Source organism: Nelumbo nucifera, chromosome 6, assembly GCF_055504915.1.
Source record: "Nelumbo nucifera cultivar China Antique chromosome 6, China Antique-T2T, whole genome shotgun sequence".
Taxonomy (NCBI): domain Eukaryota; kingdom Viridiplantae; phylum Streptophyta; class Magnoliopsida; order Proteales; family Nelumbonaceae; genus Nelumbo; species Nelumbo nucifera.
In genome coordinates, this window is record NC_142654.1 from 9,099,373 (window position 1) to 9,165,606 (window position 66,234).

The following is a 66,234-nucleotide window of genomic DNA, read 5'->3' on the forward strand; positions in this document are numbered from 1 at the left end:
TCGGAGGGAAACAGTAAGCCTTATTAATTGGCACGTTATCCTCATTCCAAAGCGGAATGGACCCCTACGTCGTGGGCCGAAGATTCTGGGAGTGTTTCGCAATACCCACGGCAGCCCAACTATATAAGGGCATCAGCCTCTGAAACCCATGTAGATGCGCAATTTAGTTCTCACAGCTCTTCACCTTTCTCACATTTAGCTATCTTAAAATCTTTGATTCGCTAACTTAAGCATCGGAGTGCCCACCCTGGGTAAAGAAACCCGGGCACTCTGACACTGTTTCTTTGCAAGTCGCATCAGAGCCACCTCTCCAGCTTGTCACCATTCAGTTAAGCATCAAAGCCACCTCTTCAGCTCGTCACCATTTAGCTAGGCATCAGAGCCACCTCTCTACCTCGTCACCACTCAGTTAGGCATCAGAGCCACCTCTCCAGCTCGTCACCATTCAACTAGGCAACAGAGCCACCTCTCCAGCTCGTCACCATTCAGCTAGCCAACTGAGCCACCTTTCCAGCTCATCACCACTCAATTAGGCATCAGAGCCACCTCTCCAGCTCGTCATCATTCAGTTAGGCAATAGAACCGCCTCTCCAGCTCGTCACCATTCAGTTAAGCAACAGAGCCATCTCTCCAGCTCATCACCATTCAGTTAGGCATCAGAGCCACCTCTTCAGCTCGTCACCATTTAGCTAGGCATCAGAGCCACCTCTCCAATTTGTCACCATTCAGCTAGGCGTCTAAAGCCACCTTCCAGGTAGGAACCATTTAGTTAGGCATCCTAGCCACATTCTAAGTAAGAATTATTCAGCCAAGCATCCGAGTCACCTGCCAACGGGGAACTGCCGAAATGCGCATCATCATGTTCCATGTATAAGAATGCAACTTGGGCTTGTTAGGGTTGAGATTTTGTCAAAATTGTAATGGGTCTAACCGTAAAATATTAACTCAGTCCAACCCGAGTCGCACCTATATCCATGTTAGTCTCTTTCGATTGCTATATTCGATTTTCCATTTTTTAAGATTTTAAAATTCAAAAATAATCATAAATTTCCTTTCCATTTAGGTTAGTTTCCAAATGTGATAGGTGGATGGGATTCCATATACGTAAATAGGTGGGACTCGATTTCCTAATACGTGAATAAGTGGAATGCAAAGTGAGTGAGAGCTTGCTGATTGTCTTAATAGGAGTGGTGGGAAGGGGTGAGGAGATTGGGTCTTGTTGCCTGTGGCCCGCATAATGGCATGAGGGCTGTGCCAGACCCGGCATGATAATATATAATATATTAATAAAATAAATAATTGTTTTTAATTTTATTATATTAATTTATTTAATTATTGTATATAAGTAATTGTATACATCAAAATTCATATAAAATTAAAATTTTAAGTTTTTTTTTTAAATAAATAGCTTTGGCCCAGTCCACGGCCCCGCTTGACCTGCGGTATGACACGATTAGTCCTATTTATGGGCCGGGTCAGGCCGGGCTTGAGCCGGGCTTTGACTCTTTATTAACAAAAAAATGTTAGGCCCGAGCCCGAGCCCGACCCAACCAACGGGCCTACAAATTGGGCCCGAGCCCGACCCTGATAAAAAGCCCGAAGCCCGACCTAATAAAAGAAATTCGAATTTTTCCCTATTCAAATAATTATCTATTTTTAATTCAGATGTTTTTTTCCCCTATTTAAATAAACAATGGGCCTACAAGTGAATCAACAACCTTCTCAAATCGAAAAATTTATTCAAATGGACATCACATAGGGTTTTCACTTAGGTTTAACTATAGGTCGGGCCGGGTTTACTTAGGTTTAACTATAGGTTGGAACGGGCCGGGCTCAGGCCGGGCTATTTTGGCAAAGCCCGAGCCCAGCTCGAATTTTATGCGGGCCGGGCTTTTTGGCCTGAGGTTAAGCCCACGGACCAAAAAGCCTATTCAAGCCCGTTTGGGGGTCGAGCCGGGCCGGACCGGCCCATCGGGCCACCCGGCCCATGAACAGGTCTAGACACGGTACGATATGGGTCCACATGGGCTTGGACCGTGCTGGACCAATCCCCCAAGTTATCCCAAGGGAGAGCGGCACGGCTCGTACAAACCCGTTTTACACCTCTAAGAGAGAGTTAAGGATAATGAAGGGTGGAGGTAATGGAATAAGGAGTGGCATGTAATGTCTCTATATATATATATAAATAAATAAATAAATAAATTGATAATTTTGGTCAATCGATCATTTTTAGGCTGACCAAATAGAACTGAAAAACCGGAATTTTGCAAAATTAAAAACCGAAACCAAATTGATTGGTCAGTTAATCGGATTTTTTCGATTTGGTCTCTCTGTTTTTATGATCAGCCCTAAAAATAATAGGAAATTAACTACATTTCCAACTCATAAAAATCATATCAAACATGAAAAGAAGTACAAAAAATATAAATTTCATCCTTATTCTTTCATGCTTTTTTCAGCTTTTTTCTTGGTGGAAATACACACCCTTTCTTTTTTAAAAAAATATGATTTGAAACTTAAAAATCAGCATAACAAACCAAAAAAAAAAGCATATAATGTAATAAATAAATAAAAAAAGGAAATGAGAGGGAGAGATAGATAACGGGGTAACCGGGTAAGTGGGTATCTGGGTAAAGACTAAGGCGTAAGGGTAAGGGAGGATGGGCGGCTGTCCTCTCATTTTCCATCACAAATCACCTTTGTTTTGTTGTCAATAAATGATAAACAAACATTAATGAAGAGCTAATAAAGGCCAAAAACAAACTCGATTCTCGAAAGTCGAAACTCAAGCAAGCAATTCCAATTCCATAACCAAATACTAGTCCAAAGAGTCCAGACTCCAAGTAAACCCATGGTCTATGGTCTATGATCTTCTCAGACTTCTCTCCAAAAAGTTAAAAAATGAAGTAAAAGACAAGTCCAACTAAACATCAATCAACAGATCAGATCCCTTGTGCGATTATTCTTTCTCTCCTCCTCCTCCTCTATGTGCAACAAAGAAAGAAGATAAACAGTAGAGGGGAGAAGGAAGCAGATACAGAATGTCTCAGAATCTCGCAGAAAACGGCATCGATGGGGATGATGAGAGGGAAGAAGAGGAGGAAGACTACGAAGAAGAAGCTGAGGATGAAGACGAGGAGGAGGGGGAGGAAGAGGAGGAGGAAGAAGAAGAAGAGGAGGAGCCGAGGCTCAAGTACCAGAGAATGGGAGGGAGCATCCCTTCGCTTCTCTCAAACGATGCCGCCTCTTGTATTGCTGTTGCTGAGCGTATGATCGCTCTTGGTACCCATGACGGCACCGTTCATATACTTGATTTTCTGGGCAATCAGGTAATTCATACTCCTCTCTCTGATACCCAATTCGATTCTTTCACCTTTTCGATTCATTATTTCATTTTCACAACCAATTTGTCCGGTTAACTGAGCAGAATGGTTATAGATAAAAAAGTATGCTTGTTTGAGTAATTACAAAATTTGAGTTCTGTTAAGACTTTTTTTTTTTTATGTTGATTTTGAACGTGGAAATAATTCATGGGCATCAACTTGGATTCATGTAATAGTCGTAGGCCCAAGATTTTATATCTTGTTAGAAGTTATGTGCGTCGTGTTATTAGTTTTATCGAGAGAGCCCCATTGGTTAGGCAATATAGATCCGAGGCATTTGAAAGTTTAACGTTTTTGAGTACAAATTGTAGAGAGCAATGAAGTAATTGATCAATTATTTTATCAACTTGATAAATCCCTTTTTTTTTGATGAATGATTGATAAATCCCTTATTTATAAACAAGCAATGTGAAGTAATATGTGTAAGGGCAATGAAGATTAAAATGATTAACTTGTTTTTTGATCAATAACAAAACTTTTATTAAGAAATAAAAGGAAACAGATACAAGAAAGTAAGGGGAGAGGTAAACTCTCTTAACCCTCCTCAACAAGAAAAACTCAAGATTACAACAAAGCCCAAAACCAACTATTCCTTCCCACCCCTTGTTTAGAAAGTGCATTAGAAAAAGAATTAGCACTTCTCTTCACCTATTGCAATTTTATCTCCATGCCCTAGGTCAGCCACTTAAACTTCCTTTTTCTATTAGCAAAATTCCATAATCCATTCTCCTTTTGCAATTATCCTATGACCAACTTTGAATCACCTTCAACAATTAGCTTTCTGATATCTAGTTCAGATGTAAATCAGTTCTCTAATATCAGATTTAAAAACAGTGATTAACAGAACAAATCAGAGCTGAATAATAGTGCAAGAGCTGTGTATGTCGAAGAGAAGAGGTAAGAGAAGAAGGAGTCGAATAATCCACCCTTCTACCCTAACCCTATTTATTAATCTCCAAAAATTAATGATGACAAGTATGCCCTTAAGTGGGCGGCCAGCTTGGCAATTACATAAAGAAAATAAAACAAGAATAAATAACAGGCCCATTAAGTGAGGCCCATCAACATAAAATAAAAGATAAAAAAGGATTTCACACAAGAGTCTGTTAGGGCCCATTCGGCCCAGTCTCTTTACAAGTTCCTTAGCCCTTTTTATGCCTTCCATTGCCATCAAGACCTCAGCTCTAAGTGAACCACCTTCACCGACAGAGCATGAGAATAAAGCAATAACTTTCTCTTCCTCATCTGTGAAAACTCCTCCAATGCATGATGGACCTGGGTTGCCTTTATTACTTCCATCAAACATCAACTGAGTGAATCCATTAGCTAGTGGTGACTAAAGGGGATTAACCACAGTTTTTAGGGGGGGCTGAATTAGCCACTTCCTTCCAATTTCTAATCAACATGTCTGTAGATAGATCCTCAAAGATCTTCAAAGATTTCACTCAATGTACCACTCTAATAGTAATTGCTTCAATAATGGCATCTCTACTTCTTTTCTTATCAAAAAAGATCCATAAGTTCCTTCGTTCCCAGACTGTCCAGCAAATAGCAGCTCTTACAAATCTCTATTTAACTTTATCCCTCTTCTTTGACCTCCTAACAGATGAAGAAGCAAATGAGCTTTGTATATTTGGCGAGGGGGTCCACTTGCAACCAAACAAAGAAAGAAATCAATCCCGAATAAGGAAGTTACCAAAAACAACTCCTAATTGCTTTAATAGTAATACAAACCCATACATAACCTATAGTGACAGCCAAATATGAGTCTAACTCCTAAAACAACTTCAAATAACCATTTTAATATTTTTTCTATCAGCAATAACCACTTTTAATTTTTACTAAAACTATACAAATAAAGGACAAATTCAAGATATACCCAAAAACAGAAACTTTAGAATCTCATCATAGATTTGCATCATATTACTAAAATGGCGTTAACTTTCCAAGGCACATTGGGTTCACAAGAACTTGGTCTTGTTGTATGGGTAATTAAATAACCTATCTAAAGACACCAAACATCAAGTTTTTTCTTTTTTTTTTGCCGCAAGACACCAACATCAAGTTAAATGAAGAAATTTTGACCTCTTAAACATGGACTGCAAGAGAGATGATGTGATTACAACCATTACTATTCAAAATTCCAAGATATTTTGAAGTATTGACCTTATCAATACCTCAACACCATCAATTTCTTGGCTATGACCTCCTGTGAAGATTTTCTAGGCTAGTGGAATCTCTAGGTGCCTCTTTGGCTCTAAGCATGAGTAACAAGTTTCTCAGGGAAGGTCTAAAATGCATACCTGCTTTTGTGTTACATCTGTGCTAAGTTATAAAATCCAACTTCCTAATTTGATTATCAAATGACAAATCTTGTTTACTTTTTTAAACCAAGACATGCTTGCTCATATGACTTTTGCACATGTGTTACATCTGTGCTAAGTAAGAATTATAAGTTTTTATGCAACTTCATGATTTTTTTGATCAATAAAAGGAGATTTTATTAAAATCAAGTTGAAGTATTACAATAATGGGGGAGATTTCTCCATCCCACAGACTGATATATAATTTATAATGTTGCCAAAACATTTAGTGCCTAGCTGTCCCTTGTTTATCCAGACCATTCACCATCCCATTTGCTGTTCTTCTTACTTATTTAAAGACAACATTCAGCTCCCTTGTTATGCTTTCTATTTCCTGAAAAGCATATCTATAGATCCATGGGATTTGAGAGTTGCATTTTATCCAAGAAATGACCACCTGAGAGTCCCCTTCTACCTCCAAGTTGTGGAAACCAAATTGCTTAGCAAATTTTAAACCATGGAGTAGTCCTTGTAGCTCAGCTGTCAAAGCATTACCATCTGCCAAGGGTCCTGAAAACAAAGCTAACACTTTCCTTCTGTGTCTCGGAAGACTCCACCCAATCCAGCTGTAGCTTGATTGCCAATATAACTTCCATCAAAGTTGAGTTTAACAAAGTTGGCTGCTAGGGGTGTCCAGTCCATAGTTACTCTTTCCTTGACTTGAGCCGATAATGCCACTTCATTCTAGGTTCTCAAAATGTCATTTGTTGAGAAAATTTGCAAATACTCCAAGGTCTTCACCCAATGTGCAACTTTAATTTTAATTGTGTCAATGATCTCCACATCTGTTTTACTCTTTTCACTGAAAATCCTCCCATTCCTTTCTTCCCAAATAGTCCATAACATAGCTGCTCTTACTGCTTTCCACATAATTCTTCCCCTTTTTCTTTGGCTGTCTCATGAAATTTGGATCAAAGAGACCCACTACATCCTGTGGAGGAGTCCACCTGCACCCAAAAAGAGAACAAAGGTGCTCCCATGTACAAAGTACAAAAGGACAAAGTTAGAAAAATATGGGAAATGGTTTCACCATTGTTTTTGTAGAGAAAGCACATGTGAGGGGATAAACACTTATTTGGCCTTCCTTTCTAAAGCATATCATAGGTGTTAATCTTTCCAAGGAAGGTTTCCCAACAAAGAGCCTGCATTTTTGGAGGGATTACTCCAAATTTCTTTCACCGAGAAATTCACCCCCAAGATAGAAGGCTGAAATAAGAAATTAAAAAAAGAAGCACAAGTGAACAAACCATTTGGAGAAATGGACCAAACCCTGTTGTCCTCCACATTTTGATCCAAAAAGATAGACTCAAGTCTAGCCAAAAGAAGGACCAGAGATTCACACTCTACTTCCCTGAAGCCCCTTTTGAATCCAAGATCCCAATTTAAACCTAATGCAGAGAAATTCACAAACTTGGAGATGGGTTCAAATTTGTAGCAGGAGAGTGCATAAAGTGCAGGAAATTGAACCTTTAGTAGTTGCTCACTTGTCCAAAGTGTTGGAAGGGTTAGGATTCACCATATGGATGGCCCAATCATGCTAGATGGCCAGGCGAAATTTAAAAAATTTCCTAATCCTTCTGGGTATCGAATTCCCTATGTTTTGAAAAACTGCATTTTTCAGGATTGGTCTTGCACTGAACTAGACCAGATTTGAAACCAAACAAAGAGGGGGATTTGTACCTGATCTGGATACCACAAATGCAGATCCCAAAGTGGAAGTTCATGCCCAAATCAGTCATAAAACTAGCCTCCATTGAAGATGGCACAATGTATAGGTGAAGCTGATTCAACAATACAATTTTCAGCAAAACTGAGATTAAACTGCTTGGATCGAACTGAGGATTATAAGCCTCGCCCCCTCCTCTTTTATAATCTCTTATGGAGCTATCTCCTAATCTAATTAAGAGATAATCCAGATCTAAATTATGTCTGACTTTAATTAGAGATAAACCTTATCTTCTTATAAGATTAGGTGCTCCATACCTAGATTTGCCCAACTTAAGTTGTCATGTGCCAATTTAATTAATCATATTAATTATGGGCCTTAGGCCCATCAGGTATAAGGCTCACAACCCAAGGGTGTTCTTAGCCATGATTTGTATGGCGTGGGACCCCACATTGACCTCACATAAGTCCACATGGGTTCAGCCCAACCTCTATGAAAATGTTTGGCCAAATTCACTACTAAATGCAGTGAACCCCTAAGCACATCACTATGGGATCAATATGGGCCCAACATTTACACTTAAATGATCATTGAATTTAGCCATCTTATGAAGATCCAAAGATAATGGATCTTAAGTAAGATAAAGTCCATTAGGTAATCAGCCCTGTAATGGTCTCTTACACTTAACCTCTCAGCCCATAATGATCACAACACTGCCCGACAGGGAAGGACCTCTCCCTTGGCTGCAAGGCGCAGTGTCACACTCTCTACTTGAATGGATCCCAGGAATTAAAACCTTTTGCAAACATTTTTCATAAAACATTAATATATATATATCATATAAATATATTTTGGAAAACCAAATCTCAAATACAGTTGAAATCCACTGCTGACAATTTAGGTTTCCATTAGAGAGAATGTAAGCCCTATCATTCACTTTGTCCGATAAAGGGGCCGATCCTATCACTATGATCACCCACTCAAGTGATTTCTTAAACTGCCCCAACATACTCAGGTTTTGACCCTTGATGGGTCTCACTGATTGGCATATTAAAGACAACCCAATCTAACACCTAGTGTGGTACCATAATCAAGTCTAGGTGTTATGTGTGACTTTCCAGTTTTGCCCATCAATCTCCAAGGTCTAAGGTATAACTGGAAAATGGTTCGAGTTCAGTGTTTCATCCAAACACACACTGCATGCGTTTCGGGTCTAACTCTAACAATTGAGACAAGCTACCCCAACTTCTTTGGCAGCACACCAGTGCCAGCCTTGGTAGGATAAACTCCCAAAGGCTATCCAATGGCTGAGAACATTATAAACTAACACGAGTCTCATAAGTGTCCAGTTTAAGGGGTAATTACACAGAAACATTACCAATATCAACATGAAACAATAATGTACTTTTATTCATTTACAATAAATGTATCTGTACATCAATCTGATTGGAGCTAAGGGCATACACTGTCTAACACAAAGGTCCTCCCAGAACAAAACTCTCAATCTACAATTAGTTTTCTAGATTGCACATTCCCAACGAAATTTTTATGCAACTTTCATGATTGCTCAACATACAATTATGTTTCTAGATATCACACTTGCATGTTTTGGAGTCTAAGGTACTTAGAAATTAATTATTTTTTCTTTAAATTAGGCATGCCCCTGACGTTTGTAAATTTTATATATTCCTATCCCAAAAATCTGCATGGTGTGTCATTCTCCATGAAGATATTTGATACATTAATTGAAGTGTTAGTGACAAAATACTTTCTATTGGATTAACTAAACAAGGGGTAAACAGGGACCAATTTTTATTGGGGATATTTGTAAGACAATAACTTGTATCTCAAAAGATGGAAGGGTTAGGCAGTTTATGCTAGCTTATACCATGGGGTGCTTGGCACTTTTGAGTTTTGATCCAAAGCCAAGACTTTGCAAACAAACTCAAGCCTTGAGACTTTCACAAGAAAAATCCCAAAAGAAACACTCGAAATTGATTCCTGAAATAAAAGCTACATATGACCACCTAGTTTCATTTTCATTTTTTTAATAATAGAATCATAAAGCCACAAAAATGTGGCTACCAAGAAATATACACAGAACATATCTTGCTGGACTGTGGAGACATCAAGGGGGGTCTTACTCCGTTTAGGTTCAAACACTGTTGGCTTGAGGAACCGGGTTTTGTGGATGCAGTGGCAGGCTGGTGGGCAGGAATGGGTTTTCAGGGAACTGCAAGCCACAGAATGAGTAAAAATTGAAAGAGTTTAAATCAAAGATCAAGGATTGGAACATGGGAACACTCAAGGGGGTTGAAAACAGGAAGGAATGTTTAGACACAATTGTTATCTATCAAAAAATGTTTAGACACAATTTTTGAGGTGGACAGGCTGGAGGTATGGATAGTGAGAAGAGGAAGAAAAGAGAGTTAGCTAAAAGAGAGTATGACAAACTCTCTTACCAGGAGGAGATCAAATGGCGGAAGAGGTCTAGATGTTTATGGCTGAAAGAGGGGGAAAAAAACACAAGTTTCTTTCACAAAATGGCAAGCACAAGAAGAAGGGAAAATACAATAAAAAAGGTAGAGGTGCAAGGGGCAGAGATTGAGGAAAGGAAGATTAAGAAGACCATTACCAAGTACTATGAGAATCTTTACAAAGAGGACTGGCGGTTGAGACCTGGTTTAGATGGGCTGCATTTTGAATCCTTAACAGTTTCAAGCTCAGGAGTTAGAGAAGCCTTTCTCAGAGGATGAAGTTTGGGGGGGTGATTAAGGAGATGGAAGGAGATAAGGCCCCCGGACCTGATGGGTTCACCCTTACCTTTTTTAAAAAATGCTGGGAAGTGGTGAAAGACGACTTGTTGGAGGTAGTAAAGGAATTTCATGAAAGAGGGGCATTAGAGAGGAGTTTGAATCACACCTTCATCTTGTTAATTCCTAAAAAGAAGGGAGCAGTGAAACTTAACGACTTCAGACCTATCAGTCTTGTCGGAAGTGTATATAAAATTATAGCCAAACTATTGGCAAATAGAATGGCAAAAGTGATGAATATGCTGACTTCGGATTCCCAGGGAGCTTTTGTTGGGGGAAGGCTGATTGTAGATGGGGTGCTCATTGCAAATGAGTTAATAGACACAAGAAAGAAAAATGGAAGGGCCAGCCTACTTTGTAAAGTAGATATGGAGAAGGCATATGACCATGTAAACTGGAATTTCTTGGACTATATCCTAAAAAGGATGAACTTCGAGGAGAGATGGAGGAATTGGATAAAAGTATGTATATCCCTCCATCTTTCTCAGTGTTGGTGAATGGGGTTTCCTGCGGGATATTTCGAAGTTCAAGAGGATTAAGACAGGGGGACCCACTGTCTCTGTTCATCTGTGTAACTGAGGCCCTTTCTAAAATGATGGAGAGAGCATGTTCGGGAGGGTGGTCAGAAGGCTTTAAAGCAGGAGATGACCAAGTAGAGGTTCCCCTTCTACAATTTGCAGACGGTACATTGTTTTTTGGTGATGCTTCTTGGGAACAGCTGGAAATGGTAAAAGCAGTTCCGAGATGGTTTGAGGTAATTACTGGACTTCACATCAACACTTCAAAGACTGAGTTGTTGGCTGTTGGGTCAGTGGAAAACTTGGAGGAGTGGGCTGGGAATTGGGGTTGCAAAGTTGGAAACTTCCTACCAAATATCTGGGTTTGCCATTGGGTGATAACTGCAGATCAAAGGGCATTTGGAACTCTATTATAGAAAAAGTGGACAAGTGGCTGGCATCCTGGAAGACTAAGTATCTGTCTAAAGGCGGGAAATTCACTTTGATTAAAAGTGTGCTCTCATCTCTGCCAGTATACTATATGTCAGTGTTCCCAATACCAGTGAAAACTGCTGCTCTCTTGGAGAAAAAGATGAGGGGTTTTCTATGGAGAGGATGGAAGGAGGAAAATAAATGCCATCTGGTGAAATGGAAGTCTGTCTGCAGACCCAAAATTCAAGGAGGTCTGGGCATTAGAAATTTAAGGGAAGTCAACACTGCAATGCTAGGAAAATGGCTCTGGAGGTTTATGATCAGCTGAACAGCTTGTGGAGGAGTTAATTGCATCTAAGTATGGGCCGGCAGCGAGAGATTGGGAGACTGGTAACCCTAGACCCTCATATGGTTGCTCAATCTGGTAGGCAATCCAAAAAATTGAATCACAGTTTGTTCAAGGTATAAAATATGAGGTTGGGAATGGTCAAAGAGTTCTATTCTGGAAGGATTTTTGGTGCGAAGATGGACCTCTCAAGGACAGATATTCTGATCTGTTTGAAATAGCAGTGGACAAGAATGCAATAGTAGCGAGATTATTTGGAAATGCAGAATGGAGTGTGTAGAATCCTCAATTGCGTAGGGACCTGAATGATTGGGAGGTAAACTCTCTCCTAAGTTTGCTGCAGACTTTATACAATGTCAGATTGAATGGGGCTTTGGAGGACAAAAGAAAATGGAGGTTTGAAAACTCAGGAATTTTCTCTTTCAAATCTTTCTATAACAGTCTGACAAGGGATGAGTTTTCTGTTTTCCTGGACAAGAAGATATGGATAAGGAATGTCCATTCAAAAGTGTCTTTTTTTGTGTGGTCAGCGGTGTTAGACAGAATTCAGACTAGAGAAAATCTAGTTAGAGGGGGCATTCAAGTGCAGGATGAAAGGTGTATTTTCTGCAATAAAAGCATAGAAACCTCTAATCATCTGTTGATCCACCGTGAGCTCACCCATTGGATTTGGGGGAAAATTCTGGAATTGTTCGGGGTAAAGGTGGCTAAAGGGTCTGAGTGAGGCTGGAAGAGTTGCTTGGAACACTGTTCCTGCAGCTGTATTTTGTGCAGTTTGGCATGAAAAGAATCAGAGAATCTTCGAGGGGCATCACACTTCAAAGGAGGGAGTTCTTAAAAATATTATGGGCCTGCTGTATTAATTGCTGGCTAATCACTCACTTTTTAAATCTAGACATACAGTTTCCTTTTTTGACAAAGAGTTTATTTTTGGATAGTTTTATCTGTAAATGCGTAAAGGCTTAGTGGTTGTGTTTTCAGTTTTTGGGGTTTCCTTAAGTACAGTTTTCTCATTGTACAGGGAATTGGGGCTGATTGTATATCTTCTTTCTTTTCGTGGTTTAATACAATACCTTACTTTTTTCAAATATACACATACACACACAGAACATATTAAGTGGACTTGGTTACGAAATAGAAAAGTGACTCCTAATGACACTTTTGCCTTGAAAATGTGACTACCAAGAAATATACACAGAACATATCAAGCCATGAATCCTAACAAGTATATATCCCGAAGCATTTTCATAATTTTCTTGGTTTTCCTTCGCCTAACGACACTTTTGCCTTGCTTTTATTTGCTTTGGATACTTGACTAATAAAAGTGCATACAGAGCACTCTTTTGGGTATTCAGATAAATGTCATAATTGTGTCTTCAGATCATCTGAAGTTAAAACTGCAGATCAGTTCAAGCTTCAGCAAAGCTGGTGGCTGTATTTTCCAGGGAATCTTGGTTCCACATGGAATGCTATCATTTCATCTTTGTTTTTCTTAGTATTTGGATGCATATGCTGCTTAAGCTTTGTAGTGACTTCTTTGTGTTTGTTTTGTATAGGTTAAGGAATTCTCTGCTCACACTGCTACCGTCAATGATCTTAGCTTTGATACAGAAGGTGAATATGTGGGAAGCTGTTCTGATGATGGAAATGTTGTTATAAACAGCCTTTTTACAGATGAAAGAATGAAGTTTGAGTATCATCGCCCAATGAAGGCTATTGCTCTGGACCCAGATTATTCAAGCAAATCATCACAGAGGTTTGTCGCTGGTGGTCTAGCAGGACATCTTTATCTAAACACAAAGAAATGGATAGGCTTCCGTGACCAGGTTTGTTTTCTTAATTTTTGGAGATAAATTGAATGTAAATTCCTCAGTAATTTGTTACATTTCTGATGATGACAAATCCTCTTTTCTAGGTTCTACATTCTGGCGAAGGACCAATACATGCTGTGAAGTGGAGGACAAGTCTTATTGCTTGGGCCAATGATGCAGGTGTGAAAGTTTATGACACAGCCAATAATCAGAGAATTACTTTTATTGAGCGGCCACGAGGAAGCCCACGTCCTGAGCTGTTGCTTCCTCATTTAGTTTGGCAGGTTAGTGAAAGGTTTTTCACATGTTTTACATGCTAAAATCCATACTAATTATTATCTTAACATATTTAGGATGATACTCTTTTGGTTATTGGTTGGGGAACATCAGTAAAAATTGCTGCCATAAGAGCAAATCAATATACAGGAGCCAATGGGGTACAAAGGCACATACCAGTATCCAGTATGAAGCATGTGGATATTGTGGGATCTTTTCAAACCAACTATTTCATTTCAGGAATTGCTCCATATGGTGATGCTTTGGTTGTTCTAGCTTTTATTCCTGAGAAAGAGGATGGTGAAAAAAACTTTAACAGTACTCTTCCATCACGCCAGGTATCTTCTTTAATATTTTCTGATTAAAAGATACTTAGAAACCAATGTTTATGTTCTGTAGTACATACTAATTAATGACTTGATTCATAATCAAACTGTCATCAGACTTGTTTAAGTATGTGATGGTATCAAATTCTATAATTTATCTTTCTTGTGTGTATCTTTTCAATAAGTTCCTTTTGGGAAGTGGATCTGGAGACTTGGAAAAGAAAGGGAAAGTTGGTGGAGGAACTTATTAGCAGCCAAATATGATACAGACAAAGGTGATTGGGTAACTACTTGTAATGTTCCCTCCTTGAGGTGCTCTCTAAGGAAGAAAATTATGGAAAATTTTCCACTTCTCAGTAGAGGCTTAGGATAAATGGTGTAACAAGCTATTAGCAGAGTTGTTTCCCCAGTTATTCCAACTTGCAGAGAATCAGGCAGCATTGGTGGCCGATTGCTGTGAAGTAAGAGGCAATAGTTCTCCTGGTGCCCTTCTTTTAGAAGACATGGACTGGGAAGTTGACCAAGTGGCTGAGCTGTTTGAGTTGCTGTCCAACCAGTCTCTGAATCTGTTAGAAGAGGACTCTTGGGCCTGGAACTGGAATGCAGATTGGCTGTTTTCAGTTAATTCTTTTGCCAGGAATATAACAGATGCTTCTTGAGCTGATATTCCTGCTGATAAAATCTGGAATTCGATTCCCCCTTCTAAGGTAAATGCCTTGGTTTGGGCTGTAGTGTTGGATAAATGTCTATCCAAAAAGAAAAGAATCTGGTGAGAAGAGGGATTCAGATCCAGGATATGTTGTGTGTGCTGTGTGGTCAAGTGGAGGAGGACAACAACCATTTATTTTTGCATTGCCCTGTTTCTGCTGCAATCTGAGGGCACTTCATTTCTTCCCTGGGCTTATCATGGGTCATGCTGAATGCTGTGTTGGACCTGTTATGGTGCTGGGAGTTTCAAGTCTTGTCCAAGTTGGCAAAAAGTGTGTGGTTGTCTGTTCCTGCACCTGTGATTAGTACCATATGGGTGGAAGAAACAGAAGAATTTTCCAAAACAAATCAAGAATGTAGATTATCTAATTTCCTGTACCTTTGATAAACTAGTCTCTTGGACTGCAGCTGCAAAAGGTCTCCAGACTGGGGTGCTTGGAGCCCAGCTGAGTTCTAGAAGCTTATTAGAGTTGTAATGCAGTTTTGGGATTCTGGCCTCTGGCTCTTTATTGGGGCCTCTTTGTAATATTCTGTTTCTAATAAAATTACTATACCTTTTTCAAAAAAAAAAAAAAAATCTTGGCTTTCCATCATGCCAGTTCTTTATTTGGCAACCCGCGATTTCCATTTTTGACATAGGATCCACTAGTTTTGTGCACTAATATACATGATAACAATTTGTGACCATTTTTCTTAAATAGCCTTTTTTTTATATCTTAAAAGAGAGAATCACAATATACAAACCTTTGATTTATGATGTAAGTGGGTTACAAGAAGATAATAAGCAAGTCTCAAAGGAAGAAACTAAATAAAAAGGGGTCAAATGGCAGACCTTCAGAATGCATTGTTGACCAGAAAAGAAGTGACTATGTGACAAGTCAAACCTTGGTCTTTTTATCTGAAACTTGATGGAAGTAAAGTATGCTTGTAGTGCTTAAATAATGCAATTTTCAGCTCAATCAGAAATATGGAAGCACTCCAACTGGAGGCTTCATAATTTTTGGGTTCTACAAGTCATGGAGTCAAGATCAACGGCTTGACCAGTGGACTCTGTTGGCTGTGTTGCTCAAAGTAGTAAGGTATTTCTGTCAAGTCTGGTTCATGTTGGTTTAGTTATTAGAGAATTATAAACATGTCCTAGTTTTAACAAAAAAAAAATTCTATTTTCTATTAGAGTTTGAATCTAAAAGGAAGTTGCTTTTTTTTTCCTTTTTTTATCATTAACAGAAACTCTTTATTAAAAAGAGGAAAAGAAGTTACAAGGGAAACAAAGGGGAGAGATAAAATCTCTTAATCCTCCCCAAGAAGAAAAGAAATGTTCCCTTCTCACCCCTTGTTTAGCCAGAGCATCTGCAAAAGAATTAGCTGTTCTCTTCACCCATTGAAGCTGAATCTCAACTCTCTTTTCTCATTAGCAAATTTCCAAAGATTATTATTCTCCTTTTTGCAGCTATCCTATAACCAGTTTTGAGTCTCCTTCAATAATTAGCTTTTGAATAGTCAGCTCCTTGGCCTTCTTTACCCCTTCCATCACCACCTTCCCCCCTTTCAACTAGTGCTATGCATCTTCATTTTTCTTAATATAAAAGATTTTTATTAAAAATAAAGAAAAATGAGATCCTCCTTCCTCTTCTTCATCCTCCCCTTCCTCCTCATCCCCCTCCTCTTAAGGAGGCTTGCACCTCCTTGTGTTTGGGAGGCTTACGCCTCTTACATTCTGAACTATGCCTCACACCTCTAGGTAGTGGAATACCTCACGTCATGCCTCCGCGTTTTAAAATATTAGAAGATAATGAAAGATGGGAGTTAGGATTGACAGTTCCAATCCCTGATACTTGGGAAGAAGAACTCTTAGCAAGACTTACATGTTTATAATAAGAAGAGGACATAGAAAGAAGGTGAGAAAATAGAATTGGAAACCTGGTTAGATGTTGTGATTGGTGAATTCTGGCTTGCCTGTTTCTTGGAGCATCCTAATGCATACAATTTCTTAATTACTGTGGATCACATCTCTGCTTATATTTTTACAAATGTTCTTTTTGAGAATATTTTCTTATCCTTTCAAGGCAGTGATAAAAGCAGATTCTGTTTTAATGTTCATCCATTCAAGATCACATCCCCATAGTTATGTGTGCACTCAACCTCAGTTGGTCTTCACTGTTTTTGCTGTATCTTGTCCAGCCTTTTTCTATAAGAATATGTATTTGTATGCTAGCGATGTTGGTTTAAAGCTGCCTGTATACCATTTTCACATATTTGGTGAAAAATGATTATATACATTGTTTTTCATAATATAAGGAGAAACCCTGATATTTATCCTCTTTTGACATGTCTAATTGTTTTGGGCAGGGAACTGCACAGAGGCCTGAAGTACGCATAGTCACATGGAAAAATGATGAACTTGCAACAGATGCTTTACCTGTGTATGGGTTTGAGCATTACAAGGCAAAGGATTATTCCCTTGCACATTCTCCTTTCTCAGGTATTCATGTATTTTAGATTCAGTATTGTCACTGAAATGATATGCATTTAATCCTTGTATAAATCCTGATTTCATGATTTGGAAGTCATTGTTACATGTGTAAAATCGTAATGGTTATGCTTTTGAAATGTAGGTAGCAGTTATGCAGGTGGTCAGTGGGCTGCTGGAGATGAACCATTGTACTACATTGTCTCCCCTAAGGATGTAATTATCGCAAAGCCTAGGTTAGTGTTTAGTTTCTTTCTTTGTCCCTAGGTTTTACCTAGACAAATAAAGTTAAGTTGAACAATTAAACAAATATATGCCCTTACAGCAGAATGGCTGGGCATCATTTGTGCTACTGCTTCAATTATGTGGATTAGGGCAGATCAAAATGATGGGATAGATGAATAATGATGGCTGAGCTTACCTAGTTTGAGTTTCTCCTTCTGCATCTGAAGTTGTTTTGTTGTCATTACACCTGACTGACATGGATACAGACTATGCAATACGAGGATCCTCTGGATTAGCCACATGCATAGTTTGTCCACCTCAAACCTGAATCCCTGAACCTGATTGTGCCTTGCCCTTTTGGCATTGAGTCATAGCCTTTTGGTTTGTTATTTTTCTCCCCCCAATAAAGAATTACATAAGAAATAAATCTTTTTCACCAATGCATAGGATTAATGGGTTGAATCTTGCCACATAGAGAGATTGGTGCAGGTGAGAAACATGTGGACCCATGATGGCCAAAGGATTTAGAGCCTGATATTATGTTCTAACATCTTCCTCTCTCTCTAAGATAACCTTATATTTTTTTTTGATATGATATTTGTTTTGAGTATAAAATTCATTTGTGGGAAGACTGTTGGGTGGGTAATTCTACTCTTAGGAACTATTCCCGTCCTTATATTCAATTTCCAATTTCAAAAGAGAACCAATTTCAAAATTCATGGCATTTTCATCTTTATCTTCACCTGTGGATTTTGACTAGGACTTGGGATTCAGGGGGGGGTATCATCCTATGGGACTCGGGTGTCTACTGGGGGGGTGTTAATTTAATCAAACTATAAATATAATAGTTTAATAACATCTCATGGGTTCTGGTGCTCCCTGAGTTTGAAATGATTAGTAGATCAGATTTGGGGGCTGAAGAAAACTAAAGAGAGGAGAGCTGAGAGTTCGGCAATGAGGGTCTGAGAATGAGAGTTTCGAGCCTACTCTCTCTCAGCACCCTAACACTATTTTATTAAGATATATTTGAATAATTACAAGGAGGCCCTTAGTTGGGCAAGAATTTACAAAGAACTTAATATAGACAGGATGGGCCCAGAATAAGGCCCATTACAGAAAAACATAAATAACAAGAAAGAATAAACAACCTATGGGCCATTCGACCCATCTTCTCTACACTCCCCCTCAAGCTGAGCATAGATGTCAATCATGCCAAGCTTGCTGGTATCATGCTGAAGTTTTGCCTTGGGAATGCCTTTGGTGAGCAAATTTGCCAACTGTCCTTCAGATGTGATGAAAGGAAGACACACTTCACCCGAAGAGACCCTTTCCCTAATGAAGTGTCGATCAACTTCATTATACTTGGTTCTATCATGTTGCACTGGGTTGTGAGCAATGTTGATGGCAGCCTGATTATTACAGTACAACATCATTGGCTTGTCATAGTCAACTCCAAGTTCTTCCATCAAAGATTTTAGCCATAATAATTCAAAAACTCCATGTGCCATGGCCTTGTATTCTGCTTCAGCAGAAGACCGAGCAACAACCGATTGTTTCTTGCTTCTCCAAGAAACCACATTACCAGCCACCAAGCTGCAATACCCAGAAGTAGATCTTTTGTCATCAATGTTTCCGACCCAGTCAGCATCAGGTTTCAAGTTTCATATGACCATGCTTGGCAAACAAAATACCCTTTCCTGGGGAGCCCTTCAAATAACATAGGATTCTCTCTGCTGCTACCATATGAGTGTCTCGGGGAGCATGCATGAATTGGCTAATGCAACTGACTGCATATGCAATATCTGGCCGAGTCATGCATAGGTACAAAAGTTTCCCAAGAAGTCTCTGAAAGATTCCTTTGTCTTCTAACAATGTCCTTTCTGAGGCTGAGAGTTTATGACTCATATCAATAGGAGTAGCAATTGGTCTAGCACCCATCTTTCCAGTTTCAGAGAGCAAGTCAAGAACATACTTCCTTTGGGAGATAAGAATCCCATCCTTGGACCGAGCCACTTCTATGCCAAGAAAGTATCTCAATTCCCCCAAATCTTTAATCTCAAACTCTGTATGGAGAAAAGATTTTAGATCATGAATTCTTGAAACATCATTACCAGTCACTACAATATCATCTACATACACAATGGGGTATGCTGCCAGAGGTCCACTCCTCTTCACAAAAAGAGTATGATCGGACTGTGTCTGCACATAACCAAAGTTAACAAGTGTTGTTCTTAATCTCTCAAACCATGCTCTAGGGGACTGTTTTAGTCCATAAAGAGATTTCTTCAGCCGGCATACCTTCTGATGAAGGGAAATTTGGCCCGACCTCGCGATCGCCCGACACGTGGCAAAGGCAAGCAGCTCGGGACAGTAGAGCGCCCAAAGCAAACATCGGAAGCAAGTCCAAGCTCACTACCGAGCCCGAACTCCAGACCGCTGTACTTAGTCCGAGCTCCTTGTTAAGAGCGAGCTCCCTGTTAAGGGTCTGAGCTCCCTAAGTAAGAACCCGAGCTCCCTAAGTCCGAACTCCCTACTAAGAGCCCGAGCTCCCTGTTAAGAGCGAGCTCCCTGTTAAGGGTCCGAGCTCCCTAAGTAAGAACCCGAGCTCCCTAAAATCCGAGCTCCCTATTAAGAGCAAGCTCCCTACTGAGAGTCCGAGCTCCCTATTAAGAGCGAGCTCCCTACTGAGAACCCGAGCTCCCTGCAAGGAGCACGAACTATACTGGGCCCCAAGCCTCACAAAGCTGACCCGAGCTGGCCCATGGCAGCTCGGAACACTCCAAATCGAACTCAAGACACCTCGCTCGCCACTCCAACACTTCACTTTCGAAACACCAGGCCAACCAAACGTACCCGACACCAAAGACGTCCGTATCCAAGGGCAACGTACCTGACTGATTTGGGATCTGACGCCTGACAGCTGCATTTCAAACGGCTTCCTGCTACCGCCACCTGCAACCGTCGTCACTAGCCGCAGAGACGGCTCCGACAAAAGGAACAGTGGCGGTTCTGTCCGGCCAGAGGAAATGACATCCGAACTGGCAGGAGTTCAGAAGTAATCATGCCCGACCTGACGGAAGCCTGGAAGTGAGTGCGCGAGGTGGTTTTAAAAGGCTTCTACCCCCCAGGAACGAGGGATGCTAACTTTCGCGCTATCTGGTTTATCTTGCCTTTGAAGGATTCTAACTTGAGCTTCGGAGCCCTTACGCCGGGTTCTCCCCGGAGCTTCTCTTCTCCTTCCGTTTCAGGTCCCTGTTACTCAGTTCAGAGGCAAGATCATCGACAGCTAAGACCGGCCAGATTGTGCACCATCAATTGGCGCCGTCTGTGGGAACGCTTCAAAAGGCCTCCCTCCAAAACTTTCATACCCTTTTCTTCTTCTCTGAGAAAATACTCATGGCCTCATCCAGCAACACCGGACGCGGTACAGAGACAAACACCACCGGGGAACAGCCCCAAGTTCCCGTGGTGTGTGTTGGGCAGTTCACCATCCCCCTCTCGGTGGATGGAATCCCCAATCTAACTACGCCACAAGCAGTGGCGCCTGTAAGCCTACCTTCCGCAAACATCCCCTTCCCTCTTCCCATTGAGACTACCTTCACTGAACCAACCGCCGTCCCCCTGGCAGCTAGCCAAAATCGGTTGGACGACTTAATGCAGTGCATGCGGGCAATGCAAGCCCAGATGCAGCAGTTCCAGCAACACCAGCTTCACCAGCACCAAGTGTTGCACAACCTCTCCCAATACCACTATCAACAGCAGTTCCCCCAACTGACACCGAACCAACCACTACTTCCACCTCGCCACCCTGCCCCGAAGCCAGTCAAGGCCTCTCCGCAGGATGGGCGCCTCCACCAAGGAAAGGCCTCTAGGCCCCAGAATCCCCCAAACAGCCAGGCCTCGTCCCCAGGCCGGAGAGAAAGAAAAGTCATCCCCGTCTCGCGGCTCGCAGGCGGATCGGGAACCTCGCCTGTGAGGTCGGCACCTCGGGTCTCCAAACCGGAGTCCCCACTGGTGGAAAACCGATTCGGCGCACTGGCAGCAGCGGACTACCAGCACTCCGGGCCCATCGAGCTCGGCAACACGGAGGCCAGCAGTGCCAGTAGAAGGCCCACTCAGCAGCGAAGGCGCCGTCGAGGTCGACGAACCGCCACCCGCGTCCTATCTGAGCTCAGAGGCAAAGGCAAGACGAGCTCGGACGAGGTAGGAGTCGCCCCGATTCTCTCAGTTCCTTCCCCCCTCGCCTCAGAACTCCTAGCAGTCCCCTTGCCCAGAGATTTCAAGCTCCCGCCCCTAGACAAGTACGACGGGTCCTTCGACCCCAATGACCACGTGGACGCTTTCCAGTCCCAAATGCACCTCGCCAGAGCCAGCGAATCATGCATGTGCGTGGCCTTCACCACCACCCTCAAGGGGGTAGCCCGCACTTGGTACAGGAACCTGGCCCCCGGATCGATAAAGTGTTGGGCTCAGTTCGTGCAGGTCTTCACTGCACACTTTGTCACCAGCAAACGGTGCCCCAGAGCAGAGGAAAGCATCTTCGGGGTAGTCCAGAGGGAAGGAGAACCCATACGGGGCTACATCAAGCGATTCAATGAGGCATGCTTACAGATACCGCGGTTAGACCCCGCGGTGCAGCTCGCCGCAGCAAAAAGAGGGGTGACGCACAAGGAGTTCAAATGACACATGGTAGCCAACCAGCCCGCGACCGTGGCCGAGTTCCTCAAGCTCGCGGACAAGTTCATGAGAACGGAGGAGGAAATCAACCAGCGAACCGAGGGCGGAAACGAGAAAAGAAAGAGGGACGGCGAGCCCTCTAGCTCGGCCGACCGAAGAAACCCGGCCCGGGACCCAAAACCGAATCAGTCGTTCCGAGCTCCCCTGCCAGTTCGGACGGATTACACGCCCCTGAACACGAGGCAGACCGAGATCCTAATGACGATCAAGGACGCCCCATACGTGAAATGGCCACCTCGCCTAAAGGGAAATCCGAACGAAAGAAACAAGAATCTTTATTGTAGTTTTCATAGGGACCACGGTCACAGTACCGAGCAGTGCAATAACCTCCGAGACGAGATAGAGGGGCTCATCCGTCGCGGATACTTAAGAAACTTTGTACAGCACAACAATAATAGCAATAAAGCGGATCAGCCGGGCGAACACTTAAAGGACGCCCCCGAGACTAGCAGCAGGCCTGCCGAACCGATGCAGCGACAGCCTCCGGCAGAAAGGCCAGTTCGGGGAACCATCCATGTAATTGTGGGAGGTTCGGTGGTGGCGGGATGCACATCAGCGGCAGCCCGGACCTCAGTTCGCGAAGCGGTCCTCGAGGAGCGGAACCCCCCGAAAAGGCCGAAGACCGAGGAGCCGATCCTCTTCACAGAAGACGATGCGCGGGGAGTTCGCTACCCTCATGACGACGCACTCGTCATTAAACTCAGGATCAGCGACTTCGAGGTTAGGCGCGTGCTCGTAGATTCAGGCAGCTCGGCGGACATCCTCTTCAAGTCGGCGTTTGATCGGCTACAGCTGCCAAGGAGCGAACTAAAACCTGCAAGCACTCCCCTGGTGGGCTTCAGCGGGGAGGAAGTCAGGCCCCTTGGAAAAATAACGGTGCCCGTGGAAGTCGGCACGTGGCCTTGCGCGGTTAGACTCAACCACGACTTCCTGGTGGTCGCGACCCCCTCCCCATACAATGCCATAATAGGATGGCCAATCACGCATATCCTGCGGGCGGTGGTCTCCACCTACTATTTGGCCATGAAGTTCCCTACGGACTTCGGTGTGGGGGTAGTGCGGGGCGACCAGCTCGAGTCCCGCAAGTGCTACGTTGCCGCACTAAAGGGCAAGTCCAAGCCGGCCGGCGACCTCGATCTGGAGCGGCCTATGGAGCAAGGCGAAGAACGAGCCTCGCCAACAGAAGAAACAGTCGCGATCCCGACCTCACCTACGGACCCAGCTCGCGCACTCCAGATTGGTGCTTCTGTCAAAGAACCCCTACGGACCAAACTGGTAAGTTTTTTACTCCAAAATTTAGATATTTTTGCTGGTCCGTGGCCGATATGCCCGGTATTGACCCTAGTCTTATAACTCACAAACTTAACACTGACCCTTTAGTCAGACCCGTTAGACAGAAGAAACGGAACTTAGCCCCGGAGCGCTGGAAAGCGGTCGACGAGGAAGTCGAAAAGCTCCTTGCGGCAGACTTCATAAGGGAAGTCCATTACCCGAGCTGGGTGGCCAACCCTGTGCTGGTGAAAAAGGCGAACGGCAAGTGGCGCATGTGTGTCGACTACACCGACCTGAACCGAGCTTGCCCGAAAGACTGCTTCCCCCTTCCTAGGATCGATCGCCTAGTGGACGCGACCTCGGGACATGAATTGCTAAGCTTCCTGGATGCCTACTCAGGCTACAACCAAATCCGCATGGACCAATCCGACGAGGAAAAAACCAGCTTCATAACCGAGTTCGATCTATACTGTTACAAGGTCATGCCCTTCGGGTTAAAAAACGCCGGGGCGACCTTCCAAAGACTTGTAAATAGGCTGTTTCGGCCCCTGATCGGCACAAAGATAGAGTGCTATGTAGACGACATGGTCGTCAAAACACAGTTTTCACAAGAATTAATACAAGACTTAGATTCTGTCTTCCAAATCCTGCGTCAGTATAACATGAAATTGAACCCCAACAAATGTGTCTTTGGCATCACCTCGGGCAAGCTCCTGGACTACGTTGTCAATCGACGCGGCATCGAGGCCAACCCAGACAAAATAAAAGCCATCCTAGATATGAGACCACCTCGGAAAATAAAAGAAGTCCAAAGGCTAAACGGCCGCATAGCCGCTCTAAGCCGCTTCATGTCCAAGTCGGCAGATCGCTGCCTACCCTTCTTCAAAGCAATCAAAGGCAAAGGGTTCGAATGGACCCAAGACTGTCAACTCGCGTTTGACGAGCTAAAAGGCTACCTCGCCAGTGTGCCAACCTTAGCTCGGCCCGAGGAAGGCGAAGTCTTAGAACTGTACCTCTCGGCTAGCGACGAGGTGGTCAGTTCGGTACTAGTAAAGGAGGCAGACCGGGTCCAACGACCCATATATTATGTTAGTAAAATCTTGTAGGGAGCAGAGACAAGGTACCCGCAGATAGAAAAGCTAGCGTATGCCCTGGTGGTAGCAACACGGAAACTCCGCTCGTACTTCCAGGCTCACACCGTCATCGTCCTGACCGACAAACCTCTGAGACAAGTTTTACTCAAACCCGAGGTTTCCGGCCGGCTGACGAAGTGGGCCATTGAACTCAGCGAGTACGATCTCCAGTACAAGCCAAGAACTGCCATCAAGGCCCAAGCCTTGGCAGATTTTATCGCAGAATGCACGTTTAGCCTCGAAGCCCCTGAGCCGGTCGAGCCCGAGATCCCCAGTTCGGGCGAACTCGGAGCTCCCAAGCCAAACGAGTCCGAACCCCGTGAAGTAGCAGCCAGTGTGGCATCCCTCCTGGTTAGACCAAGCGCGAACTGGGAGGAGGAGCCCTGGATCCTTCACGTAGATGGCTCCTCGAACCAACAAGGCAGCGGGGCTGGAATAGTGCTACGCGGCCCGAGCGGAACAAAACTGGAATACGCACTACGCTTTGAGTTCGCGGCATCCAACAACGAGGCGGAGTACGAGGCACTGATTGCCGGGCTAAACCTAGCGCACGAGGTCGGAGCAAAGCACATGGTTATCTGCAGTGATTCCCAGCTCGTGGTCAACCAAGTTACAGGCGAGTACGAAGCACGCGAGCTCACTATGATTGCGTACTTGGCAAAAGTAAAGGAAGCTTTGCTCAACTTCCAGTCACACTTCATCAAGCAAATCCCGAGGTCAGAGAACGCTGAGGCCGACACCCTGTCCCGACTGGCTAGCACGAGCCACAACGCCAGGAGAACCGTGTACGTAGAGGACTTACCTTGACCCAGCATTCTCGGTGGGGCAGAAGAGGTCGCTCCCGTCACCAAAGCAGAGCTGAGCTGGATCGACCCACTCGCGAGCTTCCTGTTAGACGGAACCCTCCCCGCGGACCGCAACGCAGCCAAGAGGGTGCAGCGCCAGGCAGCCAAATACGTCATGATAGACGAACGGTTGTACCGACGATCCTACACGCTCCCCTATCTGCGATGCTTGCGCCCAGCTGAAGCCGAGCTGGTACTCCGCGACATCCATGAAGGCTTGTGTGGCGGACACCTGGGGGGCAGAGCCCTCGCCCAAAAGGCACTTCGACAAGGATACTATTGGCCAACGATGAAGACAGAGGCAATCGAGCTCGTCAGAAAATGCGACAAGTGTCAGAAGCACGCCAGCATCCACCATCAGCCCGCTGCCGACCTCAAATACCTCACCAGCCCATGGCCCTTCGCCCAATGGGGGATCGACCTCCTGGGGCCATTCCCACCAGCGACAGGCGGAAGAAAATTCCTAGTAGTGGCAGTAGATTATTTCACAAAGTGGATAGAAGCTGAACCCCTGGCAATAGTTACAGCCCGAAACATACAAAACTTCTTTTGGAAGAACATTGTATGTCGCTTCGGGCTACCTCGGGTACTGATCTTCGACAACGGCAAACAGTTCGAAGATATCAAGTTCCAAGAATGGTGCCAAAGTATGGGAATTAGTCAGAACTTCACATCGGTCGCACACCCACAGGTAAATGGCCAAACAGAAGTAATGAATAGAGCCATCCTCCGCGGACTGAAAGCGCAATTGGACCGAGCCAAAGGTTTGTGGGCAGACGAACTACCAAGTGTTCTATGGGCACACCGAACCACGGAAAAAACCGCCACAGGTGAGACCCCCTTTAACCTCACATACGGCACCGAGGCAGTAATCCCGGTGGAAATCGAAGTACCTACGTTGCGACTAGAAGCGTACGACGAACAAACAAACGAGGGCGAGTTACGCACCAACCTCGACCTACTGGACGAAGTGAGAGACCTCGCACACATCCGAACTGTGGCCTACCAACAAAAGGTAGTTCGGTATTATAACGCGCGAGTAAAAAAGAGGAACTTCTGCGTCGGCGACCTGGTTCTCCGTAAGGTCATGGTGCCCGAACCCGGCGTAGGGAAACTTGGACCGAACTGGGAAGGTCCCTACAGAGTAAAGAAAGCACTCAGTGGGGGAGCATACGAGCTCGGAACCCTAGAAGGAAAACAAGTACCCCGAGCATGGAACGTTGTCAACTTAAGAAGGTACTACCTATAGGCCACCAAGTACCCCGAAGCCATTTCATGTCAGAAAACGAACTGAAGGACCGAAATGGTCAGTTCGGCAAAAAATATAGCTCGATGACAGGACAACCAGTACATGAACAAAAAGCCATTTCATTTCAGAATAGATGTGTACATTCAAAAAAAAAAAAGTGTACATTTCATTTCACAAGCCAGGGGCCACTTCATCATTATCAGAAGCCACTTCGACAACGCCCGAAGGACCTGCCTCCCCCTCGGAGTCCGGTTTGGCATCCGCAGCATTAGCCATCTCTTGAGTGATGCGTGAAGTGGATATGGCACTAGTATCGAGGTCGGGGTACGTATTCCGGATCATCCACCGACTTAGCTTGAAACCCCTCCTGTAGGAGTCTACCATCAGATCATCGAAATCCGGCGAAGCAATGTAATCGCTGACAGCCTTCTTCTTCGCGTCTTCGATGCCTTGAGAGAAGATCTGAGTCCTCTCCCTGATATCCTCCTGAAGATACTCGACCTGGTGTTCCAGGTCCAGCTTTATTTCCGCCATACGCTTCACCACCACTCCCATGGCCTCAGCATCCCTCTGAGACCTCGCCTGCCTAGACCGCGCAAGGCGAGCAGCAGCATCAGCAGCACGAGCATTCTCCTCGGCAGTCCGAGCAGCCTCCTCGGCAGCTCGCGCCTGCCTCGAGCATTTCTCCACCTGGTTCGCCAAGGTGTGAATGGAAGAGTTCACCTATCAAAGGAAAACGGGATCAAAGAAACGAATAAAAGAATAAAAGCCGAGCTCTAAAGAAGGGATCACTTACCACCATGGCATGAGTAACGACACGGCAGGCCACTTGGTGCAGAGGGAGCTCGGTCCACGCCGCAACTTCCTCGGGAAACATCGCCTCCTTACTCCGTTGAAGAGCATGAACGGGCGACCGCACGCTCCTGAAGTCCCCTGGGGCCTCCGAGCCCGACGGCCCAGCTCGCATATGGGCAGACTCGGAATAGGCGGGAGCCCCCGTGTGTGTGGTTTCGGCATAAGGAGCCCCCGCCGGCTCCTGCATAGGAGGAACCATCTCGGGCTCCTCTGCCGGATAATCCGGCACCTCGGGCTCTGCACCCCGGGATGGCTCGGCGCGAGCTCGCTTAGCCACCCGCTTTCTCCTCTTCATGCCCTCGAACAAGTGCCCACCTCGGGTCCCTCGAGAGTCCATCGTACCTGCGAAAAGGAGTTCGGCATCAGTAAGACACGTAAAAGAAGAGCAAGACAGGATCACTAGGGAAAGAACCTACCCGAACTCAGGCCCGCAGCAATAAGCTTGGCCTCCGTCAGATACCATTGACAATCCAGCCCAAGCCGCGCCCATTGCCGGAGGCCCTTCGCCGTCTCCTCATCAAGTGTGATGCCGGAATCAAGAGCGGCCATCCCCCAGCCGGTCTGAAACGGCCACCCCAGCGCACTTCGCACCCCGAAATAGTCCCGCTTCCACGCCGGGACCTTATTGGGGAGTCCGTGTAAGAGCTTGAAGCCCGGGCAAGGGGACAGGTAGTATGCCCGCCTACGCCCAGGAAGGGGACCCACTTGCTTTTTCAGCATTAAAATGGAAGAGAAAATCTCCAGATCCAGAGGAAAGTTCTCGTCGCAAAATAAAGAGATCGTTCCCACTAAGTTCCTAATAGAGTTCGGGTGAAGTTGGCCGACCGTCACACCGAAGTGGTTTAGGACCTCGACAAGAAGAGGGTGGAAGGGCAGTCTCAGCCCCGCGGCGAGCTGTTCCCGGAAAATCACGATCTCATCAGGACCGTGTTCCCAAGGGAAGCTGCCCGTAGGGATAAAGTAACCGTACTCACTGGGCAAGTCGTAGTAGTCTACGAGGTTTGAAGTTCCTCAGGCATCATAGTTGAAGGGCCGAACTGATCTACAACCCGGCCACGACGGGAGGTGGACGCCGACCTACCCGAAGCACCTCGGGCTGTAGGCCCGACCCCTTCCTCCGGACCTACATCGGGCTCACTTGAACTACCAGGGGATGCAAACTGGTTCGTAGAACCTACATCAGACCCGCTTGAACAGTCTGAACCCTCCAAACCCGACATCGGGAAACGGAACGGGATTCCAAAAGCACTCACCCCGGAAGAAGACTGAAGCAGACCACGAGAGCTCGAACAAGCAAGGAAACCTGGGACGCGAGCTGAAACTTAGGCGCGAGCTCAAGATGTACAACAGTAGCAAGGACGGGGGCCCCCCCGCGCACTATTTATATCCACAGCGGCTGGAAAGTGACGGCCCAGATCGAAGCCAATCCAACGGCCCACAGTCGCGCTAAGCCGCACGTCTTCCAAGACCAATCAGCGCACGTCTTTCCGAAACTGACGGAGCGTCGCGCACGTCTTGTCAGAGGACAGGTATCGGCACGCGTCTTCCCGAAACTGACGGGGTGTCGGCGCACGTCTCCTCGCAATAAAAGCGTCTGCAGCGCAACTCCCGAACAACTGCCGTCACGACTCCCAAACGCGCGCCCTTTTTTGAAAATCAAATTAGAGCAAGCGCGCTCGGCACGGACCAAAACCCTCCTGCTACCTTGCAAACTCCCCGCGCCAAGACAGGACCGTTGTCGCAGGGAGTGGGGGGCAATTGATGAAGGGAAATTTGGCCCGACCTCGCGATCGCCCGACACGTGGCAAAGGCAAGCAGCTCGGGACAGTAGAGCGCCCAAAGCGAACATCGGAAGCAAGTCCAAGCTCACTACCGAGCCCGAACTCCAGACCGCTGTACTTAGTCCGAGCTCCTTGTTAAGAGCGAGCTCCCTGTTAAGGGTCCGAGCTCCCTAAGTCCGAACTCCCTACTAAGAGCCCGAGCTCCCTAAAATCCGAGCTCCCTATTAAGAGCAAGCTCCCTACTGAGAGTCCGAGCTCCCTATTAAGAGCGAGCTCCCTACTGAGAACCCGAGCTCCCTGCAAGGAGCACGAACTATACTGGGCTCCAAGCCTCACAAAGCTGACCCGAGCTGGCCCATGGCAGCTTGGGACACTCCAAACCGAACTCAAGACACCTCGCTCGCCACTCCAACACTTCACTTCCGAAACACCAGGCCAACCAAACGTACCCGACACCAAAGACGTTCGTATCCAAGGGCGACGTTCCTGACTGATTTGGGATCTGACGCCTGATAGCCGCATTTCAAACGGCTTCCTGCTACCGCCACCTGCAACCGTCGTCACTAGCCGCAGAGACGGCTCCGACAAAAGGAACAATGGCGGTTCTGTCCGGCCAGAGGAAATGACATCCGAACTGGCAGGAGTTCAGAAGTAATCATGCCCGACCTGACGGAAGCCTGGAAGTGAGTGCGCGAGGTGGTTATAAAAGGCTTCTACCCCCCAGGAACGAGGGATGCTAACTTTCGCGCTATCTGGTTTATCTTGCCTTTGAAGGATTCTAACTTGAGCTTCGGAGCCCTTACGCCGGGTTCTCCCCGGAGCTTCTCTTCTCCTTCCGTTTCAGGTCCCTGTTACTCAGTTCAGAGGCAAGATCATCGACAGCTAAGACCGGCCAGATTGTGCACCATCACCTTCCCTTTCATATCAGTTCCATACATCCCTGGAGGAAGAGACATATAAACCTCCTCATGTAATTCACCATTCAGAAATGCATTCTTCACATCCAATTGATAAAGGGGTCAGTCAAAGTGAGCAGCTAAAGATAGAAGAACCTTCACAGATGTCATCTTGGCAACATGTGCAAAGGTCTCTAAATAATCAATCCCATATGTCTGTGTATAGCCTTTTGCAACCAGCCTGGCCTTGTACCTTTCAATGGTGCCATTAGCTCGGTATTTGATAGTAAAAACCCACTTGCAACCAACTGGATCATTCCCTTCAGGCAAATCCACCACTTCCCATGTGTCATTCTTGTGTAGGGCATCGATTTCAGATCTCGTAGCATCCCTCCATTCTGGAATCTTAAGAGTTTCTAACACAAACTTGGGAATAGGATGAGAAGCAACAGAAGAGAGATAGGCAAAGTATGAAGGTGAAAGCAAACTGTAAGAAAGGTGTTTGGAAATGTAGTGTGCAGTGCACTTCCGTTTTCCTTTCCTAACAGCAATGGGAATATCAAGGTTAGGGAAGGATGAATCCAAAGGTGCTGAAATAGTACCTATTGTCTCTTCTGTGACTGGAAGTGTATGAGGCTCATGTGTTGTAGGAGAAACAACCTGCACATTTCTGGATCTTTGCCTTTGATACACCTTTGGATTGAGGATAGGACGAGGAGGTAGAGTACTGGGACAAGGAGAATGGAACGAATGATCCACCCTTGATACATTTGAAGGAGAAGCAGACACATCAAGAGACTCAACAGGGACAGGAAGAGGAAGAGCAAACACCTGTGACATCCTCCCCTTGTGGACAATGTCCTTCTGGAGAGGAACCATAAAAGGGGGAAAGCTCATCAAAGGTGACATCCATTGAGACATACCGATTGCTAGACTTTGGGTCAAAACAACAATAACCCTTCTGTGTGGGAGAATAACCAAGGAAGATACACTTTTGAGCTTTGGGTTCAAATTTATGCTTTTGGACACTTGGAACATGTACATAACAGGTGCAACCAAAGACACAAATAGGAACAGGAAAAAGGTCCTTGCCCGGATGAAGAAGAGTGAAGAGAGACTTAAACCCCAAAACCCTGGATGGCATACGGTTTATAAGGTAGGTAGCAGTAAGAACAACATCACCCCAAAACCTGGTAGGAGCATGTGAGGCAAATAAGATACTTCTTGCAACTTCAACAATATGCCTGTTTTTCCTCTCAGTAACCCCATTCTGTTTTGGGGTCCTAGCACATGAGCTTTGATGAATAACCCTCATGTCAGAAAGATAGCAGGATAGGTTTTTCTCAAAGTATTCTTTTGCATTGTCAGATCTGAAGATTTTAATCCTGGTATCAAATTGGGTTAGAACAAATTCATGGAATTGTTTTACAAGTCTTGGAACTTCATCACGGGATTTCATCAGGAATATCCAAGTGAACCGAGAAAAGTCATCAATAAACAGGATAAAATATTTGTAGCCACCCATGGAGGGTAAGTGGTAAGGTCCCCACACATCAGAATGCACAATATTAAAAGGAACAGAAGATCTTTTATTGCTCAAAGGATAATTGTTTCTACAATGCTTTGACAATTCACAAGACTCACAATGAAGACTGGACAAACTAATTCCCTTAAACAGTTCAGGGAATAGATGACTCAAGGCAAAAAAAGACAGATGACCAAAACGACGATGACACAACATAATCCGACTAACAGACTCTGAAGAGACAGATCCGAGAGCAACATTCCCAAGATGATCAGTGCATTGTCCCGGAGTATCAAGCAGGTATATTCCGTTCGCCTCATGGCCACTCCCAATCACCTTTTGAGACTCCAGATCCTGAAAAACACAGTAGGAAGGAAAGAAGGTTACACAACAGTTTAGTGACTTGGTTAAACTACTCACAGACAACAGATTTGTATTTAGTTTAGGTACATGGAGGGCAGAAGGTAGGAACAAGGAATCCGTAGCCTTGATGGTTCCCTTACCAGAGATAGGGGCAAGTGAACCATCAGCTAAAGTGATTTTATCATGTCCAGGAAGTAAGTCATATGAAACAAACAAGGTAGACATATTGGTCATATGGTCAGAAGCACCTGAGTCAATAATCCAAGGGATCTTGAGATTACCTGAAGTGGTAGCATGATTGGCAGAAGCCCTTATACCCGAATGAGCAAATGCTGAAGCAGTAGAATTTCCTGAAGGGTTGGAAGGAGAGGTTACATCACTCAGCTGACTGATCATCTTCCCAAACTTTTCATATTCTGCTCTCATAGCTGCCAATTGTGTAGAAGCAGACATCTCATCACTATCTGGCCCGGCAACTACATTTGCACTTCCTGATCTTTTACTATCATGTTTTTTCTGAAACCGAATGGGAACAAGATTAGGATGTAATTTCCAGCACTTGTCTTTGGTGTGCTTCGGCTTCTTGCAATACTCACATATAACTTCTTTCTTTCCTGTGCCACCAGAAGTTCCAGCATTCCCTTTAGGTTTAATCCCCATATTGGCAAAGTGATCATTAATATCAGCCCCTTGAACCTGGACAGCCCTTCTGCTCTCTTCACTACTCACCAATGCATAAGCTTGTGACAAAGAGGCACACTCCTTTGAAAGAATATTCTGTTTTGTGATATCATATTCTGGGTTTAGTCTAGTTAAGAACTCAAAAACCCTGTTCCTTTCAACCAATTTTCTGTAGGTCTCTGCATCATTGGTGGTGTCCCAAGTTACAACTTCTATTAGGTCAATCTCTTGCCATAGGGACTTCAGGGTTGAGAAATATACAGCAAGAGGTTTCTCCCCTTGCCTTAAATTCTTTACATCACTTCTCAATTTATATGCCCGGGCCACATTGAGTTTTTGGGAATAGGTTTCTACAACACTGTCCCAAATTTCTTTTGCTGAATTCATCCATAGGTAGTGTTGACTGATTTGTGGCTGCATTGAGTTCACAAGCCACCCAATGACGGTGTAATTTTCTTGCATCCACTTCTCGTAGGATGGATCGTCTTCTAGGGGAGCCTTCTTACTCCTAGAAATGAACCCCCACTTTCCTCTACTACATACATGAATCTTTACTGATTGTGACCATGCCAGATAATTAGTTCCGTCTAGTTTAACTGTGGTCACAGTCAATAAGGAATCACTTGGAGTCCCCTGAACCAGTCCATATTCAGCACCACTTTTGTTTTCAAACTCTGAGGAGTACATCATGTAAACACTCCAAATATGATTTCAGATGACTTCTACAAGTATACTGAATGAGAACAAGCAATAACAAAGTTCAGCCGACCACAAGAAGGCAACACACTGAGTTCAGCCTTCAAGAAGTAAACAGAAACTTCTAGGCACTCAGCCGAAGTACCTTTTCAAATCTGGACTTCAAGGTAAATACCACTTGGTATTGCTGAAATAGCCCTTTTTACAAACACAGTGTGGGCAATAGAGACAACCCCACTGTCAAAAAAGAAAAAGGCCTCAAGAACAGTTCGTACAGCCCCCCAAAAACAGCCAAGTATAAGTAACAATCCACAGCCTTGTTACAAGGATGTTTCGGCAGTTTTGACAGTCCAAGGATTGAAAAAAAACAGCCCAGAAATTTCTGGGTTAAACCAGATTCAATGGCAGCCGAAGGTAGTACAGAACAACCAGAGTTTTCAGACACTTCAACAGTCCAAACACAGCCGAGAGTAATACAGAACAACCAGAGATTTTCGGACACTTCAACAGTCTAAACACAGTCGAAAGCAATACAAAACAACCAGAAAACTGAGCACAACTTACAGTTCGAGCTTCAAAACAGAACCGAGCTGTTCCCCTTCCCTTTTTTTTTTCTTTGATTCTTCCTGGCCACCGAACCACTTCTCCAAGAGATTCTAGCCTTGGGCACTTCCAATGACCTCCAAGAATCAGGCAATACGAGCCTAAGCTTCCAGCCCTAGAATATTGAAGTCCGGGTATGCTTTGATATCATGAAGAAAACTGAAGAGAGGAGAGCTGAGAGTTCGGCAATGAGGGTCTGAGAATGAGAGTTTCGAACCTACTCTCTCTCAGCTCCCTAACACTATTTTATTAAGATATATTTGAATAATTACAAGGAGGCCCTTAGTTGGGCAAGAATTTACAAAGAACTTAATATAGACAAGATGGGCCCAGAATAAGGCCCATTACAGAAAAACATAAATAACAAGAAGGAATAAACAACCTATGGGCCATTCGGCCCATCTTCTCTACAGGGGCAAATTTTGGGAATGCACTTGAAATCCAGAAATATAACAGTCATTAGTATGTCTCTTGCTGGTTTATAGTTGCTGCGTCTTTGTAGGTTCCATCGTGTCACCTCCTTTCTGTAATCTTTTTTCTGTTAATAAATTTTTTATTATTATTCTTCAAAAAAAATGATAGGTATGTCCTCACAGGGTTCTCTATTTGGGTGTTTGCCTGTTTGGTTCTTGCTCTTTTATATCTGGAACCATTTTCTCAAAAATGCAGAGGATGATTGACTTGGGAATCTAATGTTTATCTTTAGGGATGCTGAAGACCACATTGCTTGGCTTCTTCAACATGGATGGCATGAAAAAGCATTGGCTGCAGTTGAAGCAGGACAGGGGCGGACAGAGCTTCTTGATGAGGTGTCTTGAATTCATTGGTTTCGTTTAGTTCTTCTATATTCATTACCTCTAAAATTCTCCATACGTCATTGATAAAAAGAAATTGTCTTGTGCTTCTCTTCTGCACTTTACTTTAGTAAAAATTTATAAAATGATGCTTGAGTGGCATTTAGCTTTAATTCTTCAAGTGGTGATTTGGCACATCCCTTTTTGATAAACATGTGCCTCCTTAATGAATGGACAAAAAATGGTGGCACTGGCTCTTGGCAATATAGATACATGATGAGAGAAATTCTTCAGATGGCAAGGGAGTTAAGAACGACATTTATTTGGACCTAAAGATCAACTAACAGCTTATCTGACAATAAATTCTATGGATACTACCATTGTTTATTATTGCACAGGATTAATTTAGTTGAAATTTTAGTAATTTTATATTCTTTTGTTTTTATACCTTTTATCTTCAGGTGGGATCAAGATATCTAGATCATTTGATTTTGGAAAGGAAATATGCTGAAGCTGCAATGTTGTGTCCAAAGTTGTTACGTGGATCTGCTTCTTCATGGGAGAGGTATAAAAAGGGAAAGACGAGAAAATAACTCTTATGATTTTCTGTCTATTTCTTGTAAGTAACTAGATTCTTTCTCATAGGTGGATTTTCCACTTTGCTCAACTTCGCCAGCTTCCTGTGTTGGTTCCATACATCCCAACAGAAAACCCAAGATTGCGTGATACTGCTTATGAGGTCTGTAAACTGCTTATGAGCTTTATAATTAAATTTAAGTTTCATTGGGTTTGGTTTGCACACAGATGTCTTGATTTATGGAAAACCTAACCCTGCAAGTATTTTTTGTTATGCATAGGTGGCACTTGTAGCCCTGGCAACGAATCCATCTTTTCACAAGGACCTCTTGGCAACTGTTAAATCCTGGCCACCAGTAATATATTCTGCATTGCCTGTGATATCAGCAATAGAACCTCAGCTTAATACTTCATCTATGACTGAGACTCTCAAAGAGGTAAGGTGTCATCAATTATAATTCTCTAAATTTTGCATATAGTTATTACAAATTACCCTTATTTTTTCAAAATAAGTGTTTAATTTCTATCCCTCATTATGTTCCTTCTGTTGTCAGGCATTGGCGGAGTTATATGTAATCAATGAACAATATGAGAAATCTCTTGCATTATATGCCGATGTAAGTGCTCTAAATGCACATGCAAACATAAATACACCCATGCGCTGGGTAACTAAAAAATGCACTGTAAAGTTGTGGCATACTTGTATTTTGATTTGCTTATGTCTTTTGTTTTCACTTTTTCAGCTTATGAAGCCTGATATATTTGACTTCATCGACAAACATAATTTGCATGATGCCATTTCTGACAAGGTATAGTAATGTCAATTCTTGCAAAGTTGCTCAACATTTTAGTAGTTTTTAAAGAAAACAAAAACTTATAGATATTTTCCTTTAAAGAACTGACATCTTGTCTTGGTTTGAGCTTTATTGTATACAGTAACATGCATTTGTTATATCTTGTAGGCCACATTCATATTTCCAATTTTGATCACATAAACTACATATCTGTTTAAAACTATCTTATTCTTGTTATTTTTGTAGGTTGTCCAACTAATGTTAGTGGATTGCAGACGTGCAGTCTCTTTACTGATCCAACATAGGGGTTTGATTACTCCATCTGAAGTGATTTCACAACTTTTAGATACCAGTAATAAGTGTGATTCCAGATACTTCTTACACTTGTATCTTCATTCACTGTTCGAAGTTAATCCACATGCTGGAAAGGACTTCCATGATATGCAGGTATGTGCAAAGATGGGATCTTGGCCATTTTCACTGTAACCATGTAGTCTCATTCAGATTTCTATTGTTCTACTTTTTCATTTATGTTCAGTTCTAGCTATTTCATGAAAATTCCAGACAGTTCTGATAACATGAGGCAGTTTGAAAAGTAGATACAATTTAATGAAGCCATGCTCAGTTTCCCAATATTTTGATGAAAGTTTTTGAACTTCCTGATCTCAGTTAAATCTTAAACTGGAATGGAGTTGATGTTGGAAACTTGGAATCAAAGTATAGAGCATTGTTTCAGTTACATATAATATTTTTGTTTTGGTAGCTAGGCCCTAACTTTTCTTGATGCCCAAAATTCTAGTCATAGGAGGTGCTCCTTAGTGTTACATGCATTCATCAACAATTTCCATTTTGGGGCTTGACATGATTAAGACATTTTCAAACAGGAAGGGATAATGGTTTCACTTTGGCAGCTAGGGCTTATTTTTCTTGATTATGTGACATTTTCAGTAGAAGGTTCCAGTAGGAGTGGTATAATATCATGTGTTAACCAAGGATTATTTAAACAAGTCTTTGTACTATTCAAGTAAGATTGTACCAACATAATTTGCCCATACTCTTGTTACTTCTATACCAGTGTGATTTGGACCTCCCTACTTGGGAAAGACATTGAAAAAAAATTTGTGCCTGCTCCTTAGGCAACCAAGGACTAGTTAGTATTGGTAAACCAATCGAGAAAATTTCAAGAAACAAAAAGACGAATTACCTGGATTCATTGGATCAAAACCATGGAGAGCTTTTCATCCTACACAGCATATGATATTGTTAGAAACTGGAAGGACGTTGTAGTGACCTCAATGAGGAAGACTTTGATATGTAATGGACAACACCAGAGAGAGGGTTTATAAAGCTTAACTTTGTGCATTTTCAGAGATGAGGAAGGCAACATTATAGGCACATATTCAGCACCGATTGGTAGAGGTGATTCTCTAGGGACTGAAGTAATGGTGGTCTTGGAAGGAGTACAAAGGGCAAGGTTGATGAACTTGAACAGGTTAATTATTGAAGGTGACTTGAGAATGGTGATTGGATGGTTGCAAAAGGATGGTGCGGCTCTTTGGGCCTACAGAAATGAAACCAAGAAATTCAGATGGCTAACAAGAAATTGGAAGTTGTTACTGATAAAAAAAAAATATGGAAGTGAGAATCCAATGGGTTCAAAGAGATGCAAATAGCATGATTGGTTCACTTGCAAAGCAAAGGGTGGGGAGAGAGCAATCCTTTTGAGCAACTTTGTAACTTTGTTTGGATAAATGGCTAGAGTGGGAGATAAAATTATTTAATTCATAAATTGGTTGGTTATTGATCCAAAAAAAAAAACAGAAAAGAAAGTCAAGCACTAAAGCAGTTTGCATGTAGTCTTAGTAAGTTTGTAAGAGAGGTAAAGAGATTCCTGATCAAGCCACTGTTGAAGCTGAGCAATTGAGCAAAGTTTTGTTTGGTAGCTAGAGACAAGGGTCTAATTGTTGTAGGGTTTTTGTCAGTTGTTAGGGGTTTGATGTTTTGATGTAGGGTTGGTTGGTAGTCTGTCTTTTGAGATGGAGGGTTGATTTTTCATTTTGGTTTTGATTGTATGCCCAATTGTTGTGGCTTGCTTGGATTTTATCAATTTTCTTTTGGTTTGTGCAGTTTGTTTGTTGGGTTGTGGTAGGGTGAAGGTTTCTTTCTTCTCTTGGGTAACCTCTGGTTACCTTTCCTGTAATTTCTTTTTTCTTTTAATAAATTTTGTTTTACTACTTGCCTGCTTTGTTACTGACTGTACTACTGTCCATCTTGCATTGACAGGTGGAGCTCTATGCAGAGTATGATCCAAAGATGCTGCTTCCTTTTCTTCGTAGTAGTCAGCACTATACACTAGAGAAGGTTTGCATTATGACCATGTGGTTCCTTTTTGACCTTTTAACTTCATTGAATAATGTCTTGATGTTTGACTGCAGGCATATGATATCTGTGTCAAAAGAGATCTTCTGAGAGAACAGGTTTTTATCCTTGGAAGGATGGGGAATTCAAAACAAGCCCTTGCCATTATCATTAACAAGTTAGAGGACATAGAAGAGGTATTTTTTTTTGCTTTAATTTTGAAAGAGTTTCTTCTTCTTGAAGTCTTTTTTCACTGTTTTCTTACTTATCTTATGTTCTGAATTATGGGATTGATGAATAAAGTATTGTGAATGTTTACAGGCAATAGAGTTTGTGTCAATGCAGCATGATGATGAACTTTGGGAAGAACTAATTAAACAGTGTTTTAATAAGCCTGAGATGGTAAATTATAGTTCAATTACATATTAAATCATGAAAATGGGCATTTTCACAATTAAACTTGGAAATCTATTAATACATGCTTCCGAAAAATTGGCAGGTGGGTGTTTTGTTGGAGCACACTGTTGGTAATCTTGACCCACTTTATATTGTAAATATGGTGCCTAATGGTTTAAGGATACCCAGGTCTGTATTATCGCCACTTACCTGCTTGTACTATGATTTGTACATTCCATCTGGTTACTTGTATATCATGTTTGTGTATTTATAGTGGAAATATTGGTTGTACAGTCAATAACATATTTTTTTATCAGTAAACATGTATTTTATTTAAATTTCAGATTGGAAATAGTTTATACAACTTGGTGATGCGAATGATGATCCCATTTAAACACTCTTTTCCATCCCTCATTACAGTGCAACCCAAAATAATTGCTGTCTCATTGCCCCTTGTTTTTCTAGATAGTCAGCTAACCCATTTGCACTCCTTTGGACCCATTTAAATTTAGCCTCAACCTCCTTTGCAATTTTTTTCCACTTCCCTAGTCACTTGTTTAAACGTCCACGGGGTATGGCTGCTGTTTGCAGCCCAGGAAATGACCACTTTTGAATCCCCTTCCACCTCAATATGCCTGTATCTCATCTGTTTAGCTAGCTTCAAACCTTGTAGTAATGCCAAAAGTTCAGCCTTCAGTGAATTCCCCATGCCAATCGGTTCTAAGAACATAACCAGTATCCTCCTTTCAGAATTTCTGATTACTCCTCCTATACTTGATAGTCCCGGATTTCCAAGGGAGCTCCCATCAAAATTCAGTTTTATTTTATTGCCTTCTGGTGGTTTCCACTCCAGCCTTTGTCCCTCACTCTCGAGGACTGTGCTACTTCAGTCCAGGTTCTTAAAATGTCTGTGACTGAGAAGACTTGAAAGCTGTCCAAGGTGAGCTACTTTCACCTTGATGCTGTCAATCACTTCCTCTACGGTTCTTCTTTTTTCCAAGAAAATCCTGTTATTCCTTTCTTCCCACACCACCTAGCATTTGGCTGCCTTTGTTGCTTTCCACATTACCATCCCTCTTTTATTTCGTTGTCTTAAGAAGTCACGATTGAAAAGACCTACCACATCTTGAGGGGGAATCCACCTGCAGCCAAAGAGAATACAAAAGAATTCCCAAATTCAAAGCACAAAAAAACAGGATATCATTAAATGAGATAGGGTCTCACCACTTTCCTTACACAAAGAGCACACATGAGGAGAAAGGCAAGTGTCTCTGTAGCATATCACAAGTGTGTACCTTGCACCAGATTTCTTTCACATGGAAATCCCTAACTAGGGGGTTAGGGGATGTAAATATTCTGAAGAAAGAAGAGCAAGAATAGATCATCTGAAGAGCCTACCCAAATTCTAGAGTCTTCCAGCGATTGGTCCAAGTGGATTTGCCCTAGTAGGTCCAGCAATCGGATTCATTAAAAGTTTAATGGATCTTGAATAACCAAGATCATGCCCATGGTGATGCACAAAATCCTAATTATAAATCAATATAATTGCATGCTTCTTATGCAGATTTGATCCCTTGAAGCAAATTCTCGATATACTTTGATTCTAACTGTAGCCTTTTAAGTGTTTGGCCTCCAAGATTGGTCCACACAAAGCAGCAGCAGACAAACTTCCCAATTCTCTATGTAGATCATGACCCAAGAGAAGAAGAAAGGGAGAAAGAGGACTGGGCAGCTCCAAGATTGTGCTAGCAATCCTTTGGTGGATAAGGTTTAGCATATAGAGTGTATTCTTGAACCCTAGGACCGCTCCCTTCCATATCTTACATAGATTGTGCTCTTTTTCTCATTAGGAGAGGATTTATCCAATAGATTCTTCTAATTACAATCAGGTCCTTAATTATTACAATTAGGTCCCTCCACTAAAACTCCTCTTAATAAGCACACCCTCCATACTTTTTCTTGCTGAATTGAATTAAAACTCTTTAATTCTCCATTGAATGTTAATACAACCATTATTCACAAGGGTTCCACAAACCATGAGTGACACCTAGCAGTATGTCATGGCTTTCCTAATAGCTCGAATTTGACAATTTGAACCTTTCCATCTCCAGATACCATATAGTCAAATCCTTCTATCATAACAATGTCTGGAGAAAGCAAAGGGTCATGGTGAATATGTCAAACCCTATTGGCTTAGCCATATGTCCCACTGAGGTGATGATGACTTACATGTTGACAATTGGAACTCTCCATATACCATACTGCCTTGGCCAAGGACTTCCTAAGTCTCATAAACTTCAGCTGCAAAGGACATTGTCTCTCTCCCCCTCTCTCTCATGGAGAGTGATAGATTTCATGTTGTGCATTCACATACCTCCATGCATAAGACACTATAGCCAACATATGCATGCTTAAATCCCTTGGTTAGGGCATAAGTATTTGCAACAGCACTTTGCAAATCACTAGATCAATCACAACAAGCAGATATGCTGCTCAAAAAAAAAAAAAATCACAAGCAAACAGCAGAAAACCTGCACCAAACACCAACGGCAACAAAAAGCACATTTCCAGTTGCCTCTCTGACTCCTATCCCTTTAGTACTTTCAGAGGTGCCCCTAGATGTTTTGGGTGCCACCAACTTTAACTTGGGATCATCAGGTCATTCTTTTTTCTGTCCCTTCCTCGAGCAACACCCAACACCAACTCCGAATGATCACCAATGTCCCGTTCCTTGCTAGAAAGAATTTCTGAACTGGCGCTCATGTGGTTGCCTGTCTCAACAAATCTACCGTCGTTTACACCCTCGGGGCCCTTCCTAGAACAAATCTCATTATCTTCTAGGTGTTTGAAAATGGCTTTTGATACTGATTTCGCAAGAAGAGACCTAATAACTTTGCCACTTGGACTTCTTAATGCATACTTTCTCAATAAGAAAGGCTTTTTGAATCTTGTATGGTAGTTTTTCGTTGTCTTCTTCACTTGTTGCATTTTTAGTCAACTCCCATTTTCTTTTGTAGGCTTCGAGATCGCTTAGTCAAAATCATCACAGATTACAGAACAGAAACTTCTCTTAGACATGGATGCAACGATATCCTTAAGGTACTCCTGTAGTATTGGTTAGCATAGAAATATAAGAGAATAAAACTTATTAAGGAGCTATTCTTGTTGGAAATTAACCTTGTACTGAGTTTTTTTGATGTTTCAAACTGACAGGCAGACTGTGTTAACCTCTTGGTCAAGTTTTATAAGGAAGCGCGGCATGGAGTTTATTTGGGTAGTGGAGAAGAGGAAGGACGGACAAGCAGGAATAAAAGTAGAGCTACTGAAGTAGCTGAGAAAACATCAAGCATGAAATCTGTTGAGTTGAAATCGAAAACAAGGGGTGGTGGAAGGTGTTGCATGTGCTTTGATCCCTTCTCTATCCAGAATGTCTCAGTTATAGTATTCTTTTGCTGTCATGCATATCACCTCTCATGTCTCATGGACTCCACAAATTCTGCTAGTCATAAGAGTGGGTCCCGAGCCACTCCCAAGGAACCTGCATCGAATTATGAATATAATTATGATTATGACGACGACAGCGATGATGACAGCGACGAAACTAACCAGTCTGGTGCATATCGGATGCGTTGTATTTTATGTACTACAGCTGCAGGGTGAATGTGTCGTGTGTTTATGCGTGTGGGTGTGAATAGGGTGTTGGTATATTTGTGTGTTTTTCTGTGTTCAATATTTCAGTAAGTTATTCTTTATTTGCATTTAATTTTGTTTATAAATTGTAAGCCTTGAAGCATTTCTATGCATTATTTGTCTCAGTTTTTAAAAGGCTTTGGGAACAGGGGTTTTGAGTGTTTAGGATTTTAGGGCCCCCATATTTGGGGACACCAAGGGAGACTTGTACAAACAAAATGTGTATAAATCCCTCTTGTTTCCTCATTAATTGCTTCCTGTTTGAGTTTCGAGATGCATCAGAGGAAGGCCTAAAAAAGGGCAATTCGTCTCTGTTAGTTGGGTGATACGAATTTGTGTTTCTGACTCGCTTGTCGTGTCCTCTTAGCTAGACCTGGCAATCGGGTTGGGTGGGTCGGGTTCGGGTTGGGTCAAGGTATTTCGGGTTGATTTCGGGTTGGGTTGTCAAATGTTAGACCCTAACCCTAAATGTTCGGGTTAGGGTTGACTCATGGGTCAATTTGGATCATTCTAAAAAATAATTGAAATTTAAAAAATAAAGAAAAAATACATGAAAACTGTCAAAATTTAAAGAATTAACCTTATAATTTCAAATATAAAATAAAAGCTTGAACATTTAACCATTTAAAGAGTAAACAATAAAAAGTAAAGATTAAATAGAAAAAATTAAAGAGTGGAAACTTTTAACAATGCATAAATAATCCTAATTAGACTTGACACTCGGGTCAGCGGGTTGACCCATGACCCAACCCAACCCAGTTTTTTGGGTCGGGTCGGGTCATTTTCACATTTGGGTTACATATGAGACCTTAACCTTATTTTTTTGGGTTGGGTTGGGTCGGGTTTGCAGGTTGGGTCAACTTTTTGCCAAGTCTAGTTTTAGCCTTTTCCAATAAACGAAGAAAGAAAAACCCTTCTGATTCTCTTAGAGTCAAGATGGGCGATATCTGAGTATTGAGCAATAAAGATAGGTTGGTCAATTGATATTTCTTGTTTGACCACTGTTCCAATCCCAAACTTTCAAAGTGATTGACACTCTGTAAATTGATTGAACCACAGATTGAGTCAGAATCTATGTAGGTAAGTGTGCTTTGGTGTTACTCTAGGCTCAATAGACTAGCCCAAGGTTCAAAGTATCGGAAACACTATGCGAATCGGAAAGGCAAATTTAAGAGATGTATTGGGATATATCTTGGATACGCATGGATACGGATGAAAAATTAAGATATGCATGTAAACACATGGAAATGCTATAAATACTCTAATAAATCATAAATAAATATTAATATCACTAAATATAATATATAAATGAGCTTTTTATGCATAAAAATAACATGTTTTAGTGGGTTCTATGAAAAAAAATATATTATAATCAATAAATGGGAAGTTGGGAACATAAACATACTATCTAATTATGGACATTATGGATCAAGTAAGTATTTTGCATGTTTTATTCTAATTTTTTAAAAACTAAATAATTATTTATTTTTATTCAAATAATTATTTTGCATGTTTTATTCTAAAAATTAAATTAAAAATAAGAAAAGTAAATATGTAACAAAAAATTGAATGGATTTATGGACATAATAGATGAAATAATTATTTTGCATATTTTATTCTAAAAATTAAAAATAAATAAATATCAATGTTTTAAAACATAGAGGCGTTTTCACTACCTAGAGGCATGAAGCATAGTTCAGAATGCAAGAGGTGTAAGCCTCTCGAACACAAGGAGGTGAAAGCTTCCTTAAGAGGAGGAAGGAGGAAGGGGGATTTCATTTTTTTTTCTTTATCTTTAATAAAAATCTTTTATAATAAGAACAATAAAAATGCATAATAGTTGTTAAAAGAGGGGTTTTGTCGAAGCGAACACCAAAGCGGAGCAAGACCCCCCTAACTCAAAAAAATAAATTGGACTATATTGAAAAGGGGGATGAAGCCCCCCAGCCGAAAGGGCAGGGGGCAAACCACTTTCTTTCCCCTTATCTTTTCTAACATTGGCTGAAAATGTAAAAGAAATTTGAAAAAACATATTTATTTTTGCTCATTTTTTCACAACCTTGAAAAACTTATTGAATCTTGCAAATTTATAGATGTTTTGGCAAATTTTTACAAGATTTGAGTCTTTAGAAAGGTTAAAAAGCTTTTTGAAGGGTTTGGGAAAAAAAGAGGGCTTCTGAAATGGGTTTAGAAACCCTCTTTCGAAGGGAGTTTTATTTGCGATTCCGTCACAGTAAAATCGTACTGTATCAATCGATATGCTACCGTATCAAGTATCAACCGATACAGTGCCAAAATGCACCGATACTCAACGATACAATCACGATACAGCATCGATACAACAAATAGATACGACACATTCAATTTGATACTATGTACCGTGCTGAAAACTTACCGGAACGATACATATCAGCCGATACGTGACAAAATTTTGAACCTTGAGGTAGCCTAGTAGCCTTGCTCCTCTTGGGACATGGTTCTAGATTATCATTGATCCCCGAGCTTCACTTATGAATCGGGATAATCATTAAAGATGAATCTCCAAACTGGAAGATGATGCTGGTCACTCGTTCATCAAAACACACGAATATAATAATCTATATGCATCTGTATCTGTAATAGGGAATTAGCAGGAAGCCAGGAACTTGCTTTACTATTTTTAGTGTCTAAATTCTAAACTACAATTTCTACAAGAGGGCAGGAGGGCATAATGTTGTCATCTTGCATCTCACCGCCTTGCACGTATCTATGTATCGGAATTTAGCAACATCTCTGGGTTTCAAGTCTCAACAGTGGAGGACTTGAATGTACAGCCGGCGGACTTTCAGAAATCACAAATTATAATCAATATATTAAGCGTTTGAACTTACCATCTTGGTCATCTGATTCAGTGAGATCGGGTTCATCACACATGGGGATGGTATAGTATGGGCTAAGCGTTGTACTTGATTGGATTTAAATGAATGAAGGTCAGTTCAGGCTCACCCAGACCCAGAGTGTTCCCCCAGAAGTCTTTGAGTGTTAGCGGCAACATGAGCCTCACCGAACAGATTTTGGCCGTCAAATCCTTCACTTCTTTTGATCCTGTTTCTTTCGTCCAAGTACGTTAAGGATGCTCTATATTTCCCTGCTACATCAATCTAAAATGATTTTGTAATCGGGCTGGTTTTGGGCCAAATTCAGTTTGGACATCCACTCACTCAGGTTCGTTTACCACTTGGGCCCTAGTTACTTACCCGGGTAAATACCATTATCTGGGTAAATTTAAACACTTACCCGGTAAGTGCATTTACGCATGTTCTTTTATTTTTCAAGTAAATAAGGTTATGACCATTTTAGTCATAAAAATCCATTATTAAAAGGGGCATTTTTGTCTCATTCAAGTGTTAACAATTTTCTTCCTATGTGGAAAAGTTATTTATCCATCTAGGAGATGGGTATACCCATGAAAATAAACTTTCCCTGATCCCCACATTAATCTGAAAAATGAACTCCCCTTTGATGAAATTGCAACATTGGCGATAAACAAACCAAATCTTGGTCTCCTGCAACTTATCTGCACACATAGCACCTGACCAAATCTAGTTTTCATCATCTCATCTTGCTTCCTGCTCGGTCCACAGCTGGCCCTGGGATAATAATCAGGAATTATGCAAGTAGACCCATAACCTCTCCATGTTGTAGGATGTTCCTCGTGGAAGCAGCAGAGGCTTTGGCAGTTAGGTTAGGTTGCACTCCAGATCTCATACCCACAACATTTTCTCACATCCCTACCACAAGACACTGCCGTCATGTATTGGCATTCCAACATCCCAGTGGAGGATTGCACCTCCATGTAATCTTTCCTCGGGCTTTCTCCTCTAATAAAATTTTCTTGCACCAAAATAAAAAAAGGAAACAATATACTGCCTAAGGCAGCAGCAAATAAGTTTCATACCCAAATATTAGAATGTTTTGTGTAGTCAGTGCTTCAAAATTTATAAATTTATTATTTGTGGAACAATACGGTTCTAATAATTCACTATTTCACAATTTTGCAGGCCATATTTATATTTACCTTTACCAGTTATTCTTCATTGTCCTGGTAAGCTTCTAGAAACCGTCTGATTGTAAGCCGTTCCTTTGTTGTAAGATCAGCATCATCACTAGACAACCTGTTCCTCAGCTCTGAACTAGTACTGTAGGGATCACTAACCTGTAAGAAGAAAAGGCAACATGTGATGAACTCCTACAAGGAATTGACAGTTAATTGGACCTAAGGTTAAGTAGTTCCAGATGGGTTTGGGTATATCCAGTTAGTTTCATTAGTTAACAATAAATTCTGTCATATCTTAATAAATATTCAGAGAGAACTTGTACTGGAATTGACAGAATCAGCATTTCAGAGAGGCGAATCTTACTTGGATATAATTGTTGACATAGCCATCTTTGTTGGGGGATGTTACAAGCTCATGTTTGTTGCAAGTCCATTCGCCATCTACAATGTACTTGTACTCATAGTGCCCTTCCTGTAAGAGAACAATCTTAGTGACCACCCTGCTTTACTTTTCCAGTTCTGAAACATTAGCAGGGACTTCCTCTCTGAAAGAATCAAGCTCAACCACAATTCTCTATTACTAAGTGACCCAGTGTTGAGAAGGCTTGATTGAGTTTGAGAATTAAAATTCATGATTAGATGTCTTCCATTCCAAGGGACCTGTTACAAGCAAAATGGGGTCCTGGGGACGGGGAGGGGGTGGGGTACTGCCAGCTGAAGAATCACATATTGGTTCTAACAAAGTAAACAACAATTTGGACACCAGAAGCCACTAAATGTCAAGGGTTTTTATATCTGACACTGAGTTCCATATGATGAGAGAATGTGAACATTGGCCTTTTAGTACAAGTGTAGCTCTAGATGCTTCATGTTTCCAGAACTTTCAGTTATCCCTATGTTAATTTACATTCAGCCTAAAATATCAACTGCAAGTTTGAAAATGATGATATAATCAGAATGAAACAACAATTGTAAGTTAAAATTGTGAAAAAGGATTTTAAAATATTAAAAATTAAATTTTAAAGAAAAGATTCAGGAATTAAAACAAGGAGAAAAACAAGTCCACAGTGGCAGAAGATATAAAATTCCTACAGCTACAAATGTGGTTATAGTAGTAGACTGAAATATAAATGAAGGTGCAAATATTTTACACAATATGAAATATATACTAACCGGCAATTCCCGCTCAAGCACCCACAACTTTTGCTCCTCATCAAATTTCAGTGGTATTCTCTACAAAAATTTCAAAAAAGAAATAATCAAAGCCATCAGAAAAGAATCATTGGATGAAGTTCCCAGTGATGTAACAAGGGAGTTAATGAATCCAACTAATGTAATCTCATTTCCTTTTAGATTCCTTTAGACAGAGAGAAACTCAAGTTTCAAAACCAAGAACCCCCCTTTTTGTTAGTGTTGTTTTCTCATAATACAAGACATTCTTCATCAGACAGCATTTGATTCTTAAATCCTAATCCTAAAAGATAAGGAGCTACAACTAAAGTTACAAGACCAATTTCTTTATATATTGGCCAAGAATTTAGGACCATGGCATCAACTTATTAGGGCTTGCCCCAGGGGGCTTGGTCAGGGGTCTGGAGGTGGAGCTATTGGTCCATCACTTAGCTTGAAAAGGTGCAAAATTGGGCTGAGGCGCATACCCGAGCAGAGGAGGAAAGTGCACTAAGTGCACACCTTTTCAAAGGGGCTGTGCTTGGGCCTAGGTAAGGTGCACGCCTTGAAATGCACCTTGCCTGTGTGCCTAGGTGTGCCTTTTTAATCACTGACTGATCTAGAAATTGGTTTCTTACCATGGTTTTTAATGTCCCTGAAATTTGTTAATATTTACCACAAAAATTTCCATTTTAGCTAAAATATCTATAAACAACATTTCCATAATTACATAATGTGGATGAGATTCTCACTATACTATTATCAAAATAGACCATATGTTGATCTTTATGTAAATGCCACAAAAAAGACATTTATTATAAACAAACAAAATGTTGGTGGAAATAAGACATATCTTGACCTAATTCAGATTTGCAATTTTTGTACGTTTTTCCATGGTAACGTATTATACATGGCTTCAGTGGGTACTTAATCTTGTTATGATCATCATATGTGGCTCCTTTTGCATTTTCTTAGTTTTTTTAATATTTACCATTTCTAAATTAATATTTTTCTGTGGTTCTATGTGAAATCTCATTTTCATAATGTTTTCATCAAGATGAAAAACTTTTACACTCCTCAGAAGTTCCTACGAAATTTCCACAATTTTTTTTTGAAAAAGAAATTTCCACAAAATTTTGATGCTTCACTCATTGAAAATTTCCCCAAAGTTGAATTTGCAAACCTTGACTTTAGACATTCTCACTGCAAGAAACTTAACAGCTAAAATAGACAATAAAAAACTGTTTAGAATGTTAAGAAGTGCAGAACATATTTTATGGTGTAATTTTAAGGTGTTACCTGGCCCCATCCAATATCAAGTCCAGAGATTTCCACTGAGGAGCAGTTGTTACCTTCCCATGTCAAAGTAACAAGGTTCTTTGCAAATCCTGTGAGCTACAAAATACAATGCAGATAACTCTAAATACCCTACAAAATATATTTTGCCAAAGGTAAAGAATAGGAGTGAGGACTCACTATATCAGCTGTTGCATTCCTTATGGCATCCAGTTTTGGAAAGCATGAGCGTTTACTCTACAAGCAAAGAAACAACATGCTAATTCAGAGAAATTGAGAACAAATATTTATTTAGAAAAATGAATCCCCTCCAATAATACAGTTCCCTTTCCCCAACATTCAATGGGCATTACTTTAGTTGGTAAAACTTGCATAATTTTATAAAGATAGGTAATTCCAAAAATACATTTACCTATAACATAGAAAAACCATGCTTATGGAAGTATGTGAGTTAATTCTCTCTTACGAGTGAACATGTTATATTTTCTATGAATTTCATTATACAGCTGCTCTCATCTGTTTGAAGATCTAGAATAACTCCAAGTTTAGGATCTCCTTATCAAATAACCTTCCCAAATGTCAAAAAAAGACCTTTTCTCAAAAAAAAAAAAAAAAAAAAAAAACAAATGTCAAAAATCTTCCACTCTAATTTGCAGTGTGGAATCCTTTCATATTTGCGGTTTTGATATTTCTAGAAGCAATTATTTCTTTTTGAAACCATATGATGCAAGCAATGCCATAAAAAGTTTACTTCATGGAACATGAGGGGCCTATATATCTGTCCAAATTGGGTTCACTTTCCTCTTCCCACTCAATGTAGGACGCTAGGACCATCCACCTCCTGGTTACTTTAGCTTTTAAATATAAAAGCAAATTCGTTTTGAAGGATGAGACCATTTAAATAACACGAGTAATAATGCATACATAGAAGTAATTCCAGATACCTTGCATTGTCAGTGGTGTGCATGCGCATATATGCATGACCCTTTTCTAATGATTCAAAAATGTTACTTGAGGAATGCTAGCTGGAAATCCACAAGATGCATTGCACCTTTCAAGCATTTTGACACAGTGGGATCAAAGAGAGAGATCGGGCCATGAAATTAGCAGGTCCCACATTACATTTCAATGTCTTGCAAATAAAAAAAATGGAACAAACAAGGTGCAGTGCCTGCTATTATCCCTCATCTTATTTTTTACTCATGGGATCCAGAATAGTGAGGACCAAATTTGTGTAATTTTGGTAAGGCATAAAACATGATTTATCTTTTTCTTTCAAATCTGCATCCTTAATAACAGTTTAGAGCTCTATTTCACAGGTATTCAACAATATATCCAACCAGAAAAAGAAGTGCTGAGTGAAGATTCGAGTCACCTGTAGCAAATTGTGTGCTTCACTAAGCTTAAAGCCTTGAACCCAAGACATGTATGCCAACTGCAATTAATAAAATCCTTTGTTATATTAATGTTAAAAATTTCTTTTATTAACTCATAATAATATCATAACAATTGATGCAATAGCACAGGAAAACCTTTTTGGTTTCTGTTTCTAATCTAAGATGAAACCAATTAGATATATGACCTTTAAGTAAAAAGAAACATACATATATGATATATACATACATTCTTCCTACTACCATCTCCTATAGGGAACATTTTACCAGCAAATAGAATAGTCCACTTTTCATATGTGCAATTGAGAATGCTATTAAAAATGCTGCTTGTGTTTAGTTTGATCTTTGGCCATCAAACTGGAGCTTCACTTTAAATTTTATGCTCACTCTTTTATGTTTTAATTCTGTCAATCTAATGTAGAGACAACAAAATGAAGCCACTTCGGCTTCTTTTCTTGTTTTGTCTTTCTTTCTTTGTTAATGTTAGTAGGTGTTTCATATTGGCTGGACATAGGTGTTGATGGATCTGACTTCTGAGCAATATGGTGGGAAAAGTGAAATTTGTTTTGAGTTAGGAAATTAGCAGGAGGGTTGACAAATGCAATATGTTGTCTCATGTGTGGACAGGTGGCACACTCTCATTTTGTTGGAAGTGTGTTAGAAGCATTTGTGTTGGGAGAAGATACGAACTCTCATCCATGTTAACATACACACTTCTGCCAACTCATTTTTTGGACATGTTTCTTGACTGCCTAAAACTCTACCCCATACATCATAACTGATCTTGCAACTGTTTTATAAAATTTTCCTTTTAACCTAAGTGGTATTATCCTATCACATAAAACTCCTGATGCACCCTTCCATTTTTCCATCCTACATATATAATAAAGATAATCATAAAAAACGGAGGATGTTAAATAAACAAAATAATAGAACACATGAGTGGATAATAAAGGAATAAAAAATAATGCTCAATTTTGGGGGTGAAAGGCTAAAGGATGATATAAAAGTTATTATCTTTTAGAAAACCTCTAGGCTAAATGGCAATGCTAAAATTAACTAATACTTCAGAAACAAATCTGAATTTCTTACCACAACAGCAGGAGCTCTTCCCATCCCAGCAGTACAATGTATGTAAGTCACACCTCCATTGTGTTTTATGGCCTTGTATAATTTGCTCAACACAGCTGGAAGTCTCATTCGTAGATCAAAGCCATCAAAATCCCTGCTTCATCTCAAATAATATTGATGGATCAGGGGGCAGTACAAAAAGCAAAGCAGTTGTAAAGAATGAATTAGAAACTAATGTAAATAAAAATGTGAAAAACTTGAACTTACAGTGAATTCCCCACCCTTTTTGTTTAATTCATGTTCAATGCTATTTATCACAAATAATTCTTGAGATGGAAAATCAATCAGTGAGGATTCTCATGCTTTTAGTGTTCAGTAGAAGGGAAGGAAACAAAAGGGAAGATCCAAAAGACCATAAAAATTTATGCCAGTAGGACTAATGTATCTTGATATATTCTTATTTACCAAAATAAGATTTGAGGTATGCAACTTTGTTTCATATAGAATTAGTCACAAAAAAAAAAGATTCCTATAGTATTTGAGCTTCATGAAAATAAGCCTGATACTGCTAATGCGAAGGGACTAACATGTTGAGTTTCAGAATCAGCTAGTGTTTGTACCATTTTACTATTATCTACCTTTTTAATTATTCTTTTGGTCTATATCAGGAATACGTCAAACATCAAAATATTACACAAAGGTAAACAAGAAGTCCAAAGAGAAAAGTCAAGATCACCCTCCTTTTACTTCGACGGTGATACCTTCAATGGTTCACCGTGAGAGACTTCCTAGCCTTTCTCCCCTTGAGAGCTTCCTTCTAGCAATAGTAGTAATCTTCAATGGAGATCCCTCTTCATCTTTGCTAACCTAACTGTTGAAGTTAATTGTCTCCACAACATAGATTGCCGTATGCCTCTGAACCACATTACCCTTTATAGAAATTGCCACTCCTCCAGGTTATATCTTACATATCCTTGTCAATTATTCTTTCAGACAAGATGGTGCCAAATCATCTGAAAATTGAAACCTAGGGGCATAAACATCACCTCCTATGGGCCCACACCCTTTTTATACCCACTGCAATAGCATGAGACTCACTTGTAAACTTGCCTATCATTGAGCTGTTCCCTAAGGTGAGCTCCATCATTTATCATTCATTACAAGCCCGGACACATCCACCAAATTGCCTGAGGTACTGCAAATAGAGGTTTTAGTTTCAAAATGTTTATGACTTCAGAGACAAATAAATCTAAAGATTGGGACTCTTTTGAAGTATAGATATTATGGGGATTCACAACAAGCAAAGCCCAAAACTTAGATAGCATATGGTGAAAAAATTGGGCTAAAGAGTAGATCCTATCCTTGAAAAAATCTCCATAGTTTGGAAGTGTTCGATACTTTGTCTATTTTATCTTTAGTTAACAAGTAAAGAGAAGGGTGCAGACAACAAATTTGGCACTGGGATAATATAATTCAACAATAATTTTCCATAGAATCTTGAGGTTTTCAATTGGATGCTTACAACTTCTAACACCTTTAGATTTTTCCAAGTAGCAAACTTGGCTGGTTCTGCTATCATTTTATGTAAGTGTAATTTTTGCAATTTTAGTAGAAACAAGTGGTATTGATAAGTAGTTTGATGACTAATACCTGATTTTCTTCTAAGGTCCTTACAAAAACCAAGAACTTAAAAGCAAATTGGAGGAACTAAACAGAAACTTCAGAAGACGTCTTCCTTTTGAAGGGATAGGAGATATGGACACGGAAATTTCAGATTCAGCCTACTCTCACCCAACCAAATGTCCTCTTGGAACCATATCTATCTCCCAAAACAGGCACCATATCTACTGTAAGGTAAGAAGTGAAAAAAGTGTTTAGATAATAATCCCTCCAAGGGCAGTGAATGATGATATTGAAAGACAAAATCCGCACCATAGGGCTGCATCCTCCCTTCCAAATCCAACTCACAGTCCTTGCTCAATTTACAAACAGTTTCTCAATTTCTATATGGGACCTCTTTGGTATCTCCAGACTCCTATAGAAAGTTTCTCCAGATCTGACTATCACCAAAGCATAAAGAAAATGACCAATGCTATAAAGTTTCATGCTGATATAATGTTTTTATGTGATTATGGTATAAAATGCATAAATACCTAACAAGTCACCAACTTCAAGTGTTCAGACTAATAAAAACCGAAGACTAGTCTTAGTTGTCAGCATCGGTAAAACTAAACATCCTTTAGAAATAGAATACCTCAAGATCTACAAACGATATTTATCAAAATGAATTACTATGTCTGATAACTCACTGTATTGGAGCACGTAAGTGCTCAATATCGCCACACCGGCTTGCATATACTCGAATTGAATTAATGTCAACCCCAAAATATCTAATAATAATAGTAAAGGAAATGATCAAATGTGTGCACTTGGAAACACAAACATGTTATGGCTGGATTTGACAGCATAATGTGATGTTAGATAGAAGAGGCAAATATTTTATCTTTCCAAAATACTTTTGGGATACACAAGATCTGGATCTTGTTGTAAGCAAAATATAGTTTTAACTCCAATATTCCGTAGCTTGTCAACATCTTCAGGAGTCTGCACATGAAAAGATTCAAGTTATAGATAATTTTAGAATTGACAAATATTAGCAAATTTAAAAGTAGATTTGGGGATCACCTGCAGGCATGATCCAACAATCAAATCTGGAAGGATAAAATTGTAGTTCATTCCCAATTCATGTTTATAGGTCAAAACTGTATTCACAATTTATTTAAAAGAGAGTAGTTAGTAGAATCTCAGAACCAGATATAAGTAAACCAGGAAAGACAATTCCAGAACATCGTTCAGTTTAAGTGGTCTTGGGAATAGGATACGTGCACTGTGATTGAAGAAAATCTGGGGCATTGTTGGAACACATTTAGTCTTAATGTGATGAAACATGGTACTCACCATAATTCACAGATGTCACAGATAAGGAAAGCTTCCAGTAGGTGTCGTCCTAATTACAAACCAACATATAGGATGGGGTTGAACTTACCAGCACCCATAGCTTGGGTCATGTTGTTACTATATGTCTCAGATTTCTCTTCCTGTTCTTCAGATCCACTCATCTCAGTACTGGACAATGACCCGGAAAATGCCTGAAGACAACAATGTTAGCCATCTTTTTATACTACAAGTTCAAAATAGGCTCAATTAACACATCCAGTGACAATGCAACTAACACATTGGAATTGAAGGTTCATTTAGACTGGATTACTGAGATAATCATCTATTATAGCCCTGTTGTAAGCATTTACAGGTATAACTTCACTCCCAGGACAGAACAGCTTAGGTAAAACATTGTATGATCTGTTTGTTATGAGATGCTGAGTTGCTGATCGTTCAATTTTCCCAACTTTCACCAAACAAAATTTCCCAACCAAAGAAAAAAAAGTGAAACTGATTCTTCATTATCTAGAAGTCACAACAGTGAAAATGAGTAGTAGGCTTAATGTGCATATATAATTAAGGATCTCTCATTATCCTCTAGTCTAACGTTTTTAAGTTTCATCATTTAATAAAAAATGATCAGTGTTGCATGGAATCTCCTAAATGGATGAATGTCAGTGCTGGACACATGTTGGCTCTAACACTCCACAGATTCTTGGGGGACACTTCTATTGGCATTTTTCTTTTTCTCAGTGCATTTTTGACATAAACAAATAGTTAATGTGCACATTGCCAGTATTTCCAAAAAAAATGTTATTAAGTAGCAAAGTTAATCTTCTAAAAACCTTTTATATAGGTTTGAAATGTCAAAATTCAACACATATGGAGTATTTTAATTTTTAATAGTTTACACCTGTCTATAGAAATGCCTGCAATTTTTTTCATATTGCCAAGTAGAAACCTAGACACGCATCAGATTTCGGTTCTCATGTCTATGTGCAAAACTCAACTAAATTAGAAGGGATATAGGGTTGAGCCTGTTCAAATGTGTATGAAGGCTAGATAATTCAATATGGCTAGAAAAAGCATCAACAAGAAAAGGCAGAAAAATCTTGATAAAACAACAAGCGCTATGACAAAATAAGTAATTGAAAAAAAAAGATAACTACATAGCATATATATAGAGAAATTCAACCCAGAAAAAAGATGATACAAATGATGAAAAACTCAGAACACTTGCAATACACTTACATTTAATCTATGCACCACGACACAGAGAAAGAAGACAAACTAAAACAAACCAAGTTTCTATAACCGAATTACAATGCATTGCCCAAAAGATACCTTCGTGATGATAAGTCGGGGAGGTTTAGCTGAATTCACCATGCTCTGCATTCGATCAAAGAATAATAATAATAACAACAAAACAAAACATAAACTGCGAGATTCTAATAATATTCATGCCTAACGAGTATACCAGTGGATTAACAAAGCTTAGAGGCTTCCTTTCATGGCTTCCAAGACCATTTAAAGGCACGGCAGAGAATCTGACATCAAAGAAAAGATTTTCCATTTGAGAGGAGATTCTCAGATTCAATCAAATAAAGAAGATAAAATCGAAGAATATATGAAGAGAAAATGAATCAATTCACCTCGGAAATTTCTGAAGACAATTCATTTCAATCGAATTAAGAAAAAAAATGGCAAGAACAAAAAAAATATCAAGCAACAGAGAGAGAAGAGAAACTGTTACCAGCAGAGTTTGCGCCTTGCAGTGTTGATATTTTTTCCTCTGCTCCAATTATAGGGAGTTAGAAAAAGGCATTCGTCTTTCGTTGGAATCTCGAAAATGCCACCCACTTTATTCTGTGTGCGAGTGTGTGCCTCTCTCATTGGATGCAAAGGAATTCCACGTGCGCTTTCATTCGTTTCTTGATTGAATGGGGGCCCAGCTATTTTATTCAAAATTACTTAAAAGTTGTTCTTCGAGTAAAACTTATAAGGAAGGGTTAGAAAATCTGTGTCTTTGTTCCATAGTCTCTGGGCATATAATATTTTTTAGGCAAAGAATATGCATTCAAAGTTGAGACGTGTGTGCGTGTGTGGACTTGGAGAAAGCCCATTGCTGGAGGAATGTGTGCTGGGCCTTTATGAGATTAGCCCAAGACCGGCCTCGTCAGTGTTCTTGGTTTTAACCAGCCTGATCCCAAACTAAGCCCAATTCTCTCTACCTAATCCAGGCCAATTATCCGATTTTAATAAATTTACTGATAGCTAAGAATTTTATGTAAATATTATTGTTTTATTAAAAAATAAAAGTACAGTGATTATAAATTTATTTGTATTGTTGTTTTATTGAAAATAAATCTGTAGATGTGTTTGGATGCAGTTTTAGGCCTGGTCCGGGAGGTCAGGCGGGCTGGGCCAGTGTTTATCCAAACATAGCCATTGTTTAGATGAATCATGAGTTCATAACCCAACTAGTTTGATAAGGCGAATAGTATAGAAGGGCTAAATCTGTGCAAATCATTTTTAAATGTAGAAGAGGGGTGAGCCCAAGGGCTAGCCTGACAAGTTGAATTTCAGGCCCAAACATTTACTGGGGCCCAAATTTACACCCCAACATTTGGAGATGTGGACGGTGGAGTAAACCATTGAGCATATGCAAAAAGTCACAAGCCTCTTACAGTCTACATCCATCTGAAGCGGGGCAATATAAAATAATTTTAACAACATGAAGCGCAATTTTGAATCGTGATACATTTGAGAAGAATATGAAAGGATCCAAGTAGAGAATATCTGGGATGGGTAATAGAAGCATTTTGCCGCCATTGCTGACCAGGTAGTTTAGTAGCTAAATATTGGCCATCAATGAAAGATACAAAGGAAATGTCCGAGGGTTTTTTCGTCTTTAGTCGCAAGTTAGAAATGGAATAATCTATTCCTATAATCTGTTTGGTTTAGACAGGAACTGGAATTAGAATAATTTGGAATGGGATTTTATTTTCAAAGAAGGAAGAGTGAATAACCATTACCTCAGATGGAGGAATGCCGTTCCAGTAAGATTAGAAATGGGATTTCAATTCCATTCAACCAAACAGTTGGAACCAGAATGATCCATTCCAATTTTGGTTCAAGGCCCCTATTCCCATGAACCTAATGGGCCCTGAGTTGCCTTACGAGAAGTGTATCTCATTTCTAATTTCCAAGCCTACAAGCAGACCATTAGGCATTTCTTAGCCCTAAATCCCAAAAATAATGGCTATGAATATGATTTATTCTAGTTAGTGCCTGTTTGGGAGGGTTGAATCTCAGCAGCTTCTAGCTTTCGAGGCGGGGCCTCAAATGGCATCCTTAACCTAAAAGATGAACCATACCCACTATTAGACTATGACATATAATCCAATAGTTGCAATATATTAGAATATAAGACATATCTTCAACAAGAAATTTTGAATACAAACAAACCAGAGGTCATATGGATTGAGCTGAAACAACTCCCATCATCTTTCTAATCCAGTTTGTGAAACAAATGTTTTTTTATTTCCTATGTAAATAAGATAATGACCATCATATCCATAAAAGTCCATTATAAAAAATGGCATTTTTGTTCCATTCAAGTGTTGGCAACTTTCCCCCATGTGGATGGATACATGATGCTCAGAAAATTAAACTTTCCATGATCCTCACATAAATTTGAAAAAAGAACACAGATTTCTTGGTCAATAGAAATCAAAATTCCATTGACCAACTTTCCCGCCTCTCAAAATTTCAAAAAAGAACGCCCCCGAGTATTTAACCGCAAAAAGAAGATAATTCCTTAAAATTAAGAATGAGATTTTAATCATCAACTGTCACAAATCATTACAAATCCATAACTGTTATTAAAAACCCACGATTAGCTGTTACAAACCAAATTCGACTGTTACAATTCTATACTCAACTTTTACAAAGCGTTACAAACCATTACAAATACTCCGGGATTTTATAATCTACCATCCCTCATTAGGGTACAAATCGTTACAAATCCATACCTAATCATTATCAAATGTTTACAAACCCATATTCAACCATTTCAAACTTATATGCGATTGATGCAAACCATTCTCAATCGTCACAAAACCATACTCCACCATTGCTTTTGTATTAAAAGCAACGAGGCTTGAACTAAACATGGCAGCAGGCCTATTTTAGTCCAAAACTCAATGTGGTATATCAATTTACTTTGTCTTGGACTAAACTTCTTCCTTGCTTTTAATTTTTTTTTTCAAGAAACCAAGGCTATGCTTGATATCAAAGCAGTTTTCATAGTAACACTTTGGAAAATGATAAATCATTTTGGGTTATGTGTACTTTTCGTGCTTTACACGTGACAATTTTTGATAATGATGATAAAAATAAATAATATGTTTCTAAATTTTTTACAACCTTTTTCACATTTTCATGTCTATAAAAATTATTATTATTTAATTGTCACACTTGCTTTTGTTTAATATGATGGATATATGATATTAGAGATGTGCGTAAATATTTTCTACATTTTTTTTTGTATATTTTATACTTTTATCTTTTTAATGTTTATTATTATTTAGTTACATCATCTAGGGTTGAGACATTTTATTTAAAAGGTTTTTATTGTTGATTCGCCACCAAATAGGAAATAACTCCATTTTTGGGTTGGTTTTAAATTTGTATTTTATTTTTATTATCAATAAAAAAATAATTATTATTTATCAGACTTATTTTTTCTAATATGGTTAATTTATATAGGATTCAATGAAGAATGAGAGTTAATACATTAAACATAATGTTTAAGGGAATTTGATAGGATCCAATAAATGTAAATGGACCTTAATACCCTAAATATAAGATTTAATGAGAGGGATTTGAATGAAGAAAAAGGTGATTGTTCGACTTGCATTTCTCTTATAATTAGAGAGAGACAAATTCAAAAAATCGGAGATTTTTGTTAAACAAAAGTTCCATACTATCATTCACACATGTAAAGGGTAGTATAGATTAATAGTAATATAGATATTACATGGTACCAATTAGGTGCCTTATAGGAAAAAGAAAGGAGAAAATGTTTTCTCCAAAACAGGAAGCTTCATTTTGATGTTTTCTCAAAAATCTACTTGCACATAATTAACCTGAGGTGAGAATGTTGCTTGTAACGGTTGGAAAACTCTTGAAAAACGCTCAACCAAACCGAAGATATGAGAAAATGCCTACATGGCGCTGATCGAATGGAAACACATTAGAGAAATGACATCGGCATGAAACATCATCTAACTTGATTTGACTTGGAATTAACATATATACAAGCAAACCGAAAATATAGGTCTCCATGATAAGGAAAGTCATGAAGCTAAGAAATAGGGATGATCATTTATGACCTGGCACAGCCTGCTCGGCCTTCAAAATTTCCAAACATGGGCAAGCATAAATTCATTCTGTTCAGGTTGGTCAAACCTGCATCATGCCTGCACTTAACATGACCTAGGGACAGCCTAGAAATTATATAGGTATAAAATCTTACAAATATGATATATAACATTTACAAATATATATGGCAATATTCGACCCAAATAAGAGAGAGGTTCATGGGTTAGAGGTTCAAGTAGAATACAGGGACGGATCTACATTACAAGAAAAAAGGTCAAAGCCGATGATCGTTAATATATACACTGTACATAAAAATTTCATATAAAAATGAGTGCTAAAAATGTAGAAAATTAGATTTTTCTTTTTTAAATTTCAGCCATATTAGATTGGATTGGATTCTCAAATTATCGGGAGGAATTGTATTGGATGTGGACTTTTCATATTACATTCCGATTGGATTGGATGGGATTAGACCAATTGACAGCCTCATATGCGTGTGTTTCGCCATGGATCATTCCTAAGCATTCCCATCCAGTGCTTGCTTCTATCCGTCTAGTCAACCCACATCAGTGTTTGATTGCTTGCAGCATTAGAAGTCTAAACCAGCCCAAGTTTCGTATTTTACACTATTATTCCAAACCTAACCCTTTTTAATGATACAAAAGTTGAAATGTAAAGGGTATTTTAGTTTTCAAAAAATAAACTAATAATTGTCAAATTCCCATTCCCAACTCACCACGTGAATTTCGGTAAGAAACCTTCTACCATGCTATTAGCTGGTCTCTCTCTCTCTATATATCTTACTTACTATACGCTCTTCCCTTATATATAATATATATAAGCTTTGAAACCCAGTTCCAACGTCCAACCTCTGAAGCCATGGCCATTCATGACAGAGCTCGGCAATCAATAATCCAGTTGCTTTCTTCACTACTGTTTCTACTCCTTTTAACATGCGTTTCTGCGACACCAATAATTCGAACCCCACGAATGGGCGTCCTGCGAATGCGAAGCATGAAGGATAGGAAGGTGGACGTCATGGCGGAATCAACCTCTCAATGGGCGGACTACAAGGTTTATTACCACAACCAGACTCTCGACCACTTCAACTATAGGCCGGAGAGCTACACAACCTTTCGACAGAGATATGTGATGAACGCCAAGTACTGGGGTGGTGCAAATACCAGCGCTCCCATCTTCGTCTACCTTGGAGATGAGGCAGCTTTAGATTTTCAAATTGGTTCTGCGGGATTCCTGTCCGACAATGCCCCTAAGTTTAAAGCCCTTTTGGTATATATAGAGGTAATAAAGAGATGGAGAGAAAAATCATTAATCTTCTCATTAGTCTTTCTTGATGAATCTTGTGTTTTTTGGTGGGATTTGAATTGGATTTTAATTTAGTTTAAGTTAGATTTGAAAATATGAACCATTGTTATTATTAATATTATTATTTTGATATCTTCAAGGGTTACATAATGGGGGTAGCTAGCCAATCCCCCAACCTAGATGCAGATGTGATTCAATCCCAAATTTCTGTTATGACTAACAGAAGACCTTACCAACAAGCTGGTTTTACAATAACTTTGGCTTTAGTCAGGACAAAGCCTGTTCGAACAGCCTTGTATTGAGAATATCTCCACACTTATATGCTTTAATTAATGGGAAGATATTCCTATTGCAAGGTTTTAAAAGGCAATTGGAATGGTGTGGGAATGGCCTTTGCCTTGACGGAACCATTATTTCTTTGTTCATGCGTAAATTGATAGATAAAAGAAGCTATTTTTTAGTATTAGAATTCTTTATAGTTTTGTAATTGTTTTTTTATTTATATAATATATGTTTTGTAAATTTATACTAATTTAATACAGATTTATATTGAATTCGAATCCATATTTTAGATATCCAGCGGTTATTGGATCAGATTGGGATCTCTAAATTCTTATTGGGTTGGATACGGTATACTCGTACCCAAATTCCATCCAATCTATTTGCAGTCTTGCAGCCTATTTTGGGGTTGGCAAGTCATATTTATTAATATTATTTCCTTTTTATGAATATTATAATTCAATTCTTAATTGGGGCCTCTCTTAATTTTCTTTGTTTTTCTTTTCTCCCCGTTTCTTAATTCTTATATACCCATTTATCAAAATTGTGATGCCCTCAAATCATTCCTCTTAATTACATCTCATTTATCAAAATAGCCATGATTTGATGAATGTCTTGAGGGATTAATTGGTATTATTTTTACAGCATCGCTATTATGGAAAATCAATTCCCTTTAGTTCAAGGGAAGAAGCCTTCAGCAATGCCAGCACTCTTGGATACTTTAGCTCATCACAAGCTATAGCAGACTATGCCGAGATTATTCTACATATCAAGAAAAACTTGTCTGCAGAGAAAAGTCCTGTGATTGTTGTTGGGGGATCATATGGTGGAAGTAAGTAATTATAAATTCATCTTTACATCAGTGTTTCATCACCACTAAACATTTTGGGTTGATTAATATAAATTTGTGAAAAATATGTTAGGATTAAAATATTGATATACCTGATATTCAAATATGGGTATTGGCGAGATGGTTGATATTTAATTTTTTTTACTTTTTTTCTTTTTCTTTTTATTTTATAATGATAAGGAGTTGGGGAAGAGGGCCGGGATGGTATTATCTCATATTGTATTGATATTTTAATCCTTGAAAATATGTATTAACCTTATCATATTATACATGAGTGTCATTTCAACTAGAAAAATACATGTGTGAGAAACATCAAATTTGATATTTTAAATAGAAACGGAATGCCAATATACACACATATATCAATTGCTTGATTATTCTTTATTTGAATATTTATTTATTTATCTTTTTCTCAGTGCTGGCTGCATGGTTCCGTCTAAAATATCCACATATTGCTCTTGGGGCATTAGCATCATCGGCACCAATTCTTTATTTTGATGATATCACACCTCAAGATGGATATTACTCTGTTGTCAGCAAGGATTTTAGAGTATGTAATCAAGTTCAGTCTGTTTAATCTTCACTGATGAAACCATAGAAGAGATCTGAATTGGGTTTCATCTTCTTTGGGTGGTGCAGGAAAAGAGTGAGAATTGCTATAATACCTTAAAGCAGTCCTGGTCTGAGATTGATAGAGTTGCCTCTCAACCAAATGGCCTTTCAATACTTTCAAAACAATTCATGACTTGCTCGTAATTAATTAAACTCAACCTTCATCTCTTTTCCTCTTAATCCTTAGCTTTAGACATTAATTGAAGTTGTGTGTTGTTTGCTTGTCTGTTAGCCCAATAACCTCAGCTTCCCAGCTCAAGGATTATTTGGACTCTAATTACTGTGAAGCTGCCCAATATGCTTCTCCTTCAGGAGATGGAGTTTCAAGGATTTGCAATGCCATTGATGGAACCTCCAACCATACCGATATTCTTGGTAAAATTTTTAAAGGACTAGTTAGTTTCAATGGAAACTGGACATGCTATGATGTAAATGCATTCAACAATCCAAGTGAAACAGATGAGGGGTGGAGTTGGCAGGTATCTTCTCTTTCAATTCTCATCACCATATTCATCACTATCTCTTTAAGACATCAAGAGGTCTCCGAATTTTTTTATGAGAACCAAACAATTAAGGGGTGTGTTCTCTTATGTGAATTATTTTTGTTGTTGTGAGTTGTGAAAACAAAGTAAAAGTCGAAACATGTTCTTGGTTGTATATGTGTTTTCATTTGGTGATTCGATATCATGTTTCATGAATCATACAACCACTAGTTTGAAGGCTTTCAAATACACACATGAATTGTCTTTTGAAACAAAGCCAACTTATTTCTACTATTCGAAACAAAATAAAAATATAATTTAAGAATCATCGTCATCATTCTAGCCTTGTCCCAACTATATGGAATTGGCTACATGAATCCTATTTCGCCATTCCATTCTAAAGGGTTTGAGCCCTTTTGTATATCCTTTCTCTCCCCCTTGTTTTTTTTTATTTTTAATAAATAATCTTCATTTTATTACCAAAAAATAGAATTTCTTGTAATTTTTTGCTAGCATGGTTGTTGTAAAACAAATGAATGCTAATCAGTATATTGTTTATTTTAGACATGTAGTGAGATGGTAATGCCCATAGCCCATGGTAATGACACCATGTTCCAAGCGGAATCTTTTGACCTAGATGCATTCGTCCAAGACTGCAAGAATGCTTATGGCGTCAGCCCTAGGCCTCATTGGATCACGGCTGAGTTTGGTGGTGATGTAAGCTCTCTCTCTCTCTCTCTCTCTCTCTGTGAATGCCTGTGTTATTTCTCAAATGGACTCATGCCTCGTTGTAATGTAAACTTCAGGATATTAAACTGATCCTTGAGAGATTTGGAAGCAACATCATATTCTCAAACGGACTCAAGGATCCTTACAGTAGTGGAGGGTAAAGAATAGAACTTATATATTATATACCTTCTTCATCCATAGCTGAGATTTGCACAAGCAAGACATTTAATGGGGTTTTATCTCTTTTAATTTCTACAGTGTGTTGAAAAGCATTTCAAAGAGCCTTCCGGCCATATATACAACTGAAGGTATGCCTTTGGCACCTCCTTTAATTATCAGAAAGATGATTATTTATTTATAAAGGAACGACCAGTACTTAATAAGTTTTGTGGGTTTTGATGAAGAGTATGGAATTAACACATTAATTCAATGTCCTTTTGCTATAAGTTTTAGTTAGCAATATTGCTACCATTAACAAAAGCTTACTGCTTGCAGGATCCCATTGCTTAGATATACTTCCCTCATTACCAAATGATCCGAAGTGGTTAATCAAGCAACGACGTAGAGAGGTCGAAATCATCTCCAATTGGTTCAGGCAGTACTACACGGATCTTGCAAATCATTGATGTAACTATTAGACGTTAGATTTACTTTAACTTAATTACTATTGTTATTAGAATACAAAAATAAGGAATTGAAATTGTTACCTAACTTTTAATGGTATAAAAGTTATACTTCAATGTTTCTATTTAATTGGACACAATCTCTCTCTCTCATGCATCAAAGATCAAAGTGATACCGAAACCAGAGCTTATTCTCTTCTTTTCTATGGTGGGTGAATGACTTATTCTCTCAGCTTTTCTATGGTGAGTGATAGACTGTTCACTTTTCTGGCGTGAAAAAGCTAACGACCAGATGTGCTAATTCCTTAATCTACTTTCTGCCTTGGACCATATAAGTAGAACCCACCATCCACAAACCGGCCACCTTTATAAAGTGCTTTTCTCCAGTCAATAATGTCAATTGTGTGGTTGGATCCAAAAGTGATGAAATTCCCATTCCCTGGTTTCATTTTAAGGTGGACCAATGGAACAATGGAATGAGACCATATAGGGACTTTGGATCTCTTGTCCATAAGAATCCTGTTCATGTCTATCCACGACACACTACCCCTGTGTATTGCGAACATCTGTGTATTGAGAACACCTTCCCATGCATAATATTATATAAGAGGATGAGATATCCTCTATGATAGACATGGGCAAAGTTCTTGTGAACAGAAGATTCGGACTCCCATCTAGGGCCAAGGTCTTACCTAAGACAGCCTCACCTTTATTTAGTTGAACCCCTTATTATGTGAGAGTCTTCGGCCACGTAAAAGTACTTCCCATTGATGAGTATTCTAGAATCTAGTTAATGTAGTTAGACCTCAATCTCTTTGTTAATTTTACTTAACAAATCCCTACCCAACCATCTGACTCTGGCAAGATAGAATTTAGTTGGCCCTCAGTATTGTGTATAACTCGGGTAGGAATATTTTTTTTTTTTATTTTTAATGCGTTTTCAATTTAAAAATTTTGGATGAAAGATCGGCCATATTTATATAATGTGTATATTTGGGTTATATTAAATATATGGCATCTCATAAATGTAAAAATATTTTAATCCAAAGTTAAACAATCTCATCTTTTTAATTTAAAAATCTGTATTGCATATTTCTAAAAATTTGATTTTTTTTCTAAATTTCAGATTTAACACGTAAATTATTATTCATGAATAAGATGACTGGTATTTCACCAGTAGGAATGCAAGTTGGGCCGGGTTAGCTAGGGATGAGGTCAAACCTAACTCGGCTCAAGTTGTTAAACCCATAATCTTAACCCTAACCCAACCCGATGACATCATGTTGGGTTTGGATTTAGATAGTGCTTGAGATGTCCCAGTTTTTTTTCACTTACTTTCAATTTTAAATGTAACACAAACAACCAACCAAATGTCTAAGGTGTCGTTTGACAAATCTTTTAGAAAGATCTTTGAGCAGCCCGGCTAGATGGCCAAAAGACATTGAATTTTTGGGGTCTTGTCTTTAAAGATAAAAAACCGT

General features: G+C 40.2%; 3 protein-coding genes across 7 annotated transcripts; 2 read left to right on the forward strand and 1 right to left on the reverse strand.

Annotated features, from left to right (window-relative positions):
- The first annotated feature begins 2,772 nt into the window (after positions 1 to 2,772).
- Positions 2,773 to 42,810, forward strand: VPS41 (vacuolar protein sorting 41). Its single transcript, XM_010269046.3, has 19 exons — positions 2,773 to 3,329; positions 13,057 to 13,326; positions 13,416 to 13,595; positions 13,665 to 13,925; positions 16,971 to 17,103; positions 17,237 to 17,327; positions 34,659 to 34,761; positions 35,208 to 35,311; positions 35,392 to 35,485; positions 35,604 to 35,759; positions 35,877 to 35,939; positions 36,066 to 36,131; positions 36,363 to 36,563; positions 38,400 to 38,477; positions 38,552 to 38,671; positions 38,796 to 38,876; positions 38,974 to 39,059; positions 41,888 to 41,969; positions 42,084 to 42,810. Exons 1-19 carry the CDS (start codon positions 3,042 to 3,044, stop codon positions 42,528 to 42,530), a joined length of 2,904 nt encoding a protein of 967 aa, XP_010267348.1. The 5' UTR covers positions 2,773 to 3,041; the 3' UTR covers positions 42,531 to 42,810.
- Positions 42,811 to 45,893: 3,083 nt separating this feature from the next.
- On the reverse strand, positions 45,894 to 56,304 carry LOC104604611 (phosphoglucan phosphatase DSP4, amyloplastic). 5 transcript variants are annotated; one of them, XM_088890155.1, is made up of 15 exons: positions 56,221 to 56,304; positions 55,945 to 56,014; positions 55,812 to 55,856; positions 54,574 to 54,676; positions 54,213 to 54,289; positions 54,055 to 54,131; positions 53,837 to 53,917; positions 51,549 to 51,681; positions 50,438 to 50,497; positions 49,243 to 49,299; positions 49,066 to 49,161; positions 47,770 to 47,829; positions 46,961 to 47,068; positions 46,618 to 46,755; positions 45,894 to 46,330 (listed from the first exon to the last, which is right to left on the reverse strand). In XM_088890155.1, exons 3-14 carry the CDS (start codon positions 55,851 to 55,853, stop codon positions 46,627 to 46,629), a joined length of 1,023 nt encoding a protein of 340 aa, XP_088746281.1. In that variant the 5' UTR covers positions 55,854 to 55,856; positions 55,945 to 56,014; positions 56,221 to 56,304; the 3' UTR covers positions 45,894 to 46,330; positions 46,618 to 46,626. The 5 variants fall into 5 exon arrangements, with proteins under 5 accessions (XP_088746281.1, XP_088746279.1, XP_088746280.1 ...); XM_088890153.1 differs by having other exon boundaries at positions 56,120 to 56,232; XM_088890154.1 differs by lacking the exon at positions 45,894 to 46,330 and adding an exon at positions 46,422 to 46,469 and having other exon boundaries at positions 56,120 to 56,232.
- Positions 56,305 to 60,676: 4,372 nt separating this feature from the next.
- LOC104604612 (uncharacterized) lies at positions 60,677 to 64,890 on the forward strand. The gene is made up of 9 exons (XM_088889778.1): positions 60,677 to 61,154; positions 62,103 to 62,289; positions 62,724 to 62,857; positions 62,947 to 63,059; positions 63,152 to 63,398; positions 63,966 to 64,118; positions 64,208 to 64,287; positions 64,389 to 64,438; positions 64,626 to 64,890. Exons 1-9 carry the CDS (start codon positions 60,732 to 60,734, stop codon positions 64,754 to 64,756), a joined length of 1,518 nt encoding a protein of 505 aa, XP_088745904.1. The 5' UTR covers positions 60,677 to 60,731; the 3' UTR covers positions 64,757 to 64,890.
- Positions 64,891 to 66,234: the final 1,344 nt, after the last annotated feature.

Excerpts from the sequence above, each read along its gene's own strand:
- LOC104604612 (XM_088889778.1), top strand. The coding sequence starts at position 60,732 with ATGGCCATTCATGACAGAGCTCGGCAATCAATAATCCAGTTGCTTTCT. Across the intron at positions 62,858-62,946 it reads TTGTCAGCAAGGATTTTAGA|GAAAAGAGTGAGAATTGCTA; the intron begins GTATGTAATCAA and ends TGGGTGGTGCAG. Across the intron at positions 63,060-63,151 it reads AAACAATTCATGACTTGCTC|CCCAATAACCTCAGCTTCCC; the intron begins GTAATTAATTAA and ends CTTGTCTGTTAG.
- LOC104604611 (XM_088890153.1), bottom strand. The coding sequence starts at position 56,145 with ATGAATTGTCTTCAGAAATTTCCGAG. Across the intron at positions 54,677-55,811 it reads CCCGACTTATCATCACGAAG|GCATTTTCCGGGTCATTGTC; the intron begins GTATCTTTTGGG and ends TGTTGTCTTCAG. Across the intron at positions 47,069-47,769 it reads TGCTTGAGCGGGAATTGCCG|GAAGGGCACTATGAGTACAA; the intron begins GTTAGTATATAT and ends GTTCTCTTACAG.
- VPS41 (XM_010269046.3), top strand. The coding sequence starts at position 3,042 with ATGTCTCAGAATCTCGCAGAAAACGGCATCGATGGGGATGATGAGAGG. Across the intron at positions 13,596-13,664 it reads TTCCTCATTTAGTTTGGCAG|GATGATACTCTTTTGGTTAT; the intron begins GTTAGTGAAAGG and ends TAACATATTTAG. Across the intron at positions 35,760-35,876 it reads TGACTGAGACTCTCAAAGAG|GCATTGGCGGAGTTATATGT; the intron begins GTAAGGTGTCAT and ends TTCTGTTGTCAG.